We start from the raw sequence: 72,089 nt of genomic DNA, 5'->3' as shown, positions 1-72,089 counted from the left end.
GGCATTTGCAACATGCATTTGCTTTTGTGCAGAGAAATCTGGAAAGAGCTGCTGACAGTGCAAAGTCTTACTATGATAAAAAGACATCAGTAAAGGAATACAGTGTAGGGGATCAGGTGTATAAATTTCATCTTGGAAAAAGTAAACAGAAAAATTCTAAATTTCTAGCAGCATGGCAGGGGCCATTTCGAATCATAGATAAGGTCTCTCCTGTAGTTTATAAAATTTTGAAAAATGAAGGTGAAACGGCGATAGAGCAGTTTGTCCATGTAAATCAGATCAAGCCATGCCATCCCAGACACGAGATCAGGCGGCTTGAGCATGTAGAAACAGAAATCCCTGGGGCTGCTACCCACTGATGCACACAATACAACAGAAAGTCCATTGAACACAAAAAGATAAAATAATTGGGTACAGTCAGGAGGCAGTGACAGAGAAGTTAAAAAGTTGATTATTATAATGGCACATAAACACTGTAATATATGTAAATAAATAAATAATATAAAAAGTAAAAAAAAAATATAATAGAAGCTCATGGTCGGTGTGCAGAATGAAAATGCATTGAATTTAAAATTTTGTTTCATGTATGCATATTTTCTTTTTAACCTGTGTTTAATTTCAGAAAAAAAATGTTTTATTTTTGGCAAAAGTGTGGTTAGTATTGTGCAATATACTTAATCTGTTTCTTTTCTATTTTGGTTTAGAACATTAACTATTTATACCGGAGGTCACGGGAGACAATGGAGTCCTGGAGTCCCCTGGATGAAGACCAAAAGATGCCTGCCTCCAGGTGGAGGTGAAGACAAGATAACCAGAATGCCAAAAAAGATGACTCCGATGGATCCAAGATTGCCAAGATGAAAGAGTACTTGAATGAACCAAATGATGTGACATCGCTGGTCGGGACATATCAGAGGCAGACAAGAGTCCTGACATATGGAGTTCCACGTATTTATTATTTTAATTATTTATTTTAATCTGTTATGTTAATTATTTGTTTTAGTTAGTTGTTTTATTTTATTGTTTTTAATTGACTTATAAAATCGAAACTTTGGACTAATGCCACTTCCATTGGGAAGGCAAATGTAGAACATTTTGTAAACTAATGAACTCAGATGAATACTGTGTTGATTGCAACTTTTTCATTGATGCACATGAATATTCATTTTGTTGGATTGCTACATTGTGAAAAGAAGAAAAAGAACAAGTTGTTTTTAGGAATTGGCTTGGATCGTAGCCAAGTTCTAAAAACAAAAGGAGGGTATGTAAGGATATTTGGCGTGTTACAGCACAGAGTACAGCACTACTGCACAGGTAGAATTTTTATGCAGCACCACTACATGGGTGTGGTGCATTGCTATATGTGTTGCCAGAGTAACATGGACATATAAGTAAAGACAGGCTATTCAGTCAAAAACGATTTTTACATATAAGATGCAAATCCATTTTACTGTTAAAAGCACACATCTGCACATTCAAAATGCACACTATTTTTCACCTGAAATGCCTATGTTGCAAGAGACACATTTGAAAATTAATAACTAACCTTATTAACAACTAACCTGACTAATAAAACTTCATTTAACATAACCCACTAATAAAAATGTGTATCCACTGCAGAATTAGGCCTACTCTGAAAGTGAACTTTTAAACGCACATTCATTTTTTTCTCTGCTGCTCTGTCCACATAACTACAGGAAGCAAAGAGCTCGAAGGAGCAGGAAATCAGTTTGTTACAATTGCCACTGTAGAAGTGAGCCATTGTGTAGTGAGGGAGGAGATGACATGATTGATTCTGATTGGAGCAGCGTCATAGCAAGTATCATGCTAGAGTCTGTGATTAGAACATTGCTGGAGAAGCTTGAGATGAGGGGGAAGACAGTCGACATCTTGCAGAGCTGGGAGAAGGATCTCTTTCCTGGCTGGGACATTCCTGCTACAAAAGCTGAGAGCTCCAGGCATTAACCCCGGTTTGAGAACGGCAGATGCTTGTTCTCACTGGGGTTGATCTTCAAGGGAGCCAAATTCAGAAAGAGAATAGCCGGATAAAACTCATGCTGAACAGATAAGGTAATTACAGAAGCGAGTGGGAGCTGTGCGAAAGTGTGCGAAGCTGTTCAGTCAGTGTATTAGAGGGAGTCTCAGTCTCTTATCAGCATATTTAATGTTACCAATTGAATATATTCTCGCAGCTCTCTGTTCATTTTATCACAAATAATGTTGTACCATTTTATTTATTTCTGTAAAAAAAGTTAAACTGTGTTTAAATGAAATTTCTATAATACAAAAATATTTGAAAACAGATAGCTAGTGTGTATTATTTTTCTCTTTCATTTTGCATGGGGAAAGGTTTAAACGTGGGTAGATTTTTAAACAGTGCAATTGTCATTTTAAAGCAGATGTGTGCATGATTCTATTCAGTATGGACAGTTGTGAGTGACTGTTTGTAGCATAGCCTGTTGGAGGTACATGAGTCAACGGGAAGAGAGACTCTCTGGACATAGTTCCCTACCGTATATGAGGTAGTGGAAATTACCACAAAAATACCACAATTGCCCATGGTGGCACACAACACTAACACTGAAAATGTGGTATCCCTAAAATGTAGGCCTGAGGTCTCTCTAGTTATCAAGAACAATCTCGATAAAAAACAAGGGATGTTTGATATTGGGGCCACAAATAAACCAACCACTATACCAACCAACCACGCAAACTACCGCACATACCATCTAAATAGGTCTGAATTCTGAAATAATGCAATGTATTATTGTCATGTGTGACCCAATATGAATACAGAGAGTGATTATTGCTAAAGGTATTTTGGCGGTAAGAAAATACCGCAAAGCCCCAAATATCCACAAAATACCCAACAAGCCCAAAAAGACTGGAGAGCCAAATGTTTAAGATCCCTGTTGTAGTAGATGTTTTGCATATTTTTTTCCATGCATGGATTTCAAGAATTTGACCTGTTGCGGACAGATGAAGGGGTGTCTGCAAGTGAGTTGGTCCTTTCAATTTCATAGATACAATGTATGAGCAGCCATCCAAACTCTATTTTAATGCTGCCCCATGGTCCATAGAGAAATTCACTTTTTGTACACCAGAGAAATGTTTGCCCTATTTGTAGCTCTTTGTCCTTTTGTTTTCTAGCAGCATAAAACAAGTTGTTGTTGATAAAAAAATCATGCTGCAAAAATATATTTCAAATTCAGAATTAGTGATAGGAGCTTTGCAGCACGAACCACTTTCCTCTGATGACCTGAATGTTTACTTGTGATCCATAAAACAGGCGGGTTGTGCATTTCACAACTTTTAACATCTGCTCTAAAATGCTCTTGTTTTTGATGTCACTGTTGTCCGCTTTTAGGTAGTACTATTTTCTAAAATGACAATTGCTTTCAGTGATGCAAGGGCCACTGGTTGTACGAAGTTCACAGCCAGAAGTAAATGTCGTACCACAGTTGAATATAGTTTGTAAGTTTGACTCTTTTTCTTATGCAGGGTTGGACAAAAGCCTAAAAAGTTGACACTTCATACCTGACAATAATGTTAGATATGAGTTGTCCTTACCCATAGAACGAGATGTGTCAATGAATTCATGATGAACTTGTGGTAAGCTTCTGGGACTCTTGCAAAGATTAATTGTACAATCAGGAAAAGCATTTCTCATGACAAAAAGCAGGTGTATTCATCTGGTTTATGTAGCCAATCAGGGTCCCCTGGAAATGCTATGTCGACTTTTAAGATTTAAAAAGCACAACAAAATTTCCTACACTTATGTGTATCCAAAAACCAGAAATAACAAAAGAAATGATTTACACTTTTCTCTTTCTATCAGTGTTTGTCACATTCTGTTTTTTATTCTATTGTAGTAGTAGAATTTTGTTAGTATTTTCAAGTATTATTTTAGTCTTGGTTGTAGTTTTTAGGAGTAGGATTGTTAATTCCCTTATTTGTTAACTTGTTGTCGTTCACTTTTGGATGTGCTCTGTTCTAGCTGAACCACAAGGTTACCCACTTTTTGGTTCTCTGTCAGGTTGAGCCAACAATATCTTTTTCATCATTGTCATTTTGGTAGTCATGGCATGCCTGCAGTGCTGGCAATGGTGTTTAGAAGGCCCATAAAAGTCCCAAACAGACCCAGAGGAACGGGAGTCAATCAATATAATATTAAAATGAAGAAGTAGGAAACGTGTGAGACAAAACCCAGCTTTATTATCATCCAAATAGATCAAGGACAGCATACAAATATTCAATTCTTTTGTCTTTGGTAATATAACTTAAAAACAAATAATTAAATACAAGAAACTCTTCATCAATGACGTCATAACATAATATCAGCTTACAAAGCATACAGGGGTTGGGGATAGGTTAGTAGGTTTTGGTTACATAAGGACTCTACATGGGCTAAACAATTAATTGGGTTATAACTATCTGATGGCTCCACCTGGATCAACCCCTATATTAATAAAGGTTAAACTACATCATCTTCGCGAAAAGGGCTTGGTTGGCATACTACTGGATGGGTGGTATGTCTATAAGGATTTTGATAGGTTGGCACATTGCTTTCCAACCTTGGACACTTTTCAGGTCGTGAAGATATGGTCCAGATGGATAGTAGGGGGAGAGAGGCCCATGGACTGCCTTATGTTCAATTAAAGAAGTTACCATCCCTCATTCTCAGGCCATGGGACGGTGCCATCTCTTTGTATTTGAGCTTGTGTGTTGCCTTGTCTCGAAGTGTGTGTAGGGAGTACTGCAAGTGTATTATCTATGTTGGCTTCCAATGAGTATGCAGTGTTCTTCAATTATGGGTCACATGCTATGGCATTGTATATGAAATGGAATTACCTCTTATTTAGTGAGATTTTAGCTCTTATTAACTTGAGCTACTCTTCATGGAGTCTTTTGGCTTACTGTGTTCCTACACCTGGCTAACAAAGACCGGTTGTATTCTTAGAAAACTTTAATTAATCTGGGAGTATCCGGCTTGCGTCTTGGGAAACGCTACCTTGTGCTTCCATTCCACCGTGCCTATCGTCCGTATTTCATTCTAACTTTGGCACTAATTGCCAGCTATTGCCTGAGCAGATGGCTGCCTAACTACACTTTGGGCCTCATTACAAGTAGGGCGGTAAGGGTTAACGGTCACCAGTAACAAGACTGGTGCCGTTAAACCCTTACCGCCCCACTACGAGTTCCCTTTGCGGGGCTCAAATGGGAATGGGGAAGGGCCCTGATGAATGGGGATTTACCGGTCCCGCAAGTCCCGCCAACCTTGGAATGGACCGGTAATTGCTCCATTCACCAGGGCGGAATCGGAACGAGTTTGGAGGCAGCCATGCCGCAAATAGCGGCGTGGTTACCTCCAAACTCGGAATGAGGCCCCTTGTCTCTATGTTAGTGAGGTATACGCTCCTATCATTCATGTTGTTTTTCAGATTATACTTTGTTTATGTTAGAATTCTTCATGTCTGTGGATGCTATGTTAATATTCTTCATGTATACATGCATATATTACCTAATGTATGTGCTCTTCATGTGCAGTGCGTATGTGCTTTGTGTCTAATGCATGCTCTTGTAACTGCTAAAACATTAGTTTGACTGCTCTCACCATTTTCAGCTTAAATTGTCTCTTCATCCTACTGCGCCTGCCTGGGATAAAGGCGGTACAATTGCCTCAGTGAGTAACATTTCTCATCTGTGCATTTCTCATCTGTGTAGTATTGGGTCAGGGGAGGGACAGAAGCCATAAATTATGTATTCATCTGCTGGAGAGAGGGAGCTGTGTTTCTCCTCACAGGAGGAGGAGGATTCCCCCATAATGGTTAAGGAAGGGGGAAATCCTGATGTTTGTGGGTGCAGGTTCATTGGAGGAGGCACCAGTGATGATAACACACAAAGAGGCAGGGGAGACAGGGCTCACATAGATGCCCACAGAGAGATATTGGAGAAACAGGAGGGCTTGATTGTCATGTATTAAGAGGGGCTCAGCACCGTTTGGAATGGCATCTGTTTGGATAGAGGCAAAGAGGATGAAGCGGTCAGCACCCAGAAGTGTTGGGGTGCTGTGGCAGATAATAAAGAGATCCATCTGGGGAGGCTCAGTGGGAGGACTATCCTGCAGAGGTGCCCCAGCCGGTGGTCGACCTACTTTACAAAAAGGATGAGGAAGGACAGGTGGACAAATTGGTGGTGGTAATGGAGCCTCTCCCTGCTCCATCAATGATGGATCGAGGGGGTCATCTATTATAAACAACAGGTCAATCCCTATTTTTTCTGCTACCGGGGGCTTGTGGTGTAGCATACAAAGTTATATAAAGAAACACAAAAAACACAAACTACCCCCTCCTCCTGTTTCACTAATATATAGCCTATAAATTGCCTAGTTAGCAGTTTTATAACTCACTCTCTGTACTCAAACATATATTTATGAATAGGATACATACAATGATTTAAAACACAACACTTATCATATGTCATGTTCTAAAGTGTAATAAGTGCAATTAATTTTTTATCAAAAGAGTTGGAGTACCACAAAGAGTGAGTTATAAAACTGCCCGATAAGGCATGTATAGGCTATGGGCCTCATTACGACCCAGGCGGTAAGTTACCGCCTGGGTCGTACCTTTACCACCATGGCGTAAACTATGTTTACGCCATGGTGGTTGGTGGACTTACCGCCCCATTCCGAGGTCGGCGGGGCGGTAAGTCCCCAATCCCCATTTACCCTTCCCCATTCCCATTTTTGCCCCATAGGGCATAATGGGAGTGGGGAAGGCGTTAATTACGCCACCATAATTTACGGTGGCGTAATTAACAACATGGTCCCTTAGCGCCATGGATTTTAACACCTGCTAAAAGCAGGTGTTAAATCCGCCATGGCGCTAAGGGACCTCGGAATCAGGCGGTAAGGGTCGGCGCTGTTTACGCCGCCGTAAACCCCTTACCGCCTGGGTCCTAATGAGGCCCTATATATTAGTGAAACAGGAGGAGGGAATAGTTTGTCGTTTTTGTATTTCTTGGGGGTCATCTATTTCCAGGAGAAGCCACATAGAACAGTAGCCTGAAACCCTTCTAGACAGACCACTTGTTTCTGTAGTGAGTAAAGTGTGCCCTGTCATCATGGACCACTATCAATGGGAGAAGCCTGGGATTGTATACTTGTTGGGGACTGTAGGTGAGTGTCAAGTGGGACAGATGGAAAGGGGAAAGGGCCACACCGTAGATATAATGGTCATGCAGTACCATGTGAGTTGGTGGCACATGAATGTGTACCAAGAACACAATCCTGTGTAGACAGTCAGCAATGAGGCAGCCACCACTGACCCATCCAGAGGTGGTGAGGAGGAGGCAGAGGCCCTAGCATATCCATGGCAGAGGAGCAGAATTGCAGCAAGATTGGGCATGCTGTGCAAGAACACTTGGCACCAATAAACCTGGTGATTGCCGCCAGTAGGAGGCGTGCTGATGCACTATCCAAAGAAGTGGTTGTCAGTGGTGCACCATCCACATTGGAAGGACTTAATGCCTTTATTGTGCACACTTCATTATTGAAGGGAGGTGGAATATGTAAGACTGAAAGTGGTCTAAGACTCTCAGTCATGTTTAGTATTATGTCCTAGCTTATGCGGATGACACTGTATTGCTAGCCAGGACTCTGAGAGCACTTCAGATTCTGATAAATGCATATGAAACCTTTATGAGTAATTTGGGGCTAAAAATCAACTCCAAAAAAATCAGCCATCATGGCCTGCATGGGTAGAAAACGTCCAGTTGCAATGCATCCCATGCTTTGTGCCAGTGAAGTCTTCCCTAGAGTAAAAACATTTGATTGCCTAGGGATTCGTTTTTCCGAAGCTCTCACTTGGAAGACACACCTAATAAAACAGTCAGCTAAAATGAGCCAACAAATTGGGGGTATTTTTTGCTTTTTATCACGGTGTAAGGGCAAACCGCTTGATGTGGGATCTAAAATCTACATAGTTCAATCAAAGGCAGTTACATTATATTGTGCTCTGGTATGGGGTTTCCAGAAGGCCGATGAGTTGTAAGCCAAAGAGAATCAATTTTTTAGGAGGCTTTTGGGGCTCCCTAATTCCTCAGCGTGTTTATTTATTCACCGAGAATTGCGCCTGGAGTTCTGGGAGGACCAGTGGGCGTCTGGCCCCGATCATTTTTTGGGTTCTGTTGTAGGCAAATGTACATGCCTCTCTTTGCCATTTCATTATTAGATCTTTATTGGGTAGGGTGGGGTGGAAAAGAATTCCTTGGCTTGACTATATAGATACAATCCTGGGAGAGGCCAATCTAAGTATTCTTTCTCCTCCAGCTGCCCTTTTAACAAAAATTGAGGTGAATGGTCACAAATCTGCTCTGGGCGAAGTGTTTATTAGGAAGAGAACGCTCTCCGAGTATGAAAATAGTTTGGCTAATCTTCATGCAACGATTAGTTGGCCACATGAGATCCAACCTTATTTGATTTGGGGCTCGCATGAAAAAGATTGCTGGCTAACAGAGGCGTTGCTAAGGGGTGACTGAGGGGGCTATAGCCCTGGGTATTTTGGTTGTAGCCCCAGATTGAAGATCAGGAGCTACAAGCAAATGGCTATAGCTAGCCCCTGGTCCCGACAGTCCTGACATTAGCATAGCCCCCAACATTTTACAGACCTAGCAACACCTCTGCTGGCTAATCACACGGGCAAGGTTTGATTGCCTCCTTCTGCGGGGGAATACAGTGTAATGGAAAGGTTATCCAGACTCCGCGGCATGCCCAGTGTGCGGACATAATAAAGAAGATTTGGTTCATCTGTTATTGTTCTGCCCGGGGTATATTGGGAACCGGAGAGCAACGATAATTCCAGTTCTTAGGGAGACCAAGATCCATCATCATAAAGCAGCTATTTCATTTCTTCTGAGCGCCGACTCTGTTCCGGGTGCATGGACACTGCTCTCCTTTCTGAAAAGGGCAATGTATTTCAGAAAGGGGATTTTGAGGGCACAGGGTGAGGGATGATACAATTTACCAAGCAGAGCTGTAATGTGAAAAGGCACAAACTTGTTTTAAATTTTGTCGCTACATTGATAGTATTTTTTTGTATTACATATGTTAGTTTATTATTGGACTGTTGTTTGAAGCTGTATAATGGGGTTTCAGTGTATCCTTTCAAGGGAATGGATTTTATTTCTTGAAATTGCTTGGGTTTATTTGTTTTAATTGTTTAGTCTTATGTGTTTTATGGACTTTGAATCGAAAATAAACTTTCTAAAAACAAAACAAGTATTACAAATATCAATTTTTCAACCAGATGTACTATGAAATATTCCTGATATTTCAATTTATGACATGTACTGGGTAGCACATCATCGACATCTTGCTAGCTGATATGTTGGCTATGGACATATGTTGTTCCTCAGTATTCCACAATGAAGTGCTTGTTCATTTTTGAAGTCACTTGTTCAACATGCAGTACTTTAAGTCTTCCAAAGCAGGCTAAAACACTCTCAAACTGCAAAATTGTTGGGTCCACCTTCGTAATTCTACAGCAAACAGGTGCTTCTGCCCAGACAGACCACTTGTTGTACCAATACTGTAATGACTCTTCATTACTGTCCATGGGTAAAAATGTCCAATAGATAGGCATTACGGAGCTGATGGTCTACCATCTGTTCCTGTTGATGATCCATCTGTATGGTGAGTGCCAACAATCTAAATGTAGCACAGGATTACTTAAAGAGGTGTTTTGAGCTGGGTTTTTTATCCCCATAATGTTGAAATGTCACAAAATGACGGCTTTCTCAGTAAATGTTTGATGTGAACAGTATGTGTGCATCATTATTATATAAATGACCGATAACGTGTTTTCTAATATGCTGCAAGGAAATGGCAATCCAGTGTATACTATCTATTATGCACATTGAGTTAAATGTGTTTCTAAGGCATACAGTATTCCGTATACAGTATGCAGTCCTATTTAAGCAAAATGTGCAATATTAGCATTGCCTTTGTTGTATGTGTGTCATCTTAAAATGGTTAATGAAGCTTGATTCTTTCAAATCTGGCCTTTGATTCCCAGAGCTCAGTTCTCAAAGCAGAAGGTAGAGGTCAGCTTTGTGGTAAAACAGACACACCTTTAATCAGTATCTAATCCCTTAGCTGAGTTAAAGAGGCACTATTCACAGCATATGTTTCCATCTTAAAAGCCAAAAACGGATAACCTGTACATTCCAAACCCCCAATGTTCATGATGCTTCAGACTCTGTGAGCTATGCTGGGTCAAAACTTAATGGGCCTGGCCTTTTAGTAAATTATTACTTCAACAGTACAGATCTACATACACTTAATACCACTTTAACCTAGGGACAGCAATAACCATCATCTGTTGTGTGCCTGCTTTATAGCATGAGGTCTCAGAACATTTGCTCAGCCCATTTTTCGGATAATGATGAATTCCCATAACATTCAACGCACCGTTTGGAAAAATGAGGTAAACCGGTTTAGTTTAAAAGAGCACTTACAATCAAATCATATTATCAACTATAACTACAATGACCTTTGCTAGATTCATAAATAAATATATTTGATTTAATAAAAGAGCTCTGCATCACAGACCTGTAAACACAATATATTTATATGTGTGTGTTATTAATACATTTACATTTTCAATATTGTTGCCACAGCACCAGGTACTGAAACATGAACGATTTTGAGGTATTCAGAATCTTCTTGTCAATAACTCAATATAGGTCTCAGTAATGGTGCAGGCCCATAGAATAAATTATAAGGGCACAATATATATCATTGCAATTTGATCATAATTCTGGAGGAGAGTATGGTAAAACCTCCCCTTGTCACATGGCACTATACATTGTCCAATCAAAATAAATGGGATGTTATTAGGAGTGCCAGTATCTGATGAGATAGACCCCTCCAATCAGAAAATGTTTCATCAAATGTTCTGTATGTGCAGAGTTTAGCAAGCATTTAAGGCTAAACAAAAATGAACTAGTGAGAGTTCTTCAAGATCACTGAAGAGGAAGGAAGCTTGTCAGAGAAGGTAAGTGCTGATCTGGGTTCAACCTGGATGTATCTGGGGTAAATCCTCCTTAATAATGCTTTTCCAGAGGGAACCAAATATAGAAATGTTTCCCAAAACACAACCAGATTACTTTTTATAGGGATTTTGAAAGAAGGGGACAGACTGGGCGCAAAGCTTACTTGATGGTCTTGCCTGGAGATGTTGGTGTTCTTACCCATCCTGTGCCTTTCAAATTCAAGTGAGTACAATAACTTTGGTGCATTTAGTTAAAAGTCCCAATAACTAGTTAAACCACTACTTGCAATTGCAATTCTTTATGGTAATGCTTTACATGCATTGCCACTAAATGTGTACTGCGCCAGAAACTTTATTGAAGTATACTGAATGTCCTAAAATGATTATTCAGGGCATAATATATTCTGGCATTTGCCTAAAAATACCATTGTTTTCACTGGGGTGATTTGTATCTGAATTTGTGGTGTGGCGTGCAATTTAATTTACAGCTTTGCAGCATTTGACATCTTGACCTATTAAAAACATCATTTGCCCAAAAAGAGTAGTTTTGAATAGAATTGTATACCCCCAACATGTAACAGGAAATAATTGTTTGTTATCCCCTTTATTCCTATGAACATAATATTAACTTAAATAGTCAAAGCCATTTTTACAAAACAAAATGCACAGAAAAGAAGGCATTCTGCTTTAATTGGGTTCCTAATGCAAAGCAAAATTAATAGTTTACTTCTATAACATATTTATACTCTCATGACTGTGTGACTCTTTGGATGAATCAAGATGTTTCACACTCCAAAACAAAAGCTTGCTTACTAAACCTAAACCTGTACATACATTGGCCAAACCGGTGTTCTTGCATTTTTGTCCAAACTAGAAACTAATACTGTCTGGTATTTAGAGTAGAATTACCCCAAGAATTAGAAAGTTATGCATCATTCCAGTGTTTTCTAGGATGCCAACACTTGTCAATGGTGGCAGAGATAATGCATTGAATTATATATTGCAAGTTATTTAAATGTTTGCGTTTTCTTTGAAATATGATGATTACAAGCATTGATATTTTGAATGTTCGTATTGTAAAAGATTGTATATTTTGTCTAGAATAGTTATTCTGATTTGCTGTTATACAAATGGATATTGGAGTGTATTGTGTATGTATGTAAACTATAGTGTGATGATATTGTGGTGTACTTCTCCAGCATTTAAATTCAGTGGATCATCTTTAATTTAATGTATTGTGGTATATAAAATGCAATATCCATATTAGAATTAGCCTGTTTCTTCGCCCAAAATGTTGGGGTTGATGCGTCATGGTGACGGTGTTACATCAGGTGATGATTTTCTGTGCTTTCTTTCGTGCTACGAGCAAGGTGAGTGCAGCGCCAGCAAGCACTGTAATTCTTAGATCTTGCAGCCCTCCTGGGCCTTAGTGCTTCAAAGTGTTTGGGGGAAAACTGTTTGTGCATTGTTTTGTTTTTCTTGCTGTCCCGTGTCTCCTCTCTCCCAGCCTCCCTCATCCCTCATCTGGCCCTCCTTCCCGCCCTCCTCCCAACCCGCCCATCCCCCCTGATTGGCTCACTTGAGCCCGGTGTTGTGGGGGTATTGTAACGCAGCTCACCCACGCTCGGCATTTCTTTCGTGCTACGAGCGAGGTGAGTGCAGCGCCAGCAAGCACTGTAATTCTTAGATCTTGCAGCCCTCCTGGGCTTTAGTGCTTCAAAGTGTTTGGGGGAAAACTGTTTGTGCATTGTTTTGTTTTTCTTGCCGTCCCGTGTCTCCTCTCTCCCGGCTTCCCTCCTCCCTCATCTGGCCCTCCTTACCCCCCTCCTCCCAACCCGCCCATGCCGCCTGATTGGCTCACTTGAGCCCGGTGTTTTGGGGGTATTGTAACGCTGCTCACCCACGCTCGGAATTTCTTTCGTGCTACGAGCGAGGTGAGTGCAGCGCCAGCAAGCTCTGTAATTCTTAGATCTTGCAGCACCCTGGGCTTTAGTGCTTCAAAGTGTTTGGGGGAAAACTGTTTGTGCATTGTTTTGTTTTTCTTGCCATCCCGTGTCTCCTCTCTCCCGGCCTCTCTCCTCCCTCATCTGGCCCTCCTTCCCGCCCTCCTCCCAACCCGCCCACCCCCCTGATTGGCTCACTTGGGCTCGGTGTTGTGGGGGTATTGTAACGCTGCTCACCCACGCTCGGCATTTCTTTCGTGCTACGAGCGAGGTGAGTGCAGCGCCAGCAAGCACTGTAATTCTTAGATCTTGCAGCCCTCCTGGGCTTTAGTGCTTCAAAGTGTTTGGGGGAAAACTGTTTGTGTATTGTTTTGTTTTTCTTGCCGTCTCGTGTCTCCTCTCTCCTATCCTCCCTCCTCCCTCTTCTGGCCCTCCTTCCTGCCCTCCTCCCAACCCGCCCATCCCCCTGATTGGCTCACTTGAACCCGGTGTTGTGGGGGTATTGTAACGCTGCTCACCCATGCTCGGCATTTCTTTCGTGCTACGAGCGAGGTGAGTGCAGCTCCAACAAGCACTGTAATTCTTAGATCTTGCAGCCACCCTGGGCTTTAGTGCTTCAAAGTGTTTGGGGGAAAACTGTTTGTGTATTGTTTTGTTTTTCTTGCCGTCCAGTGTCTCCTCTCTCCCGGCCTCCCTCCTCCCTCTTCTGGCCCTCCTTCCCGCCCTCCTCCCAATCCACCCATCCCCCCTGATTGGCCTCCCCTTCCTTATCTCTGAACCACCTAGGGCAGCCTCTGCCCGGCAGCCCTACGGCTACGGGCCCCCTAGGCAAAGGGTGGCTCCTACTTGGCGCTCCCTGTTAGTGTCTGCAGGTGTCCGCAGGGGACGCCAGGCGCCGGTCCGCCTTTCTTTCTGGTTAGCTCCACCTGCTGCCCAGCCCAACTTCTACACCTTCCATTCCTTTTTCACTCACGTGGTTTCTACACTTCAGTGTGTACCGCTAATTTGTGGTAAACTAGGGTTTTTTTCTCCCCTCGCAGGACTCTCAAACTTAGGTGGCCTCTATACTCGGTACCTAATTCGTATTTACTGTGCTACTGTTGCTCTGTAATTGTGGTAAACTAGGGCTTGCCGCTTTCACTCCTGTCCGCTTGCTCTCGTCTGTCTCCCCCCCACTCCCTCCTTATTCCATGGTGCTCTCTATCTCTCCTATCTTCTCACTGCTTCTCCATTGACTATCCTGCTCTCCTCACTAAATCTGGTAGGAAAAAGTTTAAAAAGGATATCCTGGTATCCAACCCAGGCCTCCCTATCGCTGAAACCTATACCAGTGCCTCCTCCAAGGAAAGTCTTACTGACATCCTCTTTTTCGTGCCTTCCCCTGACCTATGGACCCTTCATATGGTCTCCGTGCTCTCTCTCCCTTCTCCTCTTCTCCCATTAATGGTGGCACCCGTTGGGATGTCCTCTTGGCCCCCTTCTGCTCCTCTAAGGCCATCATTAATGTCTACGCTAATGGGACCGTCTTGGTCCAAGGCCCTCAGGCCAACCTCCACCTCTTTGATCGACGCTTCCCGTGCCTCATCAACTTCCTTTCCTCTCCCGCTGTCCCCTCTTCTCTGTCCTCGGCTACCTTGCCTCCACCCTCTCACCCTGCTCTCTCTCTTGCTCCTTCCTCTTCACCTCCACAGGGCGTACCTCTGATCTGTACCCCTCCCGGAAGTCCTTTAAGGATGGCAACCTTCTCCTCCTCTGATATCTGTCGCCTTCTTGAGGAACTGGACCTTGAGTCTCACTGAGACATGGTTCACGGCCAGCTCTGTCACCAGCTTTGACACACTCCTACCTGACGGTTACAAGATCCTCTCCTTGCCCAGGCCCAACCGTGCTGGGGGGGGTGTGTGGCCCTTATCTTCCCTGAGTGGATTCCTGCCACTGTCACCCCTACGCAGACCTACTCCTCCTTTGAATGCCTTGTCTGCCGACTCTCTCTCTCTCCTAGCCATTCCCTTATCGTGGCTACTATCTATCGGCCACCTGGTCAAATTTCCTCCTTCCTCTCTGAGTGGGCTGACCTCTCCTCCTCAATCCTATCCTCAACCACTCAACTCCTCTTTCTTGGAGACTTCAATATCCACCTTGATGCCTCCTGCCCTCCCTCTGGACTCTTTCGGGGCCTCTGCGACTCTCTCTCACTCTCTATTCTCCCGTCTGGGCCGACCCATTCTGCAGGGCACACTCTTGATGCTCTGATCTCTTCTGACCTTCCCCTCTCTGTCACTCTCTCCAGGAGTGATCACTTTCCCCTATCCTCCCACCGCACCTTCCCTACCCCACAGGCAAAGCCACCCTCATCACTGCCACCCACCTTCGGGGTCATCCGACCCATGAAGCGCGTGACAGTTGAGGCTTTCGCCTCCATCTTCTCGCCCCCCCTCGCCCTTCGGCTGACTCCCACCCTGACACAGCCCGCTCCACTCTCCACTCTGCTATATCTGATACCCTTGATATCCTTGCCCCTGTCATGAGAATCCACTTGAAGCCCAAAGCCAAATGTAACTCCTGGTACGACTCGGATCTCGTCACCCTTAAACACCAGTGCAGGGTGGCAGCGAGGAAATGGCGTGCTTCATGTTCATCCTCTGACAAACTGGCCTGCCGCCTGCTCCAAAGGCAATACCGGCTCTCCGTTCTCACTAAGAAGAGAGCCCTTATCCAAGCCCGCATCTCTGCGGCATCTAACAATTCAGCTGAACTCTTTAAAATCTGCAAGGAGCTGGCCAACCCTGCTGCAGTCTCCACCTCTCCTGTCCCCTTCCAGGCCCTCTGCACGGCACTGGCCTCTCACTTCATTTCAAAAACTCTGGACATCCTGTCCTCACTCTCCTCCTATCACCTCCCCTCCTCTATTCCCTGCTCTCCCTCTGGTCCTTCTGCAGCCACCCCTACTCCCTCCTTCTCTGCCTTTCCCCTTTTTTTCTGCTGACGGGGTTTTGAGACAAGTCCAATCTATGAAAGTCTCGTCAAAACAGGTCCACCCCTGTTCCTCCAAAACTATCAAGGACACATTGACTCCCTGGCGCCTGACCTGGCTGACTTCTGCAACCACTCTTTCGCCTCTGGAGTCTTCCCATCCCCCCTCAAACACTCCCTTGTGCACCCCCTTCTTAAGAAACCCTCTTCCGACCCCTCCTGCCCAGCTAACTATCGTCCAATCTCTATCACTCCCTTCCTGGGCAAGCTCCTGGAGAAACTGGCCATCTCCGAGCTTAATCTCCATGCTGAATCTGTTGGTAGTCTTCATGACCATCAGTCTGGCTTCAGAGCTGCCAGAAGCACGGAAACTGCTCTCCTGAACATCCGTGAGGACCTGCTCTCAAACCTTGACTCTAACACCCCTTGTGTTCTCATTTTGCCGACCTCTCTTCTGCCTTTGACACTGTCAACCACACCATCCTGCTCAACTGTCCCATGATAACCTGGGTAACACTGGTCAGGCTCTGGCGTGGCTGACCTCCTTCCTCTCCAATCGACCCTCCCAGGTCCAACTCGGTTCCTTCCTCTCTGACATCTTTTTCTCTACCTGTGGTGTCCCCCAGGGATCTAACCTCTCCCCCTGGCTGTTCAACCAGTACCTGGCACTTCTTGCTCACCGCATCGCTGCTCTCTGTCCCAACTTTCAGTGCTATGCGGATGATACCCAGCTCATTTTCAGGCTACCCTCGGCCTCCTCCTCCCCTTCCCTCATCTCCGACTGTCTTTCTGCTATCCAGGAATGGTGTGCCGCCAACAACCTGTGACTTAATGCCAGTAAGACTGAGATTCTACTTATCGGCACACCCACTCCCTCCTTCCCTGCAGCTCTCTGGCCGGCCTCCCTTGGCCCTCTTCCTGCTCCTACCTGCAAGGCAAAAAACCTTGGGGTCATCTTCGACTCCACACTCTCCTTCTCTCCTCACATATCTGACGTCTCTAAGAAGTCACACTACCAGCTACACCTCCTCAGAGGTATCCTTCCTTTCCTCTCCTTCCCCCAGAAGCTCACTGTGTTCAGAGCCCTGGTTCTCTCGAAGCTGGACTACTGTAACAGCCTCTATCTAAATCTTCCTGCCTCTACTTTCCCGGCTTTGCAACTCATCCAGAACAGGACTGCGAGACTTGTCCTTGGCCTCAAGCCCAGGGACCGTATCTCTCCAGGACTGAAATCGCTACACTGGCTCCCAGTGGCTGTGAGGATTAAGTTCAAAACCCTCTGCATTGTCCACAAGGCCTTCTGGAGCCTTGGGCCAAAATACCTTCAACTCTCTCTTCCTAAATATCTTCCTTCTCGAGCTCTTCGCTCTTCCACCTCCAACTACCTCAGGGTCAGCCGCTTCTCCAAGCAACGAGCTGGGGGTAGATCTCTCTCCGCAGCAGGGGCCTCCCTCTGGAACAGCCTTCCTGCCTCCCTGAAACTTGAGGAGAAACATCTCCAGTTCCGGAATCACCTCAGAACCTTCCTCTTTGCCTCCGCTTTCTCTCCCTCTCTCCCCTGCTAAAATCACTGAACCTGCACTGAATCTGCAACTGGCCACTCACTGACCTTAGTCCTTGGCCCAGCCACTCTTCCCTGCACTGACTACCTGCACTATGGGACTTTCTCTGTATCCTACAGCCCCTTCTCCCGGCACTTACCTTGCACTTGCCACCAGCTGGCCCTATTATTTATCTTGTTTCTAATAACCACTTGCTGCACTCTCCTTGCACTTGCCACCAGCTGGCCCTATTACTTATCTTGTATTCTACTAACCATGTACTGCACTTCCCCTCTCCCCCTTCCCCTTGCACTTTTCCCAGTCCCCCTACCCTTGCACTCCCGCAATCTGAATGACATTGCCTCATCAACTGAACAATGCATTCTGTAATTCTCAGGGCCTCATTACACGGAAGGCGGTGGTCCAGGGTGCTATTAGCACCCTGGACCATGCCGGTAAAATACCGGCACCGCCTTGGCGGAAAGGGGATTTACCGCCCCATTCCAAGGTTGGAGGGGCGGTAAATCCCCTTTCCGCCATTGCCCTTCCCCATTCCCATTTCTGCCCCATAGGGCTCTATGGGACTGGGGAAGGCGCTAATTACGGCACCGCAATTTTGCGGTGCTGTAATTAGCTCCGAGGTCCCTTAGCGGGTTGGTATTTAACGCCTGCAAAAAGCAGGCGTTAAAACTCCAACCCGCTAAGGGACCCCGTAGTACGGCGGTAAGGGTTAACGGTCACCGTTGCCATTAACGGTGACCGTTAACCCTTACCGCCGTCCGTGTAATGAGGCCCTCAGTCTGTATGCAATAAAACCTCCTTTAGCACTGACTACTTTCACTGCAGCGCTAGACCTTCTTGCTATCACTGAAATCTGGATTTCCCCATCTGACCCCGCCACCCTAACGGCCCTACACAACTCCAAACTATCCTTCATTCACTCTCCTCAACTGACTGTCATAGGTGAAGGCATCGCACATCTACTCTCGTCCCACCTCAATGCCTCACAAATCTCCAATTGAATTCACCATTACTACTATTTCTCAGGTTCACTCGGTTCACATGACCAACATTTATCACCCTCCTGGCCCCACTGGACCATTCTTAGATAACCTTGGCCAACTCCTTGTTTCTCTTTACACTAGCCTCATTCTCTCAGGTGACTTTAATCTAACTCTCCAAACACTTCCCAGAAATCTGAACTTCAGTCTTTTCTTAGTCACCACACTCGTCACTCTATCCATAGTCTTTCTACTGTGACAAATCCTGTGGAGTCATCAAGGAACCCGAGCCTAAAATCTCCTCCCAGGTGGCCAAGGGAAGGGAGCTGCTACCTGATCCTGAACCTGGGGGTGGTATCATGAGGGGGAATTGCATGGGACGAGGTGGCTGTCGGGGTAAAATGGTGACTCCCTTAAGAGAAATGCCATGTGTTAACCCCAAGGTCACTGCATATACGAGTCACAGAACATCTACTGTCTTTAATGACTTTCAATTCAACAAAGAATAGAAGCACAATGACCTTGAAAACTCTTAAATTCATTATGAACTTCAAGACCCATAATTCTTATGGTACTGAGACAAAGATTACTAGCAAAAAGCGAATGATGATTACTAGTTTTGCAAAGGAGACTGTGCGGTCTATTTGTTTCAATCACAGTCAAAGACGCAGGATCTTTAAATTGAGAAATCACCCACAGGTGAAGGACGCTGTCAGAAACACAGAAGCCAGGGAAGTGAAAAACGCTAAAGAAGCAGGTGAAGCAGAAGTGGAAGCGGCCGCTGAGGCACCACTACGTGTATGAAGCCAGAACGGAACCTTGAAGAACAACTGCAGGGGGGGACTGTTCTGGAGCACCGGTAGATCCAATGAAGACTGGTGAGCTCCTTGGAAGAGCTGAGTGGACAAAGACAGCTGTGTTTGGGGAAACCTGTAACCCACATTGCCACAAGCCAAGAGACTGCAGAGAATAGATGAGGGGGCAAAGTGGTGCAATTCTCCTAACCTGGGATATCTGTTTGGGAAAATCTCTGTACCACATTTTTTGTGAAAGCAACATTTGTTTTAACAATGCAAAGACGTGTTGGATGGAAAAGGCATTTGCCATTTAACTGAATAGAACACTGTTGAAACAGAACTCTTTCAAAAGACTTCCTGAATTGATGTAAGGGAAAGGGAATCCAATCCTGGTCACAAGTATTGCTTTGTGAGAACTATAAGTTTTATTTTGTACACACTTTTGTTGAACTGCGCTCAGAGAAATGTACGTTTTGCATTTTGGTTGTGTATTATAGTATGACGGTCAAATACATTTTGACACAGGTTTTTTTTCCCTTTAGTTTGCTAGGTAGGAACATTCTTGCTAGGGTAGGGATAGATATCTTTCATCCCATCCCTGTATAAGTATAATAAATATGTCAAACACTGATAAAACTGCAGCTTTGTGTCCGTCTCTCATTTCTGACCCCTCATATATGATGTCTGAAGTGGGATCAGAGTCATCTGAAACAAACTGTGGATCCCACATGTGTATGGTAGACACTAACCACACTATGTTAGGTCAGAGGAAGAATGATATGGTCATACTCCTTCCCTTGACAGGTCATGTGCTCAAACACCAGACAATGGTTCGATCACATCTATAATTGGGGAAGACTCAACCCCAGACCCTTTTGCTATCAGGGGAATGGGAATATTGAGAGAAGATCATGGACATTGTTGGTCTTTTGTGTTAATGTAGGGGTGACTTTTCAAAAGCTTTCTAGTCAAGCAATTGCCCCTAGTAGGAAGACTATATAGGGCAAGGTATACCATCTTGTTTATCCACAGGACTGTATAGTCACAGGAAAGGACAACACAGTGTATTTAAAATGAAAGACACAATACCCTGCTAACGTGTTCCTCTACATTATAACATCTCAAGAGAAAAGACCGAAAGTATTTCCTCTTATTTTTTTGTGGAAAATAATTGAGGTTGGTGTTCCTTAATACTTCCCCATTCATGTGTAAAACTAATAGGGGTGATAGAGTAGGAGATTTGGTATATGAACTTACATGGGAGACATGGAGCCGTGGTAAACCTACAAATCATGTGGATAACAACTGAGGAGAAATATATTTTTTCTCATTATGGAAAAAAACACTTCCTGTAAGTCCACTAATGAAAAGGAATGTAAATCCTCCATTAAGTTAACATGTTTTGAAAAAGCCTTGTCAGAATCCAGGAATTCTGACAATCAGGAAACTAATGGGTTAGACTTTGAATATTTAGAGTCATCATGGGAACCAGTTAAACACAAACCTGAGAGTGATTCAAAGAATAATATCCCAGAAATAGGATATTCCCATGATAAGGCTAAAGAAACGGGTTGCGACACATACAAGAGTAATTTTCCGGGACAAGAAGATACACCTCTTGACATAGTAAACCAGCTAGAGGGAACGTCCCAATAGAATATGACATGATATGGCATTTATAACGCGCATGTGCAAAAGTGTTTCTGGTCGCAACAAGATAAGTAGGGGGAAACAGATGGAGGTCCAAAACAACGCTCTTACTAGGTCTTGTGTCATTCAGGTCGCAAAAGTGCAGGGAAGAGGAAGGGGAGAAGTGCAACTGAGGTGCTGGGGAATGGAGAAGTGCAGGCGATCAAAACGTGCAGCCAGTGGGTGGCTCAATGCAGGTAATCAGAAAGTGCAGCCAACGGGTGGCTAATAATTGCAGGCAAGGGGACTGTAGGGTTTCAGATATAGACCAATAGTCCTGGGGGAGCCAAGAGGCAGTACGAGGTGCAACTGGACAGGCAGGGACCTGGGCCCAGGTTCATAGGGTGGTCAGGTCGACCAGTGCATGGAACAGATGGATCAGCAGCACGGGTGAGAAAGAGAGAAAGTAGAAGAGGAGGATCTTGAGTTGCTTCTGGAAACCGTAGATGGCTCTGCTCAAGTTTGACAGAGACAAAGAGGCTGTTCCAGAGGGAGGTTCCAGCTGAAGAAAGAGATCTGGCCACAACTCTCTGCTTGGAAAAACGACTGACCCTTACAGAGTTAGAGGTGAATTAGTGAAGAGTTCGAGAAAGGAGATACTTAGGAAGAGAGAGGTGGAGGTAGTGAGGTCCCAGGCCCCAGAGAGCCTTGTGGACAATGCAGAAGGTCTTGAAATTGATCCTTGCCGCCACTAGTTGCCAATGAAGAGATTTCAGATTAGGAGAGATATGATCCCTGGGCTTGAGGCCAAGGACAAGTATTGCAGTCCTGCTGTGGATAAGTTGTAGAGGACGTAGAGTAGAGGCAGGAAGATTTAGAAAAAGGCTGTTGCAGTAATCCAGCCATGAGAGGACCAGCGCTCTGGAAACAGCAAGCTCTGGGGGAAAGTGAGGAATGGAATAACACCACTGAGGAGGTGCAGTTGATAGTTTGACTTCTTAGAGACGTCAGAGATGTGAGGCGAGAAGGAATCCCTAAATCCCAAAAGTCAAAAAAACAAAACTCCAAAGCCTCATGTCTTGAAAGATTAGACTCTTCTTGCGAGGGCCTTAAATCTTTTGGGAAACTTCCACCAATAGATGTGGGATGCTTCATTTGTGGGAGTTTCAAACATTTTGCTCATCCGTGCCCATTGCATTATCCCAAAAAATACCTAGGAAACCGGAAAAACAAAAAAAGGTAGATGGCAGGCACTCCTGTGGAAGCACTATATCTTTTCACTCCTGTAAAGCGGTGTCTGGTCTTTCTATCTAAAATGTATTCATTGACTACCTTTTCATTGAAAATTATTAATTGAATTGCTTTTCCATCGAAACGCATATTAATTGAATAATTTTCGATGGGTAATTTCGATAGATAATTAGGGTTAGGTGTAGGGTTAGATTAGGGACCAGAGTTAGATTTAGGGTTAGATTTAGGGTTAGACTAAGGGTTAGATTAGGGTTAGGGTTGGGATTAGGATTTGGGTAAAGGGTTAGGGTTGGAGATAGGGTTAGATTTAGGGTTAGATTAGGGCTAGGTTATGGTTGGGGGTGTGTGTGTGGGGGTTAGAGGGCAGGGGGAACCCCTCAATATACAATAAACTTTAAAATATGACAAGGAGCTGGCCAGTTCCAAAATCTCAGCACTGAACAGCTCCAATGCATCGAAATGCTATTTGTTTTACATTTTAAAGTGCCTTTTCATCTAAACTTGTCCATTTATATATTTGATGGACTGGTTTTGATGGAAATTGACTTTTACATGTAAAAGATAGCATCTCGATGCAATGGCATACGATGGATTTCCATTGATGGATTTGCATTTTGATGCATTTCCATCGATGGAAAGACCATAAACCCAGTCAAGCAACATCTTTGGAAAGACCTGATGTTTTGCTTTTTACTGGGGATATGAGTCTGTATCAAATTCCAGTAATAGTACAGGGAAAAACAGTTTGGGCCCAATTAGATACAGCAAGTAACCGGTCTGCCGAAAAAGCAGATCTTTTTCCTCCAGGTTGGAAACCTACAGGACAGAAGACTGTAGGTTATGTTAAAGGTCAGACAAAAGGAAACCCATTAACTCAGTTCTATGTTACCATATTAGGAAAGGAGGTACAGTTATTAGTGTCAGTCATACCTGACCTTGACAACTCAATTGTCAAATACCCCATTTTGGCCACTGGGTTCTCCGGGTGGCCCAAAAACGATTTACAGCATCTAATCAGACCAAAGATGAGAAACAGAAATTTCATATTCCCCAGTTGATTGATGGGGAAAAGAAGGACTTTCAGCAGTAGACCCTGTTTGTATTTAGTAAACCCCAAAAATTCCTTTTGACATGGGGGAGGTTATTGGGTTTGCTCAGGACTATGACCCTGGAACGTTGGACAAGTCTTTTGGGAAAGGGTATGTGATGAACCCTGCAGAGTCGTCACTGAACACCCTAAAATCTCATACCAGGTGGCCAGGGAGAGGCCGTCACTACCTGATCTTGATCCTGTGGGAGGCATCATGAGGGTGGATCACATGGGAGGAGGTGACTGTTGTGATAAAGTGGTGATTCCCTTAGTAGAGAGGCACTGTTCCTCTTTCTGTGAGGATAAAGATGATATGATCCCGAAATTCAGGATGGCATCCGTCACTGCATATGTCCTTCCCCAGCTACAGTTCCAAGAAAAGTATAGAATAAGTCTTCCACCGTAGGAAACTATGGGTCACATATAATGTCTCTTGACTTTAATGGCTCTGCCTTGGAGAAAACTGTTAACCCCAAGGTCAATGCATATACCATTTAGAGAACATCTCCTGTCTCTAATGACTTTCAATTCGACAAACAATCGAATCAAAATGGCCTTGAAAACTCTTAAGTTCATTATGGACTTCAAGAACCATAATGCTTATGGTGCAGAGGTGAAGAAGAAGAGCAAAGAGCGAATGTTGATGAGGAGTGCTGCAAAGGAGGCCGCATGGTCTAGTTGTTTCAATCACAGTCAAAGAAGTCAGACCTTTACATTTAGAAATCATTTGCAGGTGAAGTGAACTCGGGGAACCACAGAATTTGATTTTTGATTCATAGAGCACCGAAATGGCCCAGAGGCATAAGGGTGCTAACCACACGAAATACAGAATGGCATCAACATTTAAGAAAGCAGTGTCAAATCAGAATTGCATTACATTAAAAACATATGTCATCCAACACAATGTAAACATTAGAAGTGAGAGTAAAGTTCCTTATGGTTTTACAACAGCTCAGGAACGCTGGGAGGTTACTCTGCCCACAGTCTACAATAACGGAATCAACATTATTGTCTGTGGGCAATCCTTAACTTGTATTCTTCACAATAGTCTAAGATTCTGCATTCTAATACATCCTGCTCCCGTTCTTGCTTGCAACCAGGGGGAAATCTTATTTCTTATGGATTGTCTAGATCCACATTGCGCAGGTCTATTAACATGAGTCAGTATAACTTTTCTGCGGTCCATAACACACTCCCTTTGATTAGAGTCCTGAATGACAGGCATACTCAATTTCTTAATATGAGCATCATTTACAGTCAGGGTAGCCCTAGCATTATCATTACAAATCATTGTACCACTGTTTATTTTTGGCAGCGATTTACCTGCACACCCAGAAAAACAACCCAGGTATATCGCCCAACATAGGAGTCTGCTAGACCTAGCCTGTCCCACCCTCCCATATCAGATCTATGGCCTCTGTTCCATTTGTTTGTCAAGCTATGCTCATCGTAGAGGATTGCTCTCGGCAAACTTCTCATCTGTTTGACACTGATTGTCTATTTTAACAGGAGGGGGTTGTATCGCAAATTTTTTCAAATAATTTTACCAAAAGGGCAAAATCCAAACAAATTGTGCCATTGGTTAAGGTCAGCAATGATCTTCTCCTTGATATATTGCCAACTTTCCCTATTACCTTCCCTATTGGCAAGCTTAATATTCATCTGAGGTGACATTATCCATACTCTTGGTTGGTGATTGGAAGGCTTTTACCTCTATTGCCACTAAAGGTGTATAGTTGCCCAGATAGCTTTCAACTAATACATTTTTTATGAGGGTTCACATTCTTCTGACAGAGAGCTTCTCCTTTATGCAATTTTACATCAGCTCTGCACATAACCATCAACGCTCCCTTGTCTTCATCCAGTTGTTCTCATTTTTCCTCCTGAAGATGCTGTCTTCTCCTGGAGCTCCTTGCCATCAAGAACAGACTATTAGTTTGAGTCACACACCCAGGGATAGAGTGAGGTTCTGCTTACACTTGTTCTCCAGATCCTAAACCGGTCATTGGCTGAAAGGGCCCTTTAGATGAGTTTATGTTGATTGTTTTAGATTGGGGAGTGGACTCTGGAAATTGCACAGATGCACCTGTCACGGTGCGCGCCCTAGTCCTAAGCATAAAGGGGTATGGAAAGCAGAACAAAATTAACAGAAACTGGGAAAGACACACCATTCAAGCTTGGAACACAACATGCTAGAACAGTGTTGTGCTTTACATAATGCACCCTAATCATTGACCTAAGCTTCTGAGATGTGAACCATCCACCCTAGTAACACACAGCCAGAAGTGGTAGGGCACAGCAACATCTGCAGCCCTCACGGCTGGCAGGAGATGTCTATGACTCTGACCCTGCTGGCCGCTCCCATAGCAAGAAAGCAAATAACTTGTACTGAAGTGACCCTCAGCATACAAAAAGACAGCAGAGAGCAGATCAAGGCGGATCAAGGCTACAGCAGTCAGGACTCCCGCTAACCCTCTGCCTTGCTGTCTAGCTCAAACACAAAAAAGTCAGATGACAAGGAAAGTATCCACAGTACCCACAGCAGCGACATCAGAGGAAGGAACCTTTCTGCATGACCATCATTCCGTCAACACGTCAACCCACACTGGTCTACAAGCCACTTCTGAAATGGAACCGAAGCCAGGTAACCAAAGAATACTAAAGAAGCAGGTGAAGTAGAAGTAGAAGTAGAAGTGGAAGCGGCCGCCAAGACCAATGCTGGAGGGGGAGCAGTGGGTGTCACAGCATGTATGAAGTGGAAAGTGGAACTGTGATGAACAACAGAAAGGGTAGAAGCCTGGCTCGAAGGGAGAGTTATCACCTAGCCGCAGAGAGCCACATCGGTGTGTTGTAGAACCAGGAGATCCAACGAAGACCAGTGAGCTCCTTGGAAGAGTGGGTGGACAACGTCAGCTGTGACAGAGCTGTCAAAGGCATTGTCAGACCCCAGAATGTTTGACAGTGTACTGAAGACCAACCCACACCAGAAATGCACCACAGCATCTAGAAACTACACAGAGATGCCATAAGAAGCTGGTGAGTTGCCCTAAGAGAAGAGGTAACCTGAGGCGCTCCACAGAGAACAGTTGCAACTAAAAGACAATTTTGAATACCGATTAAGCAGAAGTGAGGGGATAAGATTTTGCAATGTGCCTGATCTGTTATATCAATTTGGGGAAACCTGCAACCTGCATTGCCACCAGCCAAGAGACTGCAGGGAAGAGATAAAGGGGAAAAGAGGGCGCAATTTTCCTTACCTGGGATATCAATTTGGGAAAATCTGTAAACCGCATGGCCACCAGTCAGGATACTATAAAAACTGGCAAACATTGTTCAATTCTCCCCATAAGAGATACTGGGGGAAATACTTGGAACACATACGGAAGGATATATTGACAATTGCTTTGAAGTAGAAGTTAATCCTGGCAGGCAAATTCACCAGGATAGGAATGAAGTTGTGTCAAGAGGAAGTTAATCCTGGCAGCAGAGTAAAGTAGGATAGGAATCAAATTCTCTGAAGTGGGAGTTAATCCTGGCAGGAGAGTACAACAGGAAAAGAATTGTTGTTTTTCCAAAGGAATCCTGGTTGTGCTTTCCAAGAGCGGTGGAAAGAAACAGACATTTGATGTGCTGTCATGACAAAAGTATTCTACAGAAAGGATACGTGTTAAATCTCTCTAAAATAATCCTTTTCTTCTTGGGAAGAGTACTTTGGGAAAGAGACAGTTGCTTTGAGTTTTCCGTTAACAAGTGTTTTTGTGAACCAGACAGTTTCTTCAACAATGCAAAGTCGTGTTGGATGGAAAAGACATTTGCCATTGAACTGAATAGAAAACTGTTGAAAAAGAACACTTTCATAAGTCTTCCTGAAATGATTTGGGGAAAGGCATTCCAACCCTGGTCCCAAGGATTGCATTCTGAGTACTATAAGTTTGAACGTTTACACACTTTGGTTAAAGCGAACTCAGAGGAATGTACCTTTTGCATTTTGGTTGTTTATTATAGTCCGAGGGTCAGACACATTTTGACACAATGTTGTTTTTCCTTTAGTTTTAGTTTGCTAGGTAGGAACATTCTCGTTAGGTTAGCAGCAGATAGGCATTCATCCATTCCTATACATCCGTAATAAATATGTCAAACATTGAAACAACTACAGCTTTGTGTCCTTCTCTCATTTATGACCACTCACACTATGCACACAGGAGGTAGTTCTCTGGATCTATTATTCATCTCCATCTCTCTCTCAGCCACCAATACTACTGTCACATCATCCATATCTGATTACTAGATTGTTCCCACCACCATCGTCTTTCCACCGTCTGACCATTCCTCACCACTTGCTTAACCTACTACTAAAAGGAATTCCGCTATTCTCGCTTACCTCCAGCTCTCACTCTCCTCCTTCACACCTGAGGCCTCTTCCACCAACAGTGCCTTTTCCAGCTTACAATCCTTACTATATGATTTGTTTTCCTCTCAATTCCCTCTGCTTACTTTCACTACTAAGTGTCAGCATCCTCAACCATGGGTCACCCCATTCATATGCTCTCTGCACAAAGACGTGTGTTGGCTGCTGTGCAAATGGAGGTGTACCCACTCACATGATGACCTGCAACTGTACCTTTATGTCCTGAACTCTCTCACGTCCCCTCTTCATAGAGCGAATATTGAATTTTACCTAACCCTCATTGACTCTCACTCTAACCATTTTCACTGGTTACAGGGCACCAAAAACGAACTCCTCACTCCTCTTAAGTCTATGACTACCAACTCCACTCTCACAGATAATGACCTAGCTGGACACTTTGCTGCAAACATTTCCAGAGTTATAAACTCTCTCCTGACCTTCCTTAACCTCCCTCCTCCTACATTTCACACTCTGCCTACTCTACCATCATCCCTTGTCTCTATCTCTTTCACTAATCTCTTTGACTGTCTAGCTACGCCTTATCTGCACTTGCACTTGCCCTACCCTGCAGATTCGAAATGTCCACTATGCCTGTAACCTGTAACGTTAACTAATCTGCAACCTGTAAACGTTAACTAAGCTGTAAACCTCCTTGTTCTCTTGCGCCCTGCTACCCTAGGGTCTGGTGCGCACAATAAATAAATAAACAAACAAACAAACAAACTAATATTGACACAGTTCAATCTCCACAATAATAATGACAAAGTCATATCTCTACTGATGAAGGCTAACCCCTCTTGTGCCCCATCAGGCCCTTTTGCTCCTCAGCTAGTCAAGCCTATTGCCCCTTTTGTTGCCTCTCACCTAGCTGAACTGTTGACCTGTCCTATGACCCTGCTTGCTTCCCTCTGTTTTCGAAACAGACACTGTCATCCCTCTCCTAAAAAAGCAAAGGTCTAACCCAAACCTACTTGGCTAACTTTCACCTTGTGTCTCTCCTTCCGCACTACTCTAAAGTGCTTCAAAAGGTTTTGTTCAACCTTCTTACTAACTTCTTAGACATCCACAACCTTGATGGCCCGCTACAAGCAGGCTTCTGCTCCTGTCACTCCACCGAAACTGCTCTCATGAATGTGTCCACATTCATCACCTCTGCTAAGCACTTCAACCTATCCTCTATCCTAATTATCCTAGACCTGTCTGCTGCCTTTGACACTGTTGATCACTCTGATCTTTGTATTACTTTCCTTCCTCTTGGGATTCACAATCAATTCCTTGCCTGGATTGAATCCTCCCTTGCACCTTGCCAATTCTCTGTCTCCTGGAGCAACGACACCTCTAACTGTTGGTGTTCCACAAGGCTCTGTCTTGCTCTACTCCTCTTTATACTCTACACCTCTGATCTTGGGTCACGAATCTCCTCCTTTGGATTCTCGTACTCTTTGAGGATGACACCCAGATCTTCTTCTCTTTTCCTGAACTCTCCTTTGATCTCTCTATCAAAATATCCCATTGTTTCTCTGCTATTAAATAAAGGAGGGCTTTGTACTCTATGATGTTATACTCTACAAAAATAGAGGTGCTCTCTGTCCGTGCCATAAGCTTTTTCATCTCTTCCTCTGCCTATCCATTTCCCACCTGGCACTCTACCCTACTCTACTACAGCTAGAAACCTCAGTATCATCCATGACACTTCTCATACTTTCTCTACTTTCGTCTCCAAAACTGGAACAAGATCATTAACTTTGCTACCAGGACTCTCTTTGAACTCTCTCACTTCACAGTGAACTCCGTACACTTGATGGCTGATGATGCAGAACAGGGTCAAATTTAAATGTTCTGTGTCACAAATTTACCCATGGTAAGGAACAACCATATTTATCTTCCTCTATCCAACTGTTCAAGCCTTCTTGTAATCTCCGCTCTGCCTCTTCAACTACTCATGTGGCTCATTGCCCGCCCTGTGCTTCCTCTCACTTCCTCTCTTCCTCTATTCATGCTCCACTGAATATCACTGCTTCCCATGAAATCTGATTTCTTATCTATTGTATATTTTTTTGTGATCAAAAGAGCATTGTTCCTAATGTATATAAAAAAAAATAGTACCTTTCTACTGTATACACAGTGCAATTGGGTTATAGGTCAAATGTTCGAAAAAAAAAGTCTCAAATGCCTTTTTCTCGAAAGTAAAAGGACTGGAAAAAAGGATCAATTTTTTCTTTTTTTTAATGTGGGGGTTCCCCACCCAGCCCCACGTTTTCCTTTTATAAAAAAAGTTTTTGATACATGCTAAACTAAAAAAATATATAAATAAATTGAAAAAACCATTCAATCCTTTTTTTCAGTCCTTTTACTGTCAATCAAAAGGTCATTCGATCCTTTTGATTCGAACATTTGACCGAACACCGTGCAGTTGTATTATTCCAGTAGTGCTTTGAGATAGAAAAAAAGGGAAGGATGCTCCAGCAGTGATTAACTTTATCTTCAAGGAGTGGAAATCTGGGATTTCCCCCAAATGAGTATGGCAAAAGAATTTTGGAAACATTATAACCAGGTTAGTATTCACAAGTAGTGTCTCATGAGACTTGTGATATTTCTGAGCATGCTCTAAAGCTTTGATAAAACTATTGTGACCAAATGGGCCATCACTGCAATGTGACACTGCTGTATAAATGCTAGACCTTGGTTTCCTGATACAGAGCAGTGATATTCTTCATCCACTTTCTAATTCTGATATCTACACTCTCCTTGCTAAGGCGCATCCCACTGCTGCCCGAGGCAATCATCTACCTTCTTCCTTGATCCCATCTGTTTACTCTTTCCTTCTTCCCTACCTCACTGCCCTTTTCAATCTGTCACTTTCCCTAGCCAACTTCCCTGCTTTCTTTAAGGATGCTTCAATTATTTTCATTCTTATAAAACCTGTTTTTAATCCATCTGTTCCCTCTAATGTTTGATCCATTTCTCTCTTATCTAAACTCCTGGAACCTGTTTTCTATTCCATAGTCTCCTACTAAGTTGATCTACAAAATCTTCTGCCACTTCAATGTTCGTTTCCTCCCTGTCATTCAAGCGAGACCACTCTCTTGGTGGTCTCAGAATCTCTCCTGTCCTCACGCTATGCCAAACACTCCTCTCGTTTGCTACTCCATGATCTAGCTGTGGCCTTCGACAACATCAAACACTCTATTCTGCCCTCTCACCTCTCTCAATTTGATCTACAGGGTTCTGCTCTGAATTGGTTTCAATCCTATATCACTAAACGCACCTTCTCTGTATCTTAGGCTGGTCTTTAATCTCATGTCCTCCCTCTTTCCTATGGTGTGACCCAAGGATCTGTCCTTGGCCCTCTTCTTTTTTCTCGCTGCACCTCTCCCACAAGTTCTATTATGACTTCTTTTGGTTTCTCTTACCACCTTTATGCAGAAGACTTGCAGATTTGACTTTCCATTTCATCTTCTCTGACTCTATTAACCCTTCCCTCTTAGCCTGTCTCCTAGCTATCCAATCTTGGATGTTCTCTCAATATGTACAGTTTAATCTATCAAAAACAGAAGTTCTTTTCTATATAGCTTCCACACCCCACTTACCTCCATCTTCTATCTCTTTCCCTCCTTTGCTACTGCCTATCTCTGCCTCAGCTCGTAACCTTGGAGTCATTTTGACTCCTCTCTTTCATGCACATCTCACATTTCTTCTATCTTTGAGCTTCTGTCGATTTTTAACTTTTCAATATTTGTCAAGCCCGCCGGTTCTCAACTTTCCATACTTCTAAAATACTAATTTCATCTTTACTTTTTCTTTTTTATATCAATTTTCTTGTCTACTACTTGATCTTCCTGTCTATCATTTTGCCCCACTCAACTCTATTTATCACTCTTCGATCCACATTCTTTGCACTCCTTATCCTTATGATTCTATTTCTTCTGCTTTGCATTTTCTTCACTGGCTGGCTTTTGAAACTGAGCACTGGAATGCCCTCCCTCTTTCTATTCGATCTCTGACTACCTTCTCTCTTTCCAAACCCGATTAAAAGAGCATCTGTTTGCTAACAAATTTATTGTCATTTCAGACCAGTTTGATCTTTGTGAAGTGCTTAGGTGTTCTCCGATGTAAAAATAAAAACAAATACAAATACAAATGTTGAAGGGTTGAAGTCTTTCTTGATGTAATTTAGCAAATGGGTGGAGGTATTGAGCTTATCCGATGCTATGGGAAGGAATGCACCACTGATCGTTTGACTACATTGCATGCCTCAGTGTAGTGCCGTTGCTTAGGAGATCCCATAGATGTGGTTACTAAGTTGGTACCAGACTTATCTTGACACACTGATGTTTCAATTAATGTGCAGTTCGCAAGAAGGCCTATAGTGGTGTGACACGCTTCAGTTTACAATATAAGCCTGCATTTGTGGTGTCATGTTCCTTGATTTTCTCAGTTTTTATAAAATAACAACTGCTCTGAAGGAGTACATGGATGGGTAGTGGCTAATCCAACTGCTCAGCTCCACACTACTACTAAGCTAGAAGTAATGGCAATGATAAAGTTGAAACAGTTACAGCCCGACAGGAGGGATATGAGAGAATAACAGTTGAGACCCAAAAAGCTACAGTGCAATGAATTCAAAATAAATATTGGATTGTCCAATCAAGGTGTTAGAAAAATAGGATCAATCAATGTATACAAATAATTTAAAACAATAAAAAGCCACTCCTGTAGAAGAATCACGAAAATGAACGGGGTATTGCAGCAATGAACTACAAAGCAATATAAATTGTGCAAGGATATGTCTTTGGAAGGTATAGAGGGGTGCTTAAAAGTCACTCTAATCCTTAAAGTGGAGTATGGGTGGGCAGTGCCTGTTAAAAATACCTTAGCTCTTTATGTGAGTGATAAACAGCATCAAACTGGGCTTGTAGATGCCTTCTCTGTGCTCGAACAAATGTTGAAATGATGTGTGATCCCACTGCAGGTCAAAATCGAGTCATTTTGTTGTGTGGCCTCCTGTTGGGTGGATTCGGCATTCACAAAGATCAAGTCAGGGGCTTCAAACTGTTAGGGTTGGTGGTCAGTTCGACAGCAGGGTAATCCTTCTGCTGACTTGAGTCATTGCCGTCCAGCACTTTGTGTCGGCATGCAAATCAATTGTCTCCACAGAGTCAAGATTGCGATCAAGTTCATATATGTGGTCTGCGACAAAGTGTTATGCCAGCATCTGAATGGCCCAAAGTGTAGCAACAGGTTCAAAGGTTCATAGAGTGCTGATACAGGCACTGCGAGACCTGTGGGGGCACAACATGCATCAAGTGCAGTTGTGCCAGCACAACAATGTCTCAAGGTCATGAAATTAAATCAAACCTGCTTCTGGGTTTCTGGGATACCCAAACCAGGGTCTCAAGGAAAACGTGAGTCTTTCAGTTTTGTGCTTCTACTCCAGAAAGCTGACTGGCACACACAAGGAGTCCTTCACCTCCAGTGAACAGGATATTGGTTGCAGCACAATAGCCAGAGAGGGTCTTAGTCCTTGATAGTTCTCTGGCAGATGAGTTTGTGATAGGCTGTATACCTAACAGAGGTGCATTGAATACTTCTTCTTGCCCCGAGAGTCAAAATAGGAATCAAAGGAGGAGGTGATAACTGTTCCTAATTAAAGCAAAATGTCACAGGGGATTGTTCCAAAGCAAGCCTTCTCTAGAATATCCAATCCTTGCAGTTGTAACAAGCACCCTATGCCTTCCAACATCACACCCAGAGTGACTTGTCTTCTAGGAAATGGAGAACGGGAAGTTGTTTAGAACCCTAGCAGAAACCAAGATGATGGAACTCCACTCTCAGCCTTCCTGCCTCCTCTGGATAGTCTTACTGCTCCGAAGCCTGTGTTAAGTATCCTGTAATGGGGAAGCACTGATAGGGATTTTCAAACTCCCTCTGCTGTTCGGGTATTTTCTCTATTGATCTTCCTTGATCTTTAGTAGATAGGGTTTACACATGTCCCGATTCTGCCCTAGAAACATTGGACAGAAACAAAAGTATATCTTCCTCTGTCATGGTGGATGTTCAATGTTGTGGTGCATCTCCCATATTCCTTTTGTCTACTGCTCATTTATAGCAACTTGTGACATGGGGTGTGGAATGTGAGTTGTAATAAACCTTACATTTACCTCATGCAATTCTGGATTTCCTAGTGATCATCTCAAGAACAGCTGAATGAATTAAATTACCATGGGCAGTATATCTCCATGTGCATCAGAATTGCTTGGGTGCTGGCAGTTTCTTCCTATTGCCTGTGTACCACCCACTGACACCCTGAATCTCTGCTGCACCTACCCAGCAAAAGCAGGAAAATGTCAAACTTCCACTGGCTATCCACAGGCTTTTTCAGCTTCTCTTGCATCTCCTCCCAGGTCTTACAAACTGCCCTTTTCTTCTTGCTTCAAAGGATGGACACTGTCAGGCGTCAGCCACCACCTCCAGAATCACTGCTGCTCCCTCCCAGAAAAATCAGGCAAGTGTTACTATCTCACAAGCTGCACTCCGGGATTACCAGCACTGCTCCTGCAGCTCCTCCTTCTTCTCCATGTCCTCCCTGCTATTGCACATTGTTGCATGTATCAACCCACTTGATTCAAGGGATGGACATTTACTGGTGTGTCATTCAGCTCCCAGAGGCATAGACAGGGTACGGCCTGAGTGGCAATGCCCACCAAAAATCTGTAAATGCCCACTCAGCAGCACTGTGTGGGCATTTACTGATGTTAATGTCACTGTGGTGGGCCCAACTACATTAGCTTCAGGCCCCACTTGTTAGACAATCCTGGCTACGCCTTTGTCAGCACCTCCCTGAATCTCTGATGTTCCCTCCCAGCAAATGTAAATGAGTGCGACTCTCCCACAGGCTGTCCTCAAGCATTCCTATGGATCCTCCTCCCAAATGTAACCCAATGGCATTTCTCTCACCCAAGGAACAGAAAAGATGTCAGTCACCTCCCCGAATCTCTAGTGAATGTCCTTGGGTTGTACCCCCACTCCCCATACCTTACAGTGTCACAAAGCCCTGCATAGGGAAAACCAAACCGTAAATCTCACTCACTTCCCCTCTTCCCTTCTTCCAACAACTACTTTTATTGAAGTAATCCAGTTTAAAAAGACTCCCTAAATAGCCTAATTCTGCCTCCAGAAATTGATACACAGCCCTTGATTTGACCAAAGGTTACTGGACAGTGCCCGTGTGTAGGAAGACAGATACAAGCTTGCCTTTACTTTTGGGGGGCAGTAATATACATGGACCGAACACCTTTTGGATATACATATCTGCAAATTAGTTCAATATATTCCTTCATAAAGCCAGGCTCGACTTGGGCAAAAGGGGAGACATGGCCTATATAGATGATGTATTGATCAAGAGCTCAACTGTGGAAGACCAGATTGCCAAACATTGTCTATGTTCTGGGCCAGTTGCAGGAAGCCAGAGCAAAATTTCTTCCCCAAAAGCCTCCTGAGGTAGAAAGGAATCTCTTGATACATATCTCCCCCTTAAGTCATGTGGGAAAACTTATGACAGAGAGACATTTTCCTAAAATTTGTCAGAATTTTCTCTTTGCAAATTCAGGTGATTTATGTTTGTTGCAAGAACTTTCATCCAGGCCCAATATTGTGTCCCAGAGGCAAGTTGGAGGAACTTTTTTAACATTTTCTTAGCTTTTGTGTGGGGTAATAACCCACCTTGTACTTACATTATATTTCTTCACCTATCAGTATCTAACTCCAATTTGTATTTTTCTCCAATTTCAATTTTGTTACTGCAATTCATGTTTTTGCTCCTTTTTGGGAAATGTGTTTTCGTTTATGTCCATAAACCCAGATTATTTACTGACTTGTATTGTGTCCCCTATTTTAATGAACAATGTTATACTTCCTGTGTTAGTTACTTATAATGGCTTTAGTACTGTTTGGCCCATTTCTGTAGTCAAGTCCTGAGTTCTGGAGGTTCAAACACAAGAGGTATAATATGGAAAAGGAACACAAATCAAAAGTTTCACTTTATTCCATATCATACAGAAATTTGCATCTACTTTGATATTGCACCTTTTCTGGAGTTGACTAACTGACCTTCCTCACACTCCCACTACTCCCTGCTTAAAAAATGTTCTGTCCATACATCCCATGTCCCACAATGGGCAACTGGTTTAAATGTACATCACTACACCACAACAATGACAGAAAAGTAATCATACGTTTTTATTTTTAGGCATCACCTTTAGTGTTCCTAACATATCCCCAAAATGCACACATTCTTTGTTAGCTCATCAAGGACACTCAGAATCAAAAAGGAGAAGCCTGGATGCAGTTGCAGGAGATTTCAGAGGCCATCTTAGTGTTGTGTAAGGTGTGAAACAGACGAGATGCATGCATAGCTAAACCATATCTGTGAAGATACTGAAAGCAGAAGTGGCCATTCGTGAAAGAAGGAGGAACTTCACTTCTCTGCATCTACGCAGCCTGCATGTCTACTGACCAGAAACAATGTAATACCCTAAGTGGATTATTCTAAAGAAGCACGTTTGCAGAGCCTTTCACTTTGTACTATGAAAGGTCAACTGTGTGGTTTCCATTTTGGTTTCATGTGATATGGTTCCTGTTCTTGAATATAGACTTCACAGCCTCATGAAGTGGTGAGGTGCTGATGGATGGTGCACCTAACACATTCTTCTAGAGCAAGGGTACATAACGCCTTTTTATTAGGGGGAACATACATTTAAGTTGTGTGTATGACATTGGACAGCATTGAACTGTGGTACTATTTGTTCTTAAAGGTTAGGGGTTGGTTTGTCAGCAAGGTATCTGAAAGTGCATTATGCCAGTTAATATAGGAAAACCACCACATTTAAAACATCTTTTGTTGAGCTCAGAGGCGAGGGTCGCGCTCACTCTCATAGCAACACCTTCTCTAACTGAAAGGACTATTTTATAGAAAATGGGGTGTTTTAAAGTAGATGCTGTCAGAAATATTGGTAAAACCAGAAATAATTGCAGTACCACTTCAGAGAAATGCTTCGAAATGTCCTGTGCAGTCCCTTTTGAGAAAGTGTTTGCATTTTAGAGTTCAGTGGATGGGTAACACTGACTAAATTCATGATTGGATTTACTTTTTTTTTTTTAAATTTTCTTTATTGGCAAGAGGTAACAGCCAGTACCACATACATTACAACAAAGTTACACATTACATGTACAATAGTGAATGTTGAACCATATGTTCTACAGAAGGTTCGGTAGAGACAAACCGGAGATAGGTTACAGTGAAAGCATGCATCATGTAGAGTTATCCGCTCCCAGGGTGGGGGAAGGAGGGGATGATAAGAGCTCTAAGTCCACCTTCCTGTTCAAGTAGCTACAGAACTCTGTCCATATGTATTTAGGGCGAGTATTGGCAGGGAGCAAGTTAATATAGTCTTCTTTGCAGGATTGCGTCCAGGTGAGGGCCTTCAGCCACATTTCCAGGGATGGGGGGGATCTGCGCTTCCAGCAGTGCAGAATGCATTTCTTGGCCATGCTCGCCGCCACATTCAAAAATGTAGCCACCCGTTTCGCCTCAGCCCCCTCCCAGAGCCCAAACAAGAGAGACAGGGGTTCAGGGTCTACGCGGAACCCTACGATTTCAGAGAGGGTCTCAAGCACCGCTTTCCAGAACGGGGCCAATGCTTCACAGGACCAGAACATGTGTGCGTGGTCTGCTTCTTCAGATCTACATCTCTGACAGGGGTGGAGGAGATCCCGGGCAAATTTCCCAATCATATAAGGGGTGTAGTACAGGCGATTGAGCAGCTTGTATTGGATACATCTAATTCTAGAATTAGATGAGACTTTGCGAGTGTGCGTGCACATAGTGGACCAGATGTCATCTGTGATGTCTAATCCTAAATCCCGGCTCCAGGCATCACGAACAGTGCGGGGGGTTTCAGCGGGCCGGGCCATCAGCATTTTATACAGGGAGGATACAATACCCCTACCTCCAGCGGAGTTGGCTATATAGCGGACCTCAGGGGACTCGGGGGGTTCGTCCGGGTACGTAGGCCACATGTCCTGGATTGCTGCCCTTATGCAGAAATATTGCAGCATCTCCAGAGGGGACCCGGAGTGCCCTGGCCTCCACGTATCTGGGGTGATGAATTTCCCGTCAGGGAAGAGGTCGGAGAATGAATGGTATCCCAAGTCCGACCAGTGGCGTATGAGCAGCTGATCCTGAGTGGGGGTGAGACCGGGGAAAGACCAGAGGGGAAGCCACTTGTAGTATGGGAGGGGGCGGGAACCAAGCGTCAGTATCTGCCGCCACGCTCTAATGGTGGAGGCCAATGGATCAGCAGGGGCCTGCGAGCGATATGTGTGAAACAGGATCAAGGACATGACATTCACCCCCTCAGTCGCAAGGATTTCAAGTTTAACATGCGGGGGGGGTTCTTGGTGATGGTACCAGTATGTGGCATGTTGGGCCTGGGCGGCTATCCAATACTGAGCAATGTCAGGTGCATTGAAGTCACCCCTCTCGTAAGGTAGGGTCATATGTTGCCACTTTCTGCGCACAGCACCAGAATGCCAAAGAAAGCGAGCGCACTCAGAGTGCAGATCAGCAAAATATTGTTTCCCGGGCTAGAGTGGAACATTAGCAAACACGTACAGTAGTTTAGGAACGATAATCATTTTTATTAGCGACATTCTCCCTGAGAGCGAGAGGGGAAGGTTACGCCATTTTTCAAACCTGGCATGAGCGTATTTTGAGGCGGCCCCATAATTATCAGTCAATAGGGAGGATTTTGAGAGGGACACCTGGACCCCTAAGTATTTGATGCCCTCGGGAGCCCACTTGAGAGGGAATTTGCACGCCGGTTTGGAGGTATCGGGAGTAAGGGGAAAGATTTCTGATTTAAAGTAATTTATGGTGAAGCCCGAGAATGTACCAATTTTAATTATTTCGCGCATGATTGGGTTGAGGTGGACTGAGGGGTCCCTGATATACAAAAGCACATCGTCAGCATAAAGTGATATAATTTCGGGAGAATCCCGCAAGCGAATCCCTTTGCGCACGTGGGTGTATCGTACACTATCAGCCATAGGCTCGATGGCCATCGCGAATAGAAGGGGAGAGAAAAGGCACCCCTGTCGTGTACCTCTGTAGAGGGGGAAAGGAGCCGAGAAGTGAGAGTTAACCAGGACTCTGGCCACCGGGTCAGTGTATAGTAGTTTAATACAGGAGATCATGTAAGGGCCAATCCCCATCTTCTCCAGCACCGCCCACAGGTATTGCCACGATACCATGTCGAATGCTTTTTGGGCGTCTAATGTCACGGCCACTGCGTTGGCTTGAGGGTCAATTCTAGACATGACATTAAATAGCCGCCGAATATTTAAGGCGGTGGACCGAGCCGGGACAAATCCACTCTGGTCCGGGTGAATCAGGAATTTCATGATAGGGAGGAATCTGTTTGCAATGATTTTGGCGTAGATCTTAGTATCGGTATTGATAAGGGATAGAGGTCTATATGAGCCGCATTGATCCAGAGGCTTACCCGGTTTAGGAAGCACGGTAATGACAGCCTCACGCAGGGATCGAGGGAGGGTGGTAAGGCGCATTGACTCCTCCCAAACCTCCTGGGGGCGCGGAGCCAGTAGAGCAACATGTTCCTGATAGAACTCGGCAGTCCGGCCGTCCGGACCAGGGGCTTTCCCTTTAGGGAGGGCTGAAATGACAGTGGTGATCTCATCGAGGGTAAAAGGAGCATCTAGTTGTTCTTTGGTGGCCGGGGACACAAGGACATTGGAATGCGGTCAAGGAGGTCATCCAATTCCTGCGGGCTGTGCTCTGGTTTATGGGCATAAAGGGTTGCATAAAAATCTGCGAAGGTCTCAAGAATGGGGCGGTCGGCCCAATGTCGCACTCCGTCGTTGCCAACAATACTGTCAATTCGGGCTCTACCTCCCTCAGTCCCGGGCAAGGGTGCGTCCAGGTCTCTCCCCCACACCATACTTACGGGCAGCAATAGGGCGAGCAAGGTATCTTATCTCGCTTTGGACGAGGGACTCGAAGTTGTCTAGTTCAGCTCTAATCTGCGCTAGTGTGGGTGGGGAGGGGGCGGCCGCATACTCGCGCTCCAGCTCCCCCAGTTTGGACTCCGAACAGCGCAGAGAGTTTCTGATATCTTTCAGGACCCCGGCCTCCCTGGAGATACACATGCCCCTAATAAAAACCTTAAAGGCCCCCCATCTCACCCCGTCAGTTGTATCATGGCGTTTGTTGCGATCAAAAAACAAGGTAATATCTGCAAGGGCCCCATGACGGGGCGAGAGAGGACGATAGTGGAGCGAGGGCGTGGGTTTCTTGTAGTAAAAGTATTTTGACCCCATGCCTCTGGACATAAGCCATGACCTTACGTGCCTTCGTGTAGTTGCTGAGCCCTCTGATATTCCAGGACATTAGCCTAATAGCCATACAGTAATTATTTAGGGGGGATCCGAGTAATGCATGTCATACCTTGTCAAGTGAGCGTAGGTCACTTGTACAGCAACCAAATGTGTGGTACCAAAGGCTGTCGCCAGCTTGCCATTTTTGTTTTTATAACATCCCACAACAACACCTCCCCCCTCCCTCACTGCCAACCCCAACAAGGCAGTGCCCAAGGACCCACCCAGAGTCACATGGCATTTGCGCCCAACCCAACGGGGCTGGACCAGTCCCCAAACCAAACAGGGGAACAGCCACTTAACTAAAGAAGCGAAACAAGGCATTGCAACTGCAGCGGGAGTAGCTGCTGCCGTGAGCCCGGTTAAGACAATTGAACGGTGGAATGCACCAAACAGCGTACAGCTGTGCCTAAATTGAGTTCTCAGAGGAGACTACACAGTAGGTTACAGTGAGCAGAGGGTGCGGGAAGAGGATCCAATTACAGGTACTATATTCAGTAAACCATACAGCAATGTCCCCTGATGCATTTCAAGAAGTTTCACCATGAGTTACGACTGTAGGAGAGTATACAAGAAAAAGGCTAATTGAGATTCCAAGGAAATTGCAAATAACAGGTGCGGTAGTAGTACCGCAATGCCACCACTAACAGGTGCATGACTGGCCAATTCAGCCCTCCTCAACCGGCTCCCCCCCGGGGCCCGGAACAGGAATATGTGCCTCAATAAATTTCACCGCCTCTTCAGGGACAGTGAAAAAGTACAGTTTGTTACGGTGGGTGAGCTTCAGCCTAGCAGGAAATAACATGGCATATTCCACCCCCCTCTCTCTTAGCATTTTTTTCACACCATTGAATTGCCTGCACTCCAATTGAACATTAACAGAGAAGTCAGGGAAAATGCGGATAACCTGGGACTCAAGTCTCAGTTCTCCTCTTTCACGGGCCAGCCGTAGGATGTGGTCTCGATCTCTGAAGCTGAGAGCCTTGGCTATAATCGGTCTAGGGAAGTTGCCCGGCTTGGGGCGAGGGGCCAATGAGCGATGGGCGTGCTCGATGGTAAAGAACTGGGAGAGTTGTGGATCCCCCAGAAGATCTCTCAGAAGGGCCTCGACTGCAGGCTCCATTCTGCCCTTAAGGGCTGTCTCTGGAACCCCTACGATACGAATGTTATTCCTGCGGGATCTGGACTCCAAATCATCGCACTTTGCCCTGACCTGCTTCATGTCTCTCACCAAGTCGGAGACCGTATCCTGGAGCACATGCACCTCATCCTCGGTGGCCCCAATCCTGGTCTCGGCCTCAACCAGCCTAGTGCCATGCTGGTCCAGTTTGGTGCGCAGGGAGGCTACATTGGCATTTATATCATCTAATTTTTCGTGAAATGACGCACAGTTCTTGGCCATAGACTCCATGTTTGATGTGAGGTCGGGCTGAGGCGGACATGCAGATGCCTCCGATTCTTCTTGCAGAGGGGCGGCCCCGGCCTGGTCCTGCTTGGCTAGGGCCTTGGCAAACTTGTCCATCGCTCCCGCCTTGTTTGCCCCTCGTGCTTTGCCGGACATCTTAGAAGGCGCCTTGATATGAACAGCGAGCGCTTCGTTGAAAGGCAGCAATGGGGGCCAGGGGTTTTAGAAAGGATCAGGGCCCGTAGTCAGAGCTGGGTCGGTATCCGCCTGGGAGGAAGAGGCAAAGGTCCACCCCAAAGCGATGTGCTCAGGGGGTATGAGCCCCCTTCCAGTGGTCGAGCCAAGAGTCAGGGTGGGAGTATGGTCCGAGGGGGACAGCACTCAGTGGCTCCCGACCTCGAGCAGGGGAGTCAGGCCGAGGGGGGCGAGTATTGAGGAGCAGCGTGGTGCGTGGGTAATAGGCATGTAGATTGAGGAGATGAAGGTAGTGCAGGGCGGCCCAGCAAAAGGAGCGCCGTCACAGGGGAGCCTGGCCAGCCTGGGGGCCGATTACAATTCCATGAAAAGAACAGGCCAGGGACAAGGCAGAGCAGATGAGCGCAGTGCACTGTAGCCAGTTAATACCCCCTCCCCACCTCGGGGCCCATCAGACCATAGATTGGGTGCACATCCAGTCCAAAGGAGGCTGTCGATCTGCAACAGTAATATCCAGGACCACAGCCGGGGTCAGCCGGAGCCAGCAACGGGGAGGCCTCGGCACAGCCACCCCTCCAAGCTGCCGCCGGAGAGCCAGGCAGCGGGCGGCAGAGCCGGTGCGCTCTGATGGTATCCGTGCGGGGGGGCGCCCAGCGGCCCCCGCAGTGTCCTGTAGTTCTCTGTGCCCGCACAGGGCCTGCAGCGTCGCACCCACCCAAGGGCAGGGGGTGGGCGGCGGAAGATCCGCGACAGGCCGGCGCGGGGCGCGGCACACTCCACTGGGGGAGCGGGATGCAGATGAAAGCGCCGCCGACCCGGGGAGGCAGCGGGATGAAGTCCACAGGAGTAGAAGGAAGGCAATGCCAAAGCCCCAGGCCGGCGCGCCCAGGCCACAGGCGAGCAGTCCCCGCGGGCGATGAGGGGGATGGGCCTCAGAAGAAACAGCGCGGCCCGCAGGCCTCCAATGGCAGCAGGGTGGTGGGCAGTAGAAAGCCTGCAGTCACAATGGGGGAGCGGGACGCATATCGAAGTGCTGCCGACTCGGGGGGGGCCCCGTGCAGCCGCCCCGGGGGACCAGGAAGAGCGGTAGGTGAGGCAGCAGGATGGAGTCCACAGGAGGAGATAGCGCGGGGGCCACTCCGGCAGCCCCCACCGCGTCCAGCGCGTCCTCCCCCAGGCAGGAGCAGCCGGCGAGAGGAGCCACTCCGGCAGCCCTGAGGATCCGAGATCCGACGCTCCTCGAGGGGGGAGCGAGCCGCGGCTGAGAGCCGGGAGCACCGCACAGGAGTCGCTGGCGGTATAGTCCGGGGAGGGAGGGCGGAGAAGGGGGGCGATGGCAAAGCCCCAGGCCGGCGCGCCCTAGCCACGGGCGAGCAGCTCCCGCGGCAGATAGGGGGGATGGGCCCCAGACGAAGCAGAGCGACCCGCAGGCCTCCAACGGCGCCGGGTGACCTCCGAGGTCCGAATTCGCCTGAAAACCGGGCAGGATGCAGCCGAGGCGGTGGGCAGTAGGATGCCTGTGGTCTCGTCTCCCGCAAGTGCGAGGCACCGCTGATCGAAGCGGATATGTTGCAGCCGGGCTACGGAGCTCTTAAGCTAAGCGGCCATCTTGCTGGCTGCTCAACAGCGCTCCCCATGATTGGATTTACAATAAAATGATAAAAGCTTTGGAAATTCACAATACTCTTTTTCGGAATAAATATTAGTCAAATCGAGTTGGTTAATGCCCATTGCATCAGTAACTTTGATAAGAGAATGGAAACAATTACATGCTGCATTACAGTGATTATGGTCATGCGTTCCTAGTAACCCCTATCACCATATTATAGATGCAGAGGAAAATACTTACATTGCCCAGAAGTGGGATACACAATCATCACATGCCCAATGTAAAGGCACACTCCCCGACTTACACATGTATATCCAAAAAATATAAGGCACCCCAATGGTGAATGAGATTAAGAAAACAGGTTGCAAGATTTAGTAAGTTTATATAAAGTTGGCATACAGAGAACTCTGCTGCCTCGAGAGCAATCTGGCAAACATTACAATTACATGAGCCTATAGGGAAAAAGCATCATCATTGACATCATTCCATAAGGGATTACAATAGTTCAGGATTGGCGGTGAACAGAGCAACGTATGTATCCATAGGCGCTGCTGTCTCCGGATTGGCTGCTCAGTTGGCAGGAGGGTGAGCATCACAAGGTCCATCTGCCTGTGTCCGGGCGGGGTGAGGGTTAGGCAATGGCGAGATATGGCAGATAGTAACTAAGCTAGCATGAAAAACCACCACTAGACATACAATAAACAATGATCATTAGTATACCTTTGAATAAATCTAGAAAACCTATAAATTGCATGCATGAGATTATGCCATCTTTCATTGGGACTTTTATGGGGTACGAGGCGTAAATGGCTTGTCCTTTGTGATAACCTGGGTGACTGGGTGGTTCTTAGCACATCAAGGCGAGTGGGGAGTTGTAATGACACGGGTTGATTTTAGGGCACAATATACTGAGGCAGAGGTCTGGGTTTATTGGGGAACTGTGGGGTAGGCTGCACAGCAGGGTCACACTTCTGGTACATCAAGAGAATACCTGAGGAGGGCACAGGGTTACATTGGCAGTAATTTTCCAACAGCGGGGGCAAGGGAGCTGGGGAAGGTTTTGTGGCGATGGATGAGCTACAAGGCATGGTTTGAGCCGGTTCACACACACGACAGTGATCACAGAGGAATAGTGAGATGATACATTATTTCATTTGTTTCAACTAGCCCCGGCGCATCTGTGAGAAAGGGAGTTGTGAAGCTTTCAGACTGGGGAGAAAAGGTGGGGGCCAAGAGCGCGCTGTGCGTGGCACTGCAGAGGGGAGAGAAGTCTTTTTGTACTACCGAAGTGAGGCCTCGTCCAAAGATGGAGTCGAGGGCACACAAAATGTAAGCCAAGTGTCTCCCGCAATATCCCCGCTTATGCTAATGTTAGCATATGGGCAATGGAGGCATCCCCCGCTATTGCACGTGCAAGTGGTCCATAACGTGTAGAATGTGCAAGGGGGGCCCAATCGACCCCTCGGTCCCACACACCATTAAGAGAAATGGACATGAATCTAATTTTGTTCCCTTCATTTGCATTTTTCTGCATTGCTTTTCTTGCAAAGCACATTGCATGAGTTAAAATAAAAAGTATTTCCTTGAGTTGATTTCAGTTTAGGGTTTTTTAAATGTTTTTTCTCAAGTTGACTATTCATTATAACCTCTTACCCCTAACCCTATTTCTGACGTGACATCCAAACACTTCACCGATAACACCCCTAACAACTAACCATTCACCTAATGGCTCCTAAATCTTTCTCTTCACTTCTCGTGACAACTAGCCCCTCTTCATGTAATCCCAGTCCTTTGCCCCTAGTCGATTGCTGGTAACCTTTTACCCCAACTCTTTACCCTTCGCTACCAAGCTTTCATCCCTTGCGCTTCATGCCCAAAGCCCTTCAACCGTAGCCATTAAATGCTAGCCCCTAATTGCAGCCAGTCACCCCTAAAATGTACTGCACTAGGATGGCAAATGTTAATTATAAGGTCTCTTTATAAAGACCTTATAATGAACTGATACCCTCATTGGGTGTTGTCTTTAATATGAATGCCTCTTTTGACCCAGTTAGTCTTAATTCTCTAATATTTAAATTCAGTGGTGTATTTACCAATTCACTGTATGCAAGGGTGCTACTGATTATATCTTTTACAACTAAAGGCAATCTGGTATGAGACAGGGTGGGGGAGATTTTTGTTAAAATCCCCTTTTGTGTCCCAGCACTCAGCTAATTCCTAGCTTCGAAATCATCATCAGCAGGTGTAGCTTCATCAGAATCCTTCCGGCTATCTGCAGGAGGGAATCCAATATAGGTATCTTTTTATTAGCCACCAAACTCCTAGGCACTCATGATCACATTTCAAGGTCATCACGCATCCACTACATGACTTAATGCAATATCAACACCACACTATTGTCTCCAAGAAAGTTCAGGCGGCCAATATGAAAAGTTCTTGTCCTTTCTCTTGATTGCATTTTATTTTGGTATTCATGTTCCCAAATGCTGTGAGTTAATTCTGTACATTTCTTTCTCCCTTACCTTTCCCACATTTTTAACATTTCCCAATGTCCTTCCCCCTTTTTTCCTTTTCATACCTGAGGCCATAGTGTGCATGCCACCATTCGTGTTGGTCACAATTAGCCTTTGCATGGAGAAGACTGCAAGCTTTAAGACCATTGTGGTGGTGTTGTGTGTACTATAAAAGATAAATATCATAAAATAGCATAGCTTACACTTCACCATCAAACCCTTTAACAAATCCTTCCACTTATTACATCTCAACTCTTGTACCTCACAAAAAAATGTTTCCCCTTTCTGTTCACACACACTTTTCCTCTATTAACATAACCCTTCACATCTCACTCATAATCTATCACCCATTACTGTTGACTATAACCCTTCACACCACCCGCTTTACCACTACTCAGCACTCATTCCTAGCAAATCACTGATAACCTCTTAAAGTTTACCTTTCACCACTAGCCCTTAAACACTGTCCTAAACCTCTAGACCTTCACACCAGCCCTTCCGCCAAACCTTCATCTTGCCCACAATCCTTCAACTCTACTAATTGGCCCTTAGTCCTTCACAGATACCCCATCACCTCTTAACCTTCCACCAATTATTATTGAATTTCCTGTAGTGCGTTACCCATTACTAAAACTGCTCCCCCTTCAAAACTAACCCTTCACCCCTAGCCTCTTGACAAAACAACTTTCAACCTACTGCCTTCACTTCCAACCTGTCACCTCTTTCTTATTACTCCATGCTCCACATAGCTCACCTGTTACCCTTAGCCATTAATTGAAACGTAAAAGCAAAAGTAATGTTGAGGCTGAGTACCACAAAGGAAATACACCAATCATGGGCTATAAATATTCACAGATCTTTTATTCTGCGCAGTTCACAAAGAAACATAGATACATATAGCTCTCTGGCTCTCAACACCCTGAAATGAGTACCAGCCCGTCAAAGAGAGGAGAGAGAGTGTTGGATATCTAAACATTCATACATTTATGCAGTTTTCAGAAATATTGTCCAGCCCCTCTACATGTTAATAATTTGTGGTCTAGAGTTTGTGCCTAGTTCACATACAGCTTATACAATAATATGCAGCTGGTTTACATGAGTTTGCATTTCCATCAAGTTACAATGGTGATGTATATTCTCGGATCCCACGGTAAGCCTTAGTCTATATCCCTTCACAATGTAGTTTGGCCTGCGTCCACGCTTGAGATTTACTCTGTATTGTCCCAACGTTTACACAGGGATGAGTCTTATGTGTGCAGACAATACCCAGATGGCAGTTCATACAGACCACAAGGTATCTTTGCCTAGTCTAAAGAGTCGGCTCTCGAACAGCCTAAACATTAACAGAACTCAAAGGTCAGGAGACTTGGTTGCAAGTTGAAAACACAGTCCACCTTTTTAGAACAGAGAATCATATGAACAGAAATCAAAATGGCAGATGACTCTAAAATGGCGGCGAAGTCGACCCAAAATCGGAACTTTGCAACGCGGTTTTCCCCATAGAGCAACTAGGCTTAGGCCAACATAAATCAAAAGGAGGTACTATATGATTTCCGTTTAACAAACCCTCCTTTTGGCCTAAGCCAAGTGCTAAAGTAGAAATTAGTTGCTTCACGAGTAACTCCACGTTTCAATATCCATACATCCTGAATCACATTCATCAGATATATCAATTGCCATAAGATCTGCAGCGGAAATGTCCTTCATCACAAATTTGTTGGTCATTCTTCCTGGTGCGTGTACCTTTGGTCCTAACGTTCCCATAGTCTGTGCACAACATCCCCCTAACATCGAACATATGGCAGGAAGACATTGTATACAGCAACTGCAAAACAACAGAATACCCAAAATTATCAATAAGACAGAGAGAAGCTTCCATCCCCAAGATTGTAAGAAGTCCCAGAACCAAGTACTAAGATCCCAATTTCCCTTGGAAACGTGTACTTCAGAACTCAGGACGTGCAGATTTTGTATTGCCTTAAAGATGGTCGGGAGGACTCTGGTACGAAAACACAGAAAGCAGACCCCACTAATTTGCATACTCCACCACGCTCACCCAAGATGGCGTCTAATAACATCCGGTTTTGTAGCGCCACTAATCTGATTGCCTTTTGCTCCAGAATCATGTTATAGAGTATGTCAGTGGTCCGGTTGATGGTTTTCTCCACTACTCTTACTAGTCTCCTAATGTCCTCAGAATCATAATCTGTCCCCAAAATGGTACAAAATATTTTGCTACATCACCCAGAATTTGTGGAAGAGTATCACCGCTCTCGTCCCGCCTTGGACGAGCCCTAGAGATTTCAGTGGTACTGGCTACATATACACCTGGTAGCAAAATTCCTAAATAACAAGTTCCTTGCCAATCTCTAGGTAATTACGGAAAAGCTTCATTACCGCAAACAAAGTAGGCAGGTTCACCTACATAGACAGGTCTGTCCTCACTGGTCAAGTTTGCAACATTAGTGCAACCCTTGAAATCCCCCATTGACTGAGTACCGTTCCTTTGTATGCAGAAAGAAACAGAATTGGGGCTATGGTTAACAGTATAAGAAGGTTTCGTGGCATCCCTATTACCTATAGGAGCCATCGTAAAAGAAATCAGAGATTGAAAATGTCGGGACAGTCTATCAGAAGGCCTAATAGAAGCAACATTGAACTTGCTCCTATTTGCGAAGAGTGAGCATCCCAGAGGCGTTAAAACTAGCCTTTCAAATTCGTTCAAATTTGTCCCATCAAAATTCCCTGAGATATTATCATTCCACCGACCAAAGAATAATGCCCGTAGAGAAGCATAACATGCAGTAGTTAAAGGCAAAGGATGAATATACCAGCCCAACCCTTTTTCCCCATGTTGCGGTAAATGAGAGCAAACACAGCAGTTTATCCTATTCAAAATGGCATGAGTTGCATTCATTATTAGCAGCAATGTATTATTATGATAGCTCTGTCTATGTTGAGAGTCTCTAAGAGATAGGGCCTCATTACGACCCAGACAGTAAGGGGTTAACGGCGCTGTAAATGTTGGCGGCGCCGTTAACCCTTTACCCCTAATTACAAGGTCCCTTTGCGGGTCCCCATCTTAAGGAAGGAACCCGCAAAGGGACTTTCGGGGTAATTACGGTACTGCAATTTGCAGTACCGTAATTACCGCCTTCTTCCCCATTCTCATTGAGCCCTATGGGGGCAAAAATGGGAATGGGGAAGGGCCAATGGTGAATGGGGAATTACCTCCCGCCAACCTTGGAATGGGGCGGTAATTCCGCCATCCACCATGGTGCAATCGGTAAAATACCGGCGTAACCATGGCGCTAATAGCGCCATGGTTAACGCCTGGGTCGTAATGACACCCATAGAGTGTGCAGGTGCACGAAATGTGTAGATACAGTAGGAACATTCTCAGTAGGCAAGAATGTTTCAAGAGACATACTTCTTCCACATATCAAAATCCTAAGGCAGCTAATACTATGAAACTGGTTAACACAATTACAAGAAAACAACATGTTTTAAAAGACCATGTATTAGATCGTCCATTGTCATTGTTGGTCACACAGTCACTTGTTTGCTCTGCACGAGTAGAGGCGATAACAGGAATTGTTCCTTTGAAGCTGTTCTGTTTTCCGAAAAGATTCCTGCGAAAAACTCTGTAGTCCGTTTGCTGGTGATCTCCTGATCATGCGTTTTCTTAGTCTTTCCCTATCCCCAGCCACCTACCTTCCTTCAGATGCAAAAGATGTGGTGAAGGACAAGCTCTGTAGTTGCTCCCCTGTTGGCACAGCCAAACCGTGCAGTAAGTCTAGCTCCATGGACACAGATTGTACCTTGTGACTCCTGGTACTGTGTGATCTGCGAACAGTGTGTCGTTGCTTCCTGATGGAAGTGATGAATTTGCAGCAAGACCAGACAAAGGTGCAAAAGGATCTGTATAATAGTGTGGAGATGAAGCAGCAATTTCCCCAGGCCCCACGGCCTCAGGGAGTGTCTCCAGAACACCCTTGGTGTTGCTCAATGCTGATCAATCGTTGGGAACAGAGCAAGTAAGTTTCTCCTTATTTTCTTCGTCGAGTGGCAAAGGGAAAGGTATCCTCTTGACATGCGAAGCATGAATCCAATGTTTCTTTCGAGCTACTCGTACTGCAGTCTGTGTGGCCAATATGGCCTGAAAGGGCCCTCTCCACCAAGGTGCGAGACAGGATGCTCTCTCAAATGCTTTAGTCAGCACCCAGTCACCAGGTTGGTTGCTGTGACCTGGCCCCACGTATTTGGCTGGGAGGGCTTCTCGCACCTGTTGATGAATCAAATACAGATTTTGAGTTAACCGTTCACAATATTCAGAAAGAAGTACATGCTCTATATCCCTCAAAGCCCTAGGGTAATGTTAGATGGCCTCACCATCATCTCCTCATATAGGGAGAGCCCAGTCCTATCTGCGGGGTTGTACGCATAGAGAGTAAAACTATCGGTAAGGCGTCCGGCCATTTCAAATTGGTGCCGGCACACTTCTTAGCGAGTTTGTTCTTTAAAATTCCATTGTGCCGCTCTACCAATCCAGCACTCTGAGCATGTTGGCCGAATGGAACCGTTTACCGATCTGTAATCCTGCGCATATTTGTAGAATAACAGCAGCAATAAAATGTCGACCATTATCTGACCAGATGACCCTCGGCAAACCAAACCTAGGTAAATATTCCTTGAGCATGATTTTCGCCGTCGTCAGTGCTGTGGCATCTTTTACAGGGAAAGCTTCAACCCCTTTAATAAAAACACAAATGACTACCAGAACATATTTGAGGTTATTGCAACGCTCCATTTCAATAAAATCAAAGTGAATTACCTCGAAAGGGACAGAATGTGGACCAAAACTACCCCTTGGTGTTGATGTACCCTTCCCCACATTGTGTTGTAGACAGACCATACAACTCTGGACAAAACGCTCTGCAGTTTTTGGGATGTTAACATTTACCCAGACAGTTTCTAACATTTTGCAAATTTTCCTAGCACATATGTCAGTGGGACCATGAGCCATTGAAACCATCATAGTGATGTATGCGTCTAGCAACATCTATTTTCCCTCTAAGTTATCCACCCAACACCCATCATCATGCAACCTCGCCAAGCCCTCAGCCCATTGCTTAGTTTCCTCTAGAGTGGCATCTGCTTGGATATTCTTTATGGAATTGATTCCTTCATCTATAGTACAGACGTTTGTGGCTTCCCTTGTAGTGTACATATCTAAATAGAGATCAGTAGCAGTCTGTTTGGCTATCTGGTCAGCGAAAGCGTTCCCTTTTCCTACATCATCTATTATTTTCCGATGTGCCGCGCATTTCATAATTGCTAGCTGAGTGGGAAGTGCAAGCGCTGAGAGTAGCTGAACTATCAAGGTGCCATATAGAATCTTCATTCCATGTGATGTGAAGAAACCTTGTTCTGCCCAAAGTCTACCGAAGTTGTGAACCACCCCAAAAGCATACTGACTATCAGTGTATATATATTGACTCTAAGCCCTACCGAAATTTCACAAGCTCGGGTCAATGCAATAACCTCTTCGGCCTGCGCAGAGTTATGCGAAATTCTTTTGGTTTCCACAATCGTGCTTTATGTAGTGATGGCATAAGCAGCAGTGGAAGTACTATCCGGAAGTTTGAAACAAGAGCCATCACAAAACAGCTCTCCTTGTGGGTCGTTCAAGGGTGCATCTTTCAAATCAATCCCGTCTTTAGTTTCTTGTTCTGTGGTATAAAGGCAGTCATGTGACGTTTCATCACTGCAAGTAATATCTTGTGGAAGAGGTAATAATTCAGCCAAATTCAATACACAACACCTTTTAATTTGGATATGCAGTGCAAACAAGATCAATTCGTATCTCATTAATCGTGCAGAGGTAAGATGGTGTGTTGGCATTCTGTTTAATGTAGATCCACAGAGTGAGGTACCAACAAGGTTAAAGCATGGCCTAGGACCATTCCCTCGCTCTGTTTTACAGATGAAGCAGCAGCAGTGACAGCTCTCAGACATCTCGGCAAAGTGCATGCAACAGGATCAAGGGTGGAGGAAAAGTAATTGCACTGCCTATTCTTCCCCCCATGTTCCTGCGTTAACACAGCCAAAGCACATCCATCACGTTCATGCACATACAACTCAAAGGCCTTTTCATAATTTGGTGTGCCCAAAACCGGTGCTGAACACAGTGCAGTCTTGAGCAAATCAAAAGCATTCTGGTGTTCCAAGTTCCATGGCAATGGCAAAGAAATGCCCTTCTTTGTCAAAGCCAACATTTGTTTGATCACTAGAGAAAAGTTTGGGATTCACTGTCTGCAGTAAGAAGCCATTCCTATCATGCTAAAAATGATTTTAATTCTTTCAGGTGTCAATCTTCTTCCCTCCTTTGACAGGGGATAGCCTAAATAGGCAACCTCCTGTCGACGATATTGAAACTTTTTCAGCGAAGATTTATGTCCATGTTTTGCTAGATGAATAAGCAATAACACAGTGCCTTCTTTACAAGCACTTTCTGAATCTGCCGCCAAAAGAAGAACATCAACATATTGAAGCAATATACAAGAAGTAGGCAACTCAAGTGTGTCGAGCTGTTCTTTCAAAGCCCTACTGTAAATGCTCAGACTTTCCGTGTACCCTTGGGGCGCACGGGTGAATGTAAACGAGCATCCCCCTAGGGTGAACGCGAACATGTATCTGCTATCCTTGTGTATAGGAATGCGGAAGAAGACATTCTTAAGATCTACAACACTAAAATGAGTAGCAGAAGCTGGGATCATGGATAATATCGTTGTCACATCAGGCACAACAGGAAATTGTGGAAAAATATTTTCTCAGGAAAATTATTCAGATTATAAAGTGTAGCAAAGACATCAGATTGTTCATTCACCCTTCTCCATGCACTGTCTAGCCCATGCATTCAGATCTCGCTTTCTTTCCTTAGACACTGAATTGCGAGTTAAAAACTCACAATTCCGCTACCTTATGAACTATAAGTGGTGCAGAACCACTTGGAAGAGAAAGAGTAGACAAATCTTGTACAGTGGGTAATGAAGGTGCTATCACTGGTGTCAAAGACAAATCTAGCGGACCCATGGCAGCAGGCAAAGGTGGAGGTACAGGTAGGGGAGTGACAATAGGAAGCAGAGCAATAGCTAGTGGCAGAGGAGTAATGAGAGGAGTAATAAGAGGTGCAGGAATTACTACGGGAGGAGGAACAACAGCAGGAAGAGGCAAAGCAGCAGGAATAGGTACATAAGGAGGTGGTGCAGTGGCACCAGGCCTTCGTTCATTTAAAAGCTTATCGATCAGTTCATCTGATGCATGAACATCTTTAGACGGGTATATTTTCTGAATGCCAAGTTGAAAAGCCCTATCCATGTTTCTAACTGACTCTCACTGTTTTTGTTGATCGTACAATAAGGTTTTCTCAGCGTTTGACATATGTCGGTGTGCATGTTTCTCTCTACTTTTAAGTTGCTGCATAGCTTCTTCTTTCCAATTTTGCAATACATCAAATGCTGCAGGTCTAGCTTTTTTCTTTAACAATATAGATTCTAAATATTCTATACGAGAAATCTCAAAGCTACCACTGATTGGCCACTGAAGTTCGGAAATATGTCTAGTATAGTAAATACTATGCTACCAATGCCGTACTTACAGTACATAGTACATGCCGGCGACCCCTCCTGTGGTGCTGGATGGCCAAATTCCAAAGACTGTCTGTTTCTGCGGAATAACAGCCTGAAACAGGCAGACAATTTCCCAGGCATGTCAGATTACTGGTGTTACCTGGTAAATAATTGTACTCGCAAGAACAATACGCCAAATCAAATATCAGGATACTTTGGAATCGAGGCACAACTCACCTGTTCAAAGGACAAATGGAGGTCTGATCGGATTACTAAGGAGAACAAAGGACCCTCGTGGTTGGTGATTTCGGAAAACTGCCCGCCTCGATATATGGACCCTCGTCAAGATGCCGTCTCAGATCACGGGCTCACCGTTCGGGGATCGGGCCGTGCAGTACTGTTGAAGTGTCGCGTCTCATCCAAGAAGGGCCCCCTTTCTCACCATCCGATCCCGGTCCGATAGCCGCGTCAACTCTTCAACGAGATGGCATTGATCTTGAGGATCCCTATTTGGGCGCCATCTGTAAAAGGAAAATAAATATCGAGGCTGAGTACCACAAAGGAAATATACCAAACACGGGCTATGAAGATTCACAGGTCTTTTATTCTGTTCAATTCACAAAGAAACATAGATGCAGATAGCTGTCTGCCTTTCATCACCCCGCAATTAGTACCAGTCCGTCAAAGAGAGGAGAGAGAGTGCTGGACATCTAAACATTCATACATTTATGCAGTTTTCAGAAATATTGTCCAGCCCCTCTACAGGTTAATAATTTGTGGTCTAGAGTTTGTGCCTAGTTCACATACAGCTTATACACTTATATACAGACGGATTACATGAGTTTGCATTTCCATCAAGTTACAATGGTGATGTATTTTCTCGGATTCCACGGTAAGCCTTAGTCTATATCCCTTCACAATGTAGTTCGACCTGTGTCCACGCTTGAGATTTACTCTGTATTGTCCCAATGTTTACACAGGGATGAGTCTTATGTGCGCAGACAATACTCAGATGGCAGTTCATACGGAGCACAAGGTCTCTTTACCTAGTCTAAACAGTCAGCTCTCGAACAGCCTAAACATTAACAGAACCCAAGGTCAGAAGGCTTGGTTTCAAGTTGAAAACACAGTCCACCATTTTAGAACAGAGAATCATACGAACAGAAATCAAAATGGCGGATGACTCTAAAATGGCAGCAAAGATGACCCAAAATCAGAACATTGCAACGTGGTTTTCCCCGTAGATCAACTAGGCTTAGGCCAATATAATTCAAGAGGAGGCACTATATGATTTACGTTGAACAGATAGGCCTTCATTCCAAAACGTCTACAACGTAACATGCATCACTTACATTTATCTGACAAATTTTCAAGTAATGCTCACTCGAAAATGTTTACCTATTACATATCACACCAAAACATTCATCCAATATACACAATCCTTCTGCTCTCACTCACTCAGAACCTTTCTCCGCTTGCCCCTTTTTCCTAACCCTTCACCTCTAATCATTTTCCCATGACTCTAAACTGCTCAGAACTAACAGTTGATCCCAATACCTTTATCCTGAACTCTCAACCCATATCACCTAATTCCTACACATGCACACTCACACTCTGCCTATAGACCTTCACACATAGTTCTTCAACGTATCCTTTAAACCCAGTACTTCAACAATAGCCATTCACCACTAACTCTTCACTGCAACCCTTTATAAATCACCGTCAAGATTTTGCTCCTTACTTACAGCCCTTAACTCTTAGCAGTTCACTTCTAACCTAAGCCTTCACCCCTAAGGTTTACCCTGTGTGCTTCTCGTCACTGCCAACTTGACATCACTTCATGCTTTACCTTTAACTCCCAGTCCCTCACCTCTCAACGTTAACCTTCTCATCCTTCACACCAAACACTTTATAACATAATTTTTACTCATGGCCTGAGTTTGCCATTTACCTTTGACCAACTCATTTCACTCGTATGACTTCACTCATAACTCCTCACTCTTTACCTTTCACTCTTATCCCTTAAACCATATCACTTACCCCTGACCATTCACTGCCATTACATCACCCCAACCCTTTATTAATTATGCTTCACCCCTAAGATTCTACCTATAATCCTTGAAACCTAACTTACTATTCTTGCACTGCATTAATTAAGCAATCTTAATATAGCCCTTGAGGAAAATGCTACTTAAGAAAAACATTGTAAGAATTTACTATCAAGCTAAATACACCATAACAATTGAGTGTTGCCCATTATTCCATCATGAGACCACAAATGTTTTACCTTTTTATCCTGGCCTACTTGTGTGCTCATTGGGATTTCTACTGACGTTCCCCAGCCAATGTAACATGTTTCTCTATATAGTCCTGTGATAGCCCATTTTGCCATTGGGACAGGGATGATAGCACCTTAATATGGTTTGTGGTATAGGCTTAAGCCAACTGTAATTTGGTTTTCGATTCACCATGGGTGCAGCCAATTTTACCACATTAGTAGCCAAATGCAAGTTTTTGGTAGCATTGCAGTGATGTTGTAATGTTTTATGTCCTCCTCTTGGACATGTTATTTTAGGCCTCTCCTTTGTTTATGGAAATCATGAAGCAGGCCTATATTGCTGTTGTACAAACATGGGATCGCTCTGAGCCCAAATCACTGTCCTATGTAGATGTTCAGGCTAGTTTGGACTGGTTACTGGCCCTAGATGGGCTGATACACAATGTGTGTGCGTGGACTGAGTGTTTGGTGATTTCTAGGGCCAGTCTGACTGGCTGGCTACCAAAACCTTGAATGCCAATTTCAATCAGATTACATTTATTAGCAAATTAACAGGTGGTGGGGCCATTCCTTGGAAGGGTTCACTACCCTAGGTTAAAGATGAGAGCAAGTAATAAACCAGTATACCAGGGTGTTAAGGAAGTGAGGCAAAATTGCAGGGGATGTGCAAAGGTGTTTTTAACCTAGGGGGCAAGTACTGCAAGATGAGTACTGTACACATATACACCATTATGTTATAGTGTGGCACTGAAGGAAGTGGTGGGGTCAGGTAGGGAGAATCTAGGAGGGTGTGTGAGAACTTAGTTTATTTTACATTGAGATGTCAAGAGAACCATCATTAGGCTGGATTTAACTGCGATGAATAGCAGGTTTCAATAGAGCAGATGCATAGGAAGAATGATTGGAAGCGGGAGGAGCACACAGGATCATGGGACAGTGAGGTTGAGTGCAGAACTGGAGCGAAGGGTATACCATGGTGAGTAGACAGAGTTACAGAATGCCAAGTATGTACTGAGTATAAAACAATTGATAGTTTAGTGGACGATGAGAAGGGAGTGGTTTTACATCGAGCAGTTGTACATGGGTCAGGGGATGGCTCATGGGCATCACGTTTGTCTTGGAAGCAGGACAATGCAGAGCAACACAGGCTTGAATCCAGGTTCTGCAAGTAGAGACTGATCTCTGGTATTAAGCACCTTATAAAAGATTAATACATTAATTAATTGATGTAGAGCCAACTAGCATTGTGTTGAAATGTAGAAGTGTGGGAGGGTATGGGTATACTGGAAAGAGTGTGTGCACTAAAGATGAAGATGTTGCCCACACTAAGGAAAAAGCAAAGAGGAATGATAAGGAGTATGCAAGAATAATAGTTAGGTTTTCTGAGCACAATGGGGGACATTCAATATTTTCTATAGAGTGTTGATTAATAAAGTGACACTTTTTTAATGCTGTGAAGTTAATATGAACATCATACGCAGTGGCAGTGATGACGTTTCACAGTCAGTCAGTATTTCACTTTGAATCACACTGTGTATTTAAAACTAAAAAAACACTTGCAGGAATAACTACCTGGGTGTAGCTTGAGGGTAACATGAAACTGTTTGAAGATAAACATTTCTAAAGCCTAAAACCGGTTCAGGGATTAAGTTGCAATCCTCCCATCACAAGACAAGAGGCAATACAGGTCTAAACCCATTGTGTCAACACTGATTCTGAAGGTAAGCCTGAGAACACTAGCAGATTTATCTGCCTGGTAAAGACAACTTGAAAGAGACTTGTCCCAATTCATTGGTGAATTCCTCCCATAAAAATCCATTAGGCTCTAGTCAAGAAGGGTCTTATTGGTTTCGGTCCACAGCAAAAGAAACCTGGCTTCGAAATATATTTATTTGAGAAAGGAGTATGCATGGGAAGTACCAACAGTGCCTTTTTTGACCAAAGTCAGCATTATCACACTTGCAAAATGAACAGAAAGTAATGTGTGTAATTTTAAATCACAAATGTAATTATTAAAGAAATCCTAAGTCTGTGATCTAAGGTTCTATTAATGTGGGACTAATTGCAAATGAAAGAAAGGAAATATGGCTTTTTAATAACTCTAATATCTGCCTGTGGTGTAATGGAAAAATGTTGAAATAAATGGAAAAATACATATTTTTTTCTTATATGCATCACATGGAGACGAGTATGTATTTGTGCACAGTGATCTACACAATCCAATGATGCTGATCAATCTCACACATTCAAATCGAGTGTTAGACCCCGAAAACCAAAATTACATTTTTTACATTGAAATTGACTTCCCCTGCCCATTTACAGATCATGAGACTGGGAAAGGGACACCTCTGTCACAAGCTCAGGGGAGGAGTTAGAAGATATACAATGGGATGCTCACAAAATAGAGGGATTAATAAGAGGAGTTAATATGTGGCGATGAAAGGTAAATATTGTCTGAATATAACTGGAGGGAGGTGACCAGAGAGTGAGCTGAATCCACCTGGATGACTGAACCCCATTTAGATTTGAGACAGAAATCATTAAGGAAAGGATGAGCAGCCCAGCTTGGAAATTGATTTACATACCGAGAAATATTATGAGACCCTGCTAATGGAGTGATTCCAGAGTGACAGGTCCCTAGATGACATGATAAGCAGTATTTCAAAAGTAAGTAGAAACCTGAGAAACCCCAAATTGTCCCATAATGATAGTTTATAAAATCAGTGAGAACTTCACACAAAAAACTTGAAATTGAACTAAAGCCACCTTAACTGTGTGCCCCCCGTTGTGCAGACTAGTACCACAATGATGACATCACCGATGACATCCCTCATGACATCACTGATGACATCACTGGAAACATCACTAATTGAATCATCTATGACATCACTGATGGAATCTCTGAAAAGAATACAACACTAACCGACTATGGCCAGTGCCCACGTCCTTTCGCCTTGCCCACTGTATAGTTGAGGACATTAAGGGGCCACTAGTCATGGGTATCAGCCATGGTCGGTGGTCACGGCCTTCAGCCATGCCCATTGTATATTTTGACACATTAAGGGGGCCACTAGCCAAGGCCATTGGCCACATCATTCGGGTGTGCACACTGTATATTTTACAACAGCAACCAGACACTAGAAATGGCCTTCGGCATTGCCTACTGTATTTCTTACCCCATTAAGGGGGCACTAGACATGGCCTTCATCCAGGACCAGTGGCCATGCCCTTCAGCCATCCCCCCGACATATTATAGAACATCAAGAGGCAGTAGCCTTGGCCATCCATCATGGCTAGTGTCCATGGCCTTCAGCTGTGCCATCTGTCCATTATAAATCACTACCAGACCACTAGCCATGGCCTCTGGCCATGGCCAGTGTGCACTTCTTATGGCTGTTCCCACTCTATATTATAAAACACGTGCAACGCATCGATCAAAGTTGCTCATCAATCACAGACTGATTTTGAACTGTTTTGACAGTGATATTGTTTAAAAGATGGCAGGCTTTGAGAACTCAATTGTTTTAGGCAATGTGCAGTGAGATAGACTTATTTTCTAAGGATCACACACTTTGCGTAAGCAGCGTGCTACAAGCCCCTTGTTTTATGGCCGGTCTCTTGGGGACTGTTGTGATGCATCGCACAACCCCAACTAACCACATTTAAGCAACACGGAAAAGGAGAAAGAATTACCTGCTTCAAGTGTAATCTATGCCCAGGTACTTTTATTGCAACAAAGATTGCACGTCCATACGCCACTTTGCTTCAGGTTTTATTCTGGACTGACCTAAACTTTCAATTTCTGTATTATCAGACCTTCCCATTCCTACTTTATTTTCAGAAATCACGCTGTTTTGGACTTCATAGCTTTGCCCACTCTCATCAATAGCGAAAGGCACATTCTTTCCTTGAATGAAACCCTTCTCATTAAAACAAATTCTGTATAAGAAGTGTGTTTCCACTATCAGCCAAACATGTCACAAAAGTTGTCACCTTTAAGTACGTGAACTGTTTCTATATGTCTATGGAATGGTGTTGTCACCCTAAGTAATTTCTTAAATGTATTGAATACAAATTGAACACTTTTCTTTTCATATGAAAAGATTTTTAATTATTACTTCTACGTTTTTCTTTTGGAAAAAAGCACCTGACAACATACTTAGATTTTGATGTCACATTAGTCCAAAGAGTTGTAAAAACTAGAGAGTGGTCCATTTTCCTATATATATCTTTATTGCCATGTATCAAATTGATAGCAGATTTTCTGTAGTTTCTTCTGAAAATCTGTGTTTGTATGCTTACTACTAACGGATTTGATATATTGGTTTATTTTATTACTTTCACTAAAACATTCTGGGTTCCATTAGTTTATTTAGCTGGCACATCTCCTAATTGAAATTGCAGATTTTCACAAGTATTATAGATAACAGGTATTGTTGCATTATCTACAAAATTATTATGTACAGATTTAAGAACACTACTTTTAAAAATATTATATTGTAAATGTTTACTTCCCCGCATACAATTCTTCATTCTGGCAGGTTGCTGTTGCTTGCTTGATGGCATCTGAGAACAAAGCTGTGAACAAAAATATTTGGCATGGTGAAGGTCTGTGATTATGTTTTTTTTATATTTTCAATATAAAATATGACTTGTTGTTCATATAAAATGAATTAAGTATATTTAGGTTTGAAATGTAGTACAGTTTAAAGGTATTACTCAGAAGGTAGGGTTTTCCATGTTTTATTTAAGTGAAGAGTATTCAAGCATCAGTACATGTCACACTATGGTTATGTGTGCGAAAAATATATTTGCCATATCAAATGTCCTTGTTTCATTTCCTATAGGTATGATCTGGAAAATCGCATAGTTGGTGCATATCTTTCACTTCATATATGCATCCCTTATCATGAATTCCAAGGCTGTGAAACAAATGGTCACTATGATCTTTACAATTAGCAAAGTTTTCATTCAGGCTTAGCATCTTGAAAATGAATTGTGCCAACCACAAATACATCACAAACTGAGAAACTCAGTTGCCATACAATGAAACTCTACGTTGCTCATCCTATTCATGCTACATGAAATTGTTCACACACTTTCTCCAATCACATGAAGCTAATCTACAAGAGGTATGTCATCCTATTACAAGAGGTATGTCATCCTATTAGGTAAAAGGCACCCCTTCACCAGAAATTTGAAGTAAGGGCACATGGTCTTCTCCCTCTAAACTCACTGATCACTATAAACTGAAGGTGAAAAGTGGGCATCTTAGTCCTGAGCACAGTTAACATAGCATAAATTAGTATAACATGTTAATTCACATACATAAATGTGTTGCACAATAATCTGTTATACATCTTTGGTTTGATGTAGCAACCTGCCATTCATGAATCTCTAGTGTGTCCTCAATTCAAGAGGAAGGTGGTGAGGGAGGAGAGCTGGAAGCTAATGCATGGCCATTCAGTTGCTCCGCCCAGCTCCAGTTTTCATGCCGTACAAGCCTCTACTTAAGGACTGTAGGCCAGCACCAGGCAGACAACAGTGAGTACACTGCTGGTCATGTGACTAGGCCCTACCACTCACTTGCTTCTCCTACCACCTATTTAATCGGTCCTCCTTATGCAACCTCATCAAAAGACATGCAAAGACAAGGACACCACGTGTTTGTACCTGTTCAGGCTGGATAGGGCCAATGGCCTGACTCACTATCCTGCATTTCAGATACTAACTAACTGCTACTATAGCCACTGAACAAAATACATCACCATGTGTGTCCTCCCTCCACTGCCAATTCCAACTCTCACAAGGGATTGAATGGCCAAGTGCCCTGGAAATATACCCTAGCAAACCTCATCAATATTGCCCTTGCCCCCATTCCAGTGAACATTTCTTTAGTAATACCTGGCATACTGTAGTCATAACTTCAGAAAACAATTCCCAAACCACTTCTGAAGAGAAGAAACGTTCACTGGAAACTTACCAGTTGAAATTAACTTTCCTTGTAAGATGACAGAATCCATGAATTACCACAAATAAGGAAAATAACATCTACCAACATCATAACTAAGTTAGCATTGATCAGCTGCATTCCATCATAAGACTTGCCATATTTAAGGCCACATTCAAACAAATATGTGATCAGATAGCATGGAACCGAAGTAGGTTCTTGCCCTCCCGAAGGACACCATTTCGAAGCAAATTATGAAAGTGGCAGATATGGTTGCTGTTTATTATTTATAAATTACTACAAGCATTTATTTTTGTCTGCCACACAGGTTAGATACATGTGCATGCACTGGTGCAGAACATTATAGTACCCACACTGTTCTACATACAATGCAGTGATGGAATCTACTTTCAAATCTGTGACCAACATGTTAGACTTAATTTCACATATATTGTTGGTGAGGAAACTGTACATAGCTGAGCTACATAATGCAACAATTTGATTACGGAGAAAGTACTGCAGTAAAATAAAATGCCCCATGCCGAGCTCTGCTGTTAGTGCTTGAGTAATGTGGGTCGGTGTTGAGCAGCTCATATACCAAACGTAAGATTAGCACTGTAGAGTTTCACTGGGTGGGCACTGAGTTTGTTGGGTTGTAATATATCTGTGGTTGGCACAGTACATTTTTTTGGAGAAGCTTGAATGAAAAGTGAGCTAATCGTACAAGGCACAGTAACCATTTCTTTCATAACCTAACGGTTCATGATAAAGCATGCACATATGAAGTAAAAGATATGCATAAACCATGTGATTCGCAAGGCCATAACTATATACAAAGAGGCAAGCACATTTGATGGATTACTGCAGAAAAGCTGAAATGTGAACTATGAGGCCTTTGCCACAATGAATTCACCTTCTTAACTTTGCTTCATAATTTCTCAGAAACCATTTACCTAGTGAACTTTGCCTGAAACGCCAAAAGACTTTAGTAATACCTGGCATACTGTAGCCATAATGTCAGAGTACAATTGCCAATCCACTTCTCAAGAGAAAAAGTGTTCACTGCAAACTTACCAGTTGAAATTAACTTCCCCAGTAAACTGGTAGAATCCAGAAATCTCCACAAAAAAGAACATTGGCGAACAGCATAACCAAGTTAGCATTCATCGGGTGCATTGCCTCTTAAGACTTCTCAAATGTAAGGCCGCATTCAAACACTTCCACAACTGTAACACAGTAGAAAGTCACTAATATAGGGTCACAGGAAACAGCTTTTTACCCAACTACAAAGCACATACACAGCTGCAATATTTGTCAATGGTACAGTTACGCTGCTTGGTTGATGCTAGGGTGGCTTATGCACCCCCCAGCTACTGCTTGATGACTCTCCTGAAAACATTGAAGTAAAATATGGAAAGCCCTACGAAATCATAAACCTAAACATACATAATTTATCGTATATAAACACCACTTCATATTATACATGAAATATACAAACACACTCAATCACTGACCCTCAACTGCTCCAAAAAATGAATAGATCTTCAGAATAGCCAAACACAGAACATCTGCTCACTCTGAGTTCTGGAATCAGAATGTCAAAAGTTCTCACAAAGGTAACTTTCATAGCTTTCAGAAATCAATAGCACAAAACGAGAAGAGAACTGTACAAAGCAAACTGCCCACTACTTTTTTATTACAACCTCTAACAGTCATTAAAACCCCAAACAATCATTCTAAAGAATACTTTGTAGAACATGTAGAAACACAAGGACATAAAACCATTTTTCTTTTTTTTTGGACAAATGACATAACTGCAGCTATAACCCTGTTACACTGATAGGACCCTCCCACAGCCGCGGGTGCACATACATTTTTTAAATGCACTGAAAAAAACATATATCAAAGGTTTCAAATTGAAATCACACATGCCTTGAGGAGAGACCATTCAAACAGAAAGACATGTAAAACCTGTGCTATAACTTCTAAAAATAATATGATCACTGTACCAAAATACAAACAGCTATAACTACAGATACGAATAGCGGGTTCATACCCACAGCTATCAAAGTCTACCATAAAGAATGACATCCAATTTGAGCATGGATAGCTGCAGGTGTGGTCAACCACCAGTAGCCCTGGCCACCCGTAACATTTTTCAAGATTCAAAAAGATATATTAACAAGGTCTGAAAATTCAAACAATACAAAGGTACACATGAGGGCATAGAATCAAAAACATAAGTAAAATTGTGTACTGTAAAATCCATGAAATATCATGATCAATGCACAAGAATTGGTATTGCTGTACCGCGGCTAAGGCGATAGTTATAGTCGCGTCTGTCAACCACCAAAAGTACACGAAATCCCATTGGCTCAGTGGTACCTGCGGCTATAACCCCTCTGACGGCGCAACATTTCCTTGGCTGTTTCATAACCGCAGATTTTAACAAAAAGGCATCAAAGGTATTTTCCTTTTCCAATATACTTAAAAAGATCATTGGCTGGCTCTTAAAAAAGCCTTTGGGTTATTTTACCAATACATAACCAAAACATGTATTTTCAATCAGAGAAATAATCTTCATCTCTATTACAATTCAAAAAATCTTGGAACATTTCTCTGTGCTCTTGTCAAAAATATGTCTCGCCAATTGCAGCATAAACCATTAATTTCAAACACTCTGTCTAAAATAATATTATAGAACCAAAAACTCTTTCACAGCCAATGCTTTGACAACACATCACCTATGTCCTCAACAGGACAAGGCCGCGATGTTGTGCAATGAAGGTGCGCAGGAGACGCTGCCCGTCGACATTTTATACGTTGCGCTTTCGTACATGCATCAAAACCTTTAAAAACTGAGGATTGGACCTTCTGCGGCAAAGCCGTTTCAGGACAAAGCCACTCTGTTGTGTGAGGCATGTGCACAGGAGGCACAGCCTGTCGACACATAGTATGCAGCGGCTATGTACACGCATCCAATCCTTCAAGAACCGAGGATCGGACCCTCTGTGGCGAAGCCCTCTTAGGACAAGGCCACGTTGTTGTGCGATGCAGGTGTGCAGGAGACGCTACCCGTTGACACGTAATATGTTGTGCCTATGTACACGCATCTAAACCTTTAAGAATCGAGGATCAGACCTTCTGCAGGAAAGCCATCACAGGACAAAGTCATGCTGTCTGTGACAGAGGTGCATAGGAGATGGTGACTGTTGACACGTAGTATGTTGCATCTACATACATGCATCCAAATCTTTAAGAACCGAGGATTGGACCCTCTGCGGCAAAGCCTTGGCAGGACAAAGCTGCAGTGTTGTTCGACACAAGTGAGCAGGAGACACCGTCTGTCGACCAGTAATAAGTTGCGCCTACATACACGCATCTAAACCTTTAAGAACTGAGGATCATACCCTCTGCAGCAAAGCCATCGCAGAACAAAGCCATGCTGCCTGTGACGGAGGTGCATAGGAGATGCTGTCTGTTGACACGTAGTATTTTGCGTCTTGTACATGCACCCAAACCTTTAAGAACCGAGGATCGGTCCCTCTGTGGCAAAGCCTTCGCAGGACAAGGCTGCAGTGTTGTTCGACACAAGTGAGCAGGAGACACCATCTGTTGACAAGTAATAAATTGCGCCTACATACACGCATCCAAATCTGAGAACTGAGGATTGGACACTCTGCGGCAAAGCCCTCACAGGGCAAGACGGCAGTGTTGTGTGACGCAGGTGTTTGGTGACGAAAGGGTAGCGGCACAAAGTGCAATCAAGCAGCACAGTCATTGATCATCAGCAACGGAGAGATAAGAAAGTTGCAGGAAGGGGTAGACACCACTACTGCTCTCTATTAAACTTCCAGGGCTTTGCATGTACTTCCACCTTACCGTCTGACAAAATGTACTATGTCTCTCTGCAACCCTAGGCTCTCCCCTCCAGCTGTTAGCCATACTTTGTGTTTTGTGTCCTTGCTCTAGGTACCCACATTTGCAATTACTCTTGTTCTGTGATCAGTGTCCTTGAGGCTTTCTCTCACTCTCTTGGTCCATCCTAACTGTTGCTACTGCTGTACTGTGATCTGTGCCCCTTAGTCTCTCTCACACTTTCTAGGACCCCACTCCACTAGGGGTACTATGTGTACTGTTGAGTGTACCTTTCTGTACATTCTGTGTGAGCCCCCACCCTCAGCACATCCTGCATTGCACGGTAAGGGCTGTGCATCTCTCCTTTCTCTCTTCCACTCTCACCTCCTCTTACTTCCTCCTTGCATCCTCTATGGTGCTTTCTGTCTATCCTTCCTTCTCTAACTGCTAATCTATTTCCTATCCTATCCCTCTAAATCAGGAAAGAAGAAGTTCAAGAGGGATATCCTGGTCTTCAACCCAGACCTCCCTATCGCTGAAACCTACATCATTGGCTCCTCAAGACAGACTCCTACCGACATCCTCATTGTCTTTCCCTCTCTCCATACCTATGGACCCCTCATATAGGCTCTGTTCTCTCACTTTTTCCTCCTCTCCCATGAATGGTGGCACTCAGTGGGAGGTCCTCTTGTCCTCCTTCAACTCCTCCAAGACCAGAAAAAGAAAGTAATATACTTTATTTCGTATTTTCATCATCAACTGACAAATAGAATTAAACACATTTGAAAAATATTAAAAACAACAAAATTAAAAGGCTTAACATTTTCTTGCCATACATTCAAATGCTGCAGCAATAAACCCACACAGATCTTTAATGAAACGCAGCTCCAGACATGACAGAACAGAATTCATAGCATCAGAGACATGCCTGATATGATTGGAAATAAAATGACTTTTCAGCCAAAGAAATACTCAAATCCAATAACTTTGGGCAAATAAATAAAAAGTGATTTAAGTGCTCTTCAGTTCCACAGGCACCTATACAGAGATTAGTGTTATACAACACACCATACGTGTCCTCAGAGGCAAAATGTTCAATCGCACTATTGCAAGGATGCGCCTTTGCACTGGTGAGCAAAGGACGCTTAAGGAGAAATTCTCATTATAGGTGGGATAAGCCTTCCTCAGGTACATCAACATATGTAATTTTTCCATAATATTAATTCCAAAATTCAAAATGTCTCTTTCTACCTTTCGTACAAAGTTGGTGCTTTGTCATTTCATCAAAGGCAATTCCCCATTTTTTACACATACTCGAGCATTTCTCATACTAAGGGTAAGTGGCATAGGGCTCCGCCTTTGCTATTTCCTCCCTCATGTGTGCAATGGTGGGGTTCATCGGAAGGATGGAATGCAGCTTCTGGAAACATTCTAAAAAACAAAATTCTGCCTGTATGCCAATATTTAAGACACCCGTCTCCAGTGCAAGGGAAGACCCCAGGGTGCTGGGCATCAGAGCTAACAGCTTTCTCAGACAGATGCATAAAATGCGATCCAACAAGGAACCGCTTGCACTTCCCCACAGCTCTCTGCCATATAAAATGCAGAATAGATTTTAGCTTCAAGAGCATGAATACACTTATCAAAGCGAAAACCACCAAATGTTTCCTGAGCCCACCCAAACAGGTCCTTAAGTGCTTCTCTACCATTGATTAGGTGCAGTGGACTTTCTTTTGTGTTTTTGGTTTCTATATTTTGTCGGCTTTTGTTTTTGTTGTTGGAGAGGCAAAGTAAGGTGGGGGAGGGAGGGAAGGGCCACCAACCACAGAGGCGGAGGGGCAGGTGGGTAGGGAAAGATGTTGGGCAGGCCTTAAATTAAGGTAGGTTACAGTGTTTCTCATGCTCCTTGATCAAAGTATTGAAAGCACTTACTGCGATCCTCGACAGGTATGAGTCAACAGCATCCTGTATGGCCTGTGAGGCATCCAATGGGATCCTATGCCCCACAGGAGTAGCCTATGTGGTTCCAGGAACGGTCGAGGAAGATGGAGTAGACCTTGTCAACCTGGTTCTCCCTGAGAAAGGAACAGCCTTTCTCAGAGCACTCAAGTGGCTGAATCTGGTATGGTGGTGCATGGAGGTGGTCCTGTAGGAGTACAGAACGGGTTTTCTGTGACTCACTCAGTGCATCTCACCCTGTCTGCCCAAGCCTTTGCTATGCCCCCAGCGGTGTTGAAAAATTGCCACCCCAATGACTCACACTAGGAACTGAAGGTAGGCACTTCCTCTACCTCATCTTCCACTTCCACTTCATCCTCTTCTGCATCACCATGCCTGTCCCCTGTCCAAGCCCTCCAGATGGTGATGCCCCCTGGAAAGGAGTAGGGCTGGCCATGAATGATGCCATTAGAGTAGATTGCATGGGTTGCAAAGCAGTTGCTCTGATGTGCTCGCTCCTGGATTGCCGAATTGAGTTTGACTAAAAGCAATGGGTGGATCACTTAAGAGGAACCGTCCACAGATAGCAGGACAGTCCACAGACTACCATATCAAAAATAGGCCTTGGAAAGATGTAAAATGTTAACAGATCAACTAAGAATGTGTGTAGGTGCTCTGCAAGGGTAAACTTTGCACTTGAAAAATCTTAGATTGGCGAGAAAATGTGGCTTCACGCTGTCCGCAGTGATGGACACCGTCCACGGACATGCCATCATGCCGCATGGGCGCGATCACATGATGACAACCCCAGACGTTTGCGGAAGAGATGGCTGTCTGGGGACACCACTGGGTGGGGAGACTGCTGAGCGCATGCGCATGGATGTCCGTAAATGGGCATGCTGTCCGTGGTCTAATTAAAAGTGCATTGTGCGGCACCAGACATGTCTAAACACAGCGCGATGTCTGCAGACACCCAATTGCATGAACTGACTCAATGAACAGTCCTGGTGTCCACAGATTATTATTTGGGGCTCTTAAAAGCAAAAAATCCTTTATCCCAGAAGAATATACAAGATATTCATAGTAGAAAAAATAAAAGTATTTATGGAAGGGATGGAGTATCAGAATGAGAAACATAAATGGGAGGGTTTGGACTTTCTATTCAATGATATTCAGGGGAGGGAGGGAGAGAGGATTCCTCAAAGCATCTTTTGATTTACATTTTGGGAATTTGATGTGGGTGATTGCTGGATGCAAGGTGACAGGTACAAGAAGGACAGCGATAATAAACATATGTAATAACATCAATTTTAACATAATTTAAAAGTTATTTGAAGTCATAGCTAAGTTTATCCAATTTTGCAGACAAGATCTTGATTCCATTATGTCCAACTGGGGATAGTGATTGTCTTTGTGATTCTTGGGATTCTCCATAATTAAATTGGGGTGTTGTTTATTCATGTTAAGTATGTACTATAAGACAATAAGACATTATTATTTTAATGAGCTCTGTATAAATTACATCATGTTTTATGTTAAAAGATGTATTGTTCACCATTAGAAATGTCAACATCACTCATTTATTCTTTTGGACAGTTTTCATCCAACCACTCAAGTGTGTTTGCCTGTTCTGTTAAAATAAAACAATAGTGATATTTGCTTATAAGAAATGTTTATAGAATGAATGTTAATAATAGTGAAATAAATACAGCATACTTACTTTTTGGTAAGAGGTTGTTTTGGAATGAGCTACTGGTGTATCTGAGTCTGTATGAAGAGTTGTACTGAACTGATAATATGAGGTGTAAAGTTATGTTTTGTGCTTGGTGCATTCCATAATAGTGTGTGCTAAGTGAAAAAAAAATACGTTTTACATTTTGAAATGTTGAATTGTATACAAAGTTATTTTTGGGTTTAGTCAAGATTAGTAATGTTGTTTTATGTATATGTTTTTGTTGGTTGAAGCGTAGACACGTTTCTGTTTTCCCCTGTGCTTCTGGGTTTTGTTGATGCTATATGCTGTCCACGGATATTTGTATTGTCCGTGGACTGTACCACTGCTACATTGGGGTGATTATTGTATAATGAACTTGTAGCAAATTGAGGGGGGTCTGTCAAAAATCGATGAAATTCAGTGACAAAAAGGTTGTTAAAGGGACGTTATGGTTATGTTGCACTAATACAAACCTATGGAATTCTGTGATTCATACAGTCAGGGGACATTTGTTTGAGGCCTGCTTATTACCCCATATATATACACCAAGAGCTGAGACTAAACCCTAAGGACGTACTTTAACAACATATGATAAGGTTATCATCTAGATATATAGCACCTTTTCAATTTTAATAATCTGACTGTCAATAAAACCATCTGGTCTATATATGTCCGTGAACAAAAACAAGTGGTCCAGATATGTGATGTCATCAATGAAATTTGTAATATCATCTTTGATGTCCTGGGTGTTAGTCTTAGCAGTGCATGGTGGTGGCGCATGTTTTGGTTGCTTAGCTTACTATAACTGGCGAATATCTGAGGTTTTTCGGTTTTACTTGCAACCATAACGTCCATTTAGCAACGTCTTTACAATGAATATATATATGTATGTTATTTTATCTTATGTTATGTTATTAGTACTTATAGAGCGCACATACGCCGAAGGGCATCATGGTGCCAGACCGGCAAACACAACTGACTCACAACCTAGAACAGACAGGTTTTGAGAGAACGGCAAAAGGCCAAGTGATCTGAAGTAGCTTGCAAAGAAAGGGGGAGAGCATTCCATGCCTTTGCAGCAGAAACTGAAAAGGCACGCCCACCCAAGCGACACAATGGAAGGGACATAAATCAAAAAGGCAGATTGAGAATGGAGAAGATGAGATGGAATATGAAGAGGACATTTTTTCCTGAAGATATTCCACCCCTACTTTATAGAAGGCACGATGGACGATGCAAAGAGACTTAAAAAGAACACTCTTCTCGACCAGGAGCCAGTGAAGCTGGTGAAGCAAAGGGGACATATGAGCCCACACAGGAGGGTTGACAATAGATCTAGTGGCAGCATTCTGAAGAAGCTGAAGTCGGTTAATCAAATAGCTTGGTTGACCCAGATAGAGCAAATTGCAGTAATCAACCACACTAAGCACCAGAGCAGCTACAACTGGAGCCTGAAATTTAGCCAGAATATACGGGAGAACTTTTTGCAAGATTTTAAGCTTGAAGTGGCCAATACTACAGACAGATGCCACCTGATTCTCCATAGAGAGGGATGCAGACATTTTCACCCCTACATTTATTACTGAGTGGGCCGGCATAGGAAAAGGGCCCAAGGAGATAGGCCAGAATTCGGGCATCCTGAAAGAAAGAGGGTACAGTGCCCCAGCCGCCAAAACCTCAGTTTTGTTGCCACTCAATTTAAGCCAGTTCTCCGCCATCCAGGAAGACAGGTCTTCAAGGCAACCCCTAAATTGAGCTGCAGTATCTGGCCGAGAGAGATCGAGACGGACCAAAATCTGTGTGTTGTCGATGTAGGAGTAACTCTTGAAGCCATGGGACTGAAAAAGGAGGAGAAGTGGCCTAATATAGATGTTGAATAGAAGTGGTGACAGCGCGGAGCCCTGTGGTTCACCAGAGGATAGCATAACAGGTTTGGAGCAAAAAGGAGGTAAAGAAACTGACTGGGATCGGCCGGCTAGAAAGGCAGAGAACCCGGCCAAAACCTGGCCAGATAGACCAGCTGCCGATTACCATGTGACCAAGGTGGGATGATCGAACGCAGCAGATAGATGTAACAGTATCACTGCGCTGACCCCACCCTGATCAACCAGGTGGGCCAGGTCATAGAGCACAGAGATGAGGACTGATTCTGTACACATCCCAGGCCGAAAACCGACTGATACAAGTCAAAAAAGCCAGACGATTCAAGGAAGGAAGAGAGAAGAAGGGCAACTCGAGATTACAACAACTTCATGAGAAATGGAAAAAGCGAGATAGGGCAAAGATTTGCGAGAACAGAAGAATCCAGGGAGGGCTCTTGAGCAAGGGAATCACAAGTGCATGCTTCATAGCATTAGGAATACATCCATCACAAAATGAGGCATTAACTGAGGTGGTGATCACATTTCTATATATATTCAATATATATAAAATCAATATAAGAAATCATAATTTATATTTATGTTATTTTTATTTTTTACTGGAAATGAATGTTTGTGTGTAAATCAGTACAGAGATTCATACAGTCAGGGGACATTTGTTTGATTGTATTTGAGCTGATAACATTGTAAATAATATCGCTGGCATAAGGCTGGAGATCACTTTGGTAAAGTGACTATTTTCTTTTAAATACATTTCAAGTTTTGTGAATCACATTGTCTATTTCCTTGCTCAGAATTGTGACGTTAGACTGTATATCATGGGGCATGAGATTGGACATTTTGCACTAGATGAAACTGTGAGTAAACCTCTACATAGACATTTCTACATAATGAAGTGGATCCCGCGTTTGTGGAGTTTGGACAAGGGAGATAGGCATTGCAGAGGGGACATGATGGGAGAGGGTAGAGTAAGAATCA

This window comes from Ambystoma mexicanum, chromosome 9, assembly GCF_040938575.1.
Source record: "Ambystoma mexicanum isolate Mex_15411 chromosome 9, UKY_AmexF1_1, whole genome shotgun sequence".
NCBI classification, from domain to species: domain Eukaryota; kingdom Metazoa; phylum Chordata; class Amphibia; order Caudata; family Ambystomatidae; genus Ambystoma; species Ambystoma mexicanum.
The sequence above is the reverse complement of the archived record's forward strand: the minus strand, read 5'-3'. Positions refer to the sequence as shown.